This window comes from Trichosurus vulpecula, chromosome 2, assembly GCF_011100635.1.
Source record: "Trichosurus vulpecula isolate mTriVul1 chromosome 2, mTriVul1.pri, whole genome shotgun sequence".
Classification (NCBI taxonomy): Eukaryota; Metazoa; Chordata; class Mammalia; order Diprotodontia; family Phalangeridae; genus Trichosurus; species Trichosurus vulpecula.
Genome location: NC_050574.1, coordinates 139,605,525 through 139,677,613, shown reverse-complemented (window position 1 = coordinate 139,677,613; position 72,089 = coordinate 139,605,525). Strand labels below are relative to the sequence as shown.

The 72,089-nt window shown below is 38.3% G+C and overlaps 1 protein-coding gene across 2 annotated transcripts; it reads left to right on the top strand.

Moving 5' to 3' along the window:
• Positions 1 to 16,088: 16,088 nt before the first annotated feature.
• On the top strand, positions 16,089 to 50,917 carry ELMOD1 (ELMO domain containing 1). Of its 2 annotated transcripts, XM_036742740.1 has the most exons (10): positions 16,089 to 16,236; positions 16,402 to 16,430; positions 18,413 to 18,510; positions 25,252 to 25,381; positions 32,025 to 32,158; positions 35,062 to 35,130; positions 35,737 to 35,760; positions 38,882 to 38,932; positions 39,827 to 39,960; positions 49,730 to 50,917. In XM_036742740.1, the coding sequence occupies exons 1-10, from the start codon at positions 16,092 to 16,094 to the stop codon at positions 49,900 to 49,902; spliced, it is 987 nt and encodes a 328-aa protein (XP_036598635.1). In that variant the 5' UTR covers positions 16,089 to 16,091; the 3' UTR covers positions 49,903 to 50,917. The 2 variants fall into 2 exon arrangements, with proteins under 2 accessions (XP_036598635.1, XP_036598636.1); XM_036742741.1 differs by lacking the exon at positions 35,737 to 35,760.
• The last annotated feature ends 21,172 nt before the right edge of the window (positions 50,918 to 72,089 follow it).

Here is a 72,089-nt window from a genome sequence, read left to right as displayed (position 1 = left end):
ACAGTGTTGTCCTTCCCATGGGCTATAACTTCTGCAGCCTTTGGAATATCATCTGGCTTCCGTTTTACCCATACCTTAGCTCCTGACTTTATTCTATCAATGGAGCAAGACCCTTTTGCCCCTCTAGTAGTTATTTTGGGAGGAGGGTCAGTTTTCACAAAGGGTATTTTTTCACAGGGGATAATAATGACTTGAACCATCCTATCATTTCTACAAAATTGTACAGGTTTTTTACCCATATTCTGGAGTGTCACAACAATTTCTTTTGATAATTAGAATCTATCACTCCAGCCAATACATGTATTCCTTGAGCGCTAATCCTGGTTTAGGTAATATCCATCCAAGATGATTCTTGGGGATTCTCATACATACTCCAGTAGGGGTTTTTCTTATCTCTTTCCTATTTAACCTAAAATTCTCTATACAATGTAAATCATATCCTGCTGAACCAGGTGTTCCTGGACTTGGTAGTGGGACATCTTCCCTCACAGTCCAAAATTCAATGTTTTGGATCTCACATGTTTGCTGTTCTCTGATCTGCAGATTTGGGGTCATCATTCTGGCTAGAGGTGTACTCCCCCCTAAGGGCCTATTATTCAAATTACGTAAGGCAATAGACAAATTATCCTTCCAATGTCGATATGAATTATTTGAGCTTAATTTTCTCAGCTGTTCTTTCAACAATCCATTCATTCTTTCAATTAGCCCAGATGCTTGTGGGTAATATGGAATATGATATATCCATTCTATATTATTCAACACACAATATCTTTTCACTTCTTTGCCCTTGAAATGTGACCCATTGTCACTTTGAATCTGCATTGGGGTTCCATAATATAAACTTACAATATCTAGAGTTTTACAGGTGTTTTTCTGAGTTGCGTCTTTATAAGGACAAGCCACTAGTACACCTGAATAGGTGTCAACACACGTACATACATATTTACATCCTTTATCCTGGGGTAGTGGGCCAATATAATCTATCTGCCAAATTTGGGCTGGAACTTTTCCCCTTGCTATTTCTCCAGTAACTATCCTAGGAAGAGTTCGTTCTTTTTCTAATTGGCATATACAACACTCCTCTGTTATTTGTTTTAACAACGCATGAGAAATACTGATACCTCGATCCTGTGCCCATCGATGGGTGGCCTGGACCCCTAAATGGCCAGCAGTCTGGTGGACCCATCTTGCTAAGGCTGGGTCATCAGTTGGAGTCGGAGTAGGGACAATACATTCAGTAGCAATCTTTGCTAGTCGATCCGCATGTGCATTGTACTCACGTTCTGGTGTGGTCAGGGTTGCATGAGCATCAACATGAAAAACTGACAGATCTGTAACCAAAGACATGTCCCATATATTTTCCCATAACTCTTTACCCCAAACTTGTTTGCCATGAATCTCCCAATTCTGATTCCTCCATATAGGCATCCACGTAGCTAATCCATTAGCTACCGCCCACGAGTCAGTAAATATATGACACTGTCCTCCTTTCTCTGCTCTGATGGCCTGATGCACTGCCATCAGTTCAGCATATTGGCTACTTCCACCTATCCCAGAACTTTCCAGAGTTCTCCTTGTACAGGGGTTATAGGCTACTGCTTTCCAATGTCTCTTCTGTCCTAAATATTTTGCTGTCCCATCAGTAAACCAAGCATGTTTCTTCTGTTCTTCATTTAGTCCGTCATATCCATTATTCCATTTCACTAAGGATGGTACCATCTGTTGCTTAGATTCAAGGGGCTTTTCATTGCTCTCAGTATCAATGTTCGCCACAGATTCATGTAGAGCAGAAACTCCATTTTTGCCTGCTCTGGACCTATTCTGAATATACCACTTCCATTTGATTATGCTTGCCTCTTGTGCATGTCCAATTCTGTGAGAAGCTGGGGTACTCATTACCCAAGTCATAATTGGAATTCCAGGCCTTAATACCACTTCATGACCCAGAGTTAGTTGCTCAGTTTCTACTAAAGCCCAATATGCAGCTAACAGCTGCTTCTCAAAAGGTGTATATTGCACTCCAGATGAGGGCAGTTTCCTTGACCAAAAGCCTAAAGGTACACTTCGGCTTTGTTGTTTTTGCCACAGACTCCAATTTGCATAGTCATCTTGTACAGTCACTTGTAACTCCACTGGCCCATTTTGCATAGGCCATAAGTCTAGAGCTAATTGAATAGCAGCCTTTGCTTCCTCAAAAGCTCTACTTTGTTCAAGTCCCCAGTCAAATTCATATTTCTTTCTGGTGACTTTATACAAGGGTTTTAAAATCTGTCCCAAATGTGGGATGTGGTGTCTCCAATAACCAAACAGCCCTATGAACTTTTGGGCCTCTTTCTTATTGGTAGGGGTGGGAAAATCCTGGATTTTTTGTCGAGCTTGTGGGAGAATTTCTCGCAGTCCTCTATTCCACTGTATCCCCAAGAATTTTACAGTTTGAGCTGGCCCTTGAACCTTTGCGGGGTTGATTTCCCATCCTTTGCTTTTCATATGGTCAATTAATAATGCTAAACTCTCCTCCACCTCCTTTATATTCTTTCCCTGTATCATGATGTCATCTATGTAATGTGTAAGCTGTACACCAGGTAACTTTAATTCATCCAAATGTTCAGCTACAATCCTGTGGCAAATAGTTGGGCTATGAATATATCCTTGCGGCAGGCGTGTAAATGTATACTGTCGGCCTTGCCAAGTAAAAGCAAACTGATTCCATTGCTTGGGGTCTATTGGGATTGTAAAGAAGGCATTGGCCAAATCAATAACTGCATACCAAGTCCCTTCACGTTTTTGTATTCTCTCTATTAAAGTAACCGTGTCTGGGACAGCAGCATACAAGGGAGGAGTCACTTTGTTCAGCTGTCTATAATCTACTGTCATCCTCCATGTTCCATCTGACTTTCGGACTGGCCAGACAGGGTTGTTCCATTGAGTAGTTGTAGGGACTAACACTCCTGCCTCAACACATTCTCTTATAGTGTTGGCAATTTCATCTTGCCCACCTGGCACACGATATTGCCTCAAAGTAATTATTTTAGAAGGTTCGGGCAAAGTGATTGGATCCATCTTGATTTTCCCCACTAAGACTGCATTAATGCCCATTTTCCTCACAGCAAATTGGTATTTCCCTTCGGGTAAATTTAAGGTCATACCCTTCAATATGTCTATTCCAATGATGTATTCGGGAATAGGCACAATAACCACACTATATTCTTTCTTGGGCAACTGTCCAATTTTCATCATTAATTTAACTTGCCTGGCTGATATTTCAGTCCCTCCTAGTCCTGTAATGGTAATAGGAGTTCCATGGCTGAACTTGTCTGGATTTCCATAAATAAGGGTGGCCTCGGCCCCAGTATCTATTAATGCCTCAGTTACCGTACTTGACCCATTTTTCCAATATATGGTCAAGTTAATGTGAGGTCTACAATCCAGCCTGTGTATTTCCTTAATTTGGACTGGGGCTCGGCCTGTTCCCTAGTATTCCCTTTCATATGATTCACTTGGGTTTGAAGGTTCAACATCTGTAGTATTTGCAGGAGCAGTTCTTATTTCCCTATTTCTCCTGTTATCAAGTCCTTTATCTCTGTACATTCTATATAATTCATTGGTTGGAATTCCATCTATCATTTCAAAACCTACCCCTGCTCTCAATAAAGCAGTAAACATTTCTTTCCTTGTTACTCTCCTTTGGCGCCAAGTTTGCTGGTTATTCACCCTTCTCTCTCGAGGAGATCTATCCCTTCCCCAGTCACCTAAGTCATGTAACTGTAAAATCTTATTTATCACTGTTGTAAGACGGCTCCCTACTTCTCCAAGTAATAAATTCAAAATTAGTTGTTTATAAGCAGGGGGAGCTGTCCTAATTATTAAATTCCTATGAGGCAGTTCCATTGGATCATTGTAATATTTGTCTGCAGTTCCTATCATAATGGCAGTCTTCATTACCTCCTCCTTTAGTCTCATGATACAATCTCTAAGTGAATACCAGGGTCTGTGCTCAGTGGGCCACATAGAATCAGTAGCATATCTCTTATTGCATCCCACAGCGGCTAATGCCAACAGAGTAGTCCTGCTATCACCATCTCCTTGCTGATGATGTTCCCTAAAAGCTTGTTGAACTAGAGGATCATGGCTGATACCTATGAATCTCATGCAGTCTGTCCTATCTACTGATATTCCACTGGCCCCTTGATCACTGAGTCTTACCATCCAAGATATCAATGGTTCTCCTATTCTTTGGCTGAATCTACTCAAAATATCTGTGACCTCTTGCGGTGAGAAATCTTCCTGAATTTCCCTTGTAACTGAATCTTCACCTCGGGTTTCTGTCTTCCTCCTTTGTATGGGTCGAGCCCTTGTCTGATCATTTAACCATCTCCTATTCTCTGTGTGAGGCACATCCTGAACCCCAGTAGTGTTTTGTGCCTCAGCCCCTAACATTGTCTCATTCTCTCCCCACTCACTTCCTCTGCCACCATGGCTAGGACGAAGCAGGCAGTCAGGCTCTTTCTGGGCTGGGTTGAAATGCACTCTGGGCTTTTTTTGGTCTCCTGTTGCTCTTAGCCACATTAATAGAAAAGTTCTCATTTGAGTCAGTTTGGTCTCCTGCTATCTGAGATTCCCCTTCTTCCTGTGGGGTAGGAGTGCCCCCATGTCTTTCACTTAATCTCAATCTTTCGTATACTAGCCGGTAGGCTGATAACACTATCCAGCTTTGCCTAGATAGTGATGCCCCTGACTGAATCCCAACTTCTCGTAAACACTTTTCCAAATCCCTAGGATCTCCTCTCCGTAGCCTTGGTTCCCAGTTTTCACAGGGTCCAGCTTTTTTAGCCAATTCTTTTGCTAGGGAGGAATAAAATGGATCCTCCCATCCTGGGATATTCATCTCTTCCTCTGGAATTGTTCTGCTTCTAAATAGAGATCTTATACCTAGCGATCCCATCCTTGTCGCCAAATGTATTAGGAGGGCAGAGTTTATAATCTCAAAGAGGATCATAAACATGTCTGAAACGTTCGGAACCGCCGGATATAAGAAACTCTCGAAGTAGAAGGCAGAAGAATCAAAACATTTATTTAGGCTCCACAGTAACCAACCCATGAACCAGCAACCCCATTTTGATATATTGATCAAAAGCTTCCAGGCCCAATAAGTACGCCTTGAAAGAGTAACCAGGAGGCTACAGAGAAGCATGATTGCGTAAAGCAAAATCATGTTTCCCCCTCTATGGTAATAAGATTACCCACTGGCCTGAAGTCTTTGTTCAGCTTTCTCCCGTAGGTCAGCTCTGCTACTGGCAGCTCCTGCTTCAGCTGTGGCTGTGGCTGTAACTGTAGCTGTAACTGTCGCTGTAACTGTCGCTGTAACTGTCGCTGTAACTGTCGTTGTAACTGTCTCTGGCTCCAACCGGAAAAGGAAGAGAGGATCTTCCAGCTGTCCTCTCCCCTCTTATAGAGTTTTTGACATCATCAAGCACCGCCTGAACGACCAGGGCCGATTGGTTCTTGACTTGGCCCCTCCCCCTAGCATAGCCGTTAACACCTCCCCTCAGCCAGCCCCATGACTCATCACACAGGAAGTTGTCTGCTTCCTGGAATGCTCCTTGGGCCTCCTGCCCCGGAAGAGCAAGCCACAGTGTCCAGAGGCTCAATGAGGTAAGCTGAGTCATTCAAAGAAAACAAAGGCCATTCTGGCTACACTCCCATACTGCCAACTATAATGACTGACTGGAAAGGTATTCCCTTGGAAAAAAAAGTGCTATATCGCTCCCTAAGGTAAAAGAAGAGGCATCTTTATTTAATAAATGTTTAATAAAAATGTGTTGAATGAATTTATTGGAATTGAACTCAAGGTTGATTTAATATATTCTGATTTAGTACAAACAGAAAAATGTTAACTTTTAAAATTGCAATTTGGGGAGCACATTAGGTAAGTATACTCTGATCACCCAAACTAAAATTTGTCATGGTGCCACAGTTTGGCAATCAATGCAGGAAAAGGGAAGAAATGGGATGGGGAAGGAGAATATGTGGATTTAGAAAAGGGAGTGTTTCTGATCTTCACAAGGGTTTGGATCTTTCATCTTTATGTTTTGATGGAGTCATAGAATGAGCTTATAGGAACGCCAATAGTTTGTGATGTAGCTCATTGCTACAATTCCAGGACTTTAATCCTAAAATAGTTATAGTAATGAACATAGTTTCACACTGTCCTCAAATAAACAATTCTGGAATACATAACCTGACCTTTCGCAGGCCCATATCCTAAATTCCTCCTATTGTCTTTAGAACTCATTCCTGATATTCCTTCCTCACAGCAAATAACTTGTCCATGTTTACACAAATCACTAATGTCTCAGCCATAGCCACCTGAATTTTTGACTTTTCCAGGCTACCACTCTGACTTCTAAATTTTAATAGAAATTTTCTACATTTAAAAGTTTGGTGAAAAAGGTTCCTCTTCCTTGCCCTTGTGAGAAGATACAACCCTTTGCCAGGAGATACTGCCTAGGGCTCTGTTTAGAGACTCATGCATAGTCTTCTGCCAGCATCTTTCCTCACAAGGAAACCTCATTAGAGTCAGTGCACTGGGCTAGGCTCATACTGGAGAAGGAGTTCATGCTGAGTTGCCAGCATCACTTAATGAAGAGCTTAAATGGAAGACAGCTTCCCTGTAACTAAAATAACATGGTGGTTTCAGAACACTGTATGAGACAAAGAAGGCCCTGGAGAGCATGATGTTTCCTCCCGCCCCCTATACACAGAGTTATTTCATTGTAGAAACTCTGGTGGTTATGGAAACAAAATGAAAATTCCTCATTGTCATCTGTGTTTTATCGCATTTGCTTGTTGTTTCCATAGTGTTAACCCTTCTCTTCAATAGTTTACTTTTTATTTATTACAGGATTTCTTCAAGCAAGAGTTAATTCCCATTAGCACATTTATTGAAACCTTTCAAAATAAGCCATTTTTCTTCGATGTCGCAAAAGGCGATGTCACTCACCCACACATAAGGTGGAGGCGTAGTATTCCATTACAGGTACCAGCACCCTCTCCCTCTCCCTCTCCCTCTCCCAACCCCACCACCCCTGCATTTGCTATTAGTCCTGGCTTTTGGTCTCTTGTCCTTTTCAACAGGCTCATTCTTACAGAATATTCTATCTTAACTAAGTGCTTCACAGAAGATTAGCTTGTCTCTTATTTTGTAGCAGCCATGTGATCCATTTGAATAATTTGCTTTGGGTAGCTATTCTAGGTACAAGCTGGAGGATGAATGTTAAATAATAAAAAATGAACATAATGATGACCATAGAGCCCTGCTGGGAACTCCTGATAAAGGCATAAGTCATCTTCTTTACTGAGCTGCACCTTCTGAGAATGTACAGCGGGAACAAAGAAAGCACACCAATAGAGTTTGGCCTGGATTAAAAAAAAATACATCGAATCAGACTCTGCTAATGCATAATTAAGTTCGACCCCTGAGGGACAGACAGTAGTTCTTTTTTTATTAACATTCTCCCAGTATTTAGAGCAGTAGTTTTCAAAAGTATTTTGTTTATATGTGGGCAGTGTGGCAAAGTGGATAGAAAAACACCTTTGGAATCAGGAAGGCCTGGATTCCAATCTGTGTCTCTGTTACTGGTTGTGTGACTTTGGGAAAAGTCACTTAATCGCTCATTGCCTCAGGTAACTCTAATGACTCTCAGCAGTTGCTGATCTCTATTGCTAGTGGGAGTTTCTTCTCTAACAGTGAAATCACAAGTCCAGACCTAAATATGCATGGCATGGCATAATACTGAAAGTGCTGGGTTTGGAGTCAATTCAACCTGGATTCAAATCAAGGCTCTGATACTTTATGAGCCAGGAGCAAGGCACTCTGTCTTCCTCAGGCAACTTGTTGGAACTCACATACTAAATCATAGGTTGGATGTGCAATCTCAAAATCACAAAACGTTCTTATATTTTGACATATATTTAAACTGACATGTAATTACACAATGTTTTTGGTTTACAATGCACTTCGTATTCACCACCTTGTGAATGTTGTGAGAAACGTGGCTTTGGGGATCACTGGACCTCCCCAAATTGTGAGAAAATGAGGTTTTGGGAATCATTGGACTTCCTAGGCAGGGCCAAAGTCCTGAGAAAGAACCCTGTGATAATCCCTAGGGAAGGCTGTACAGACCACAGGACTCCCAGAGGAAGACCAACTGGTAGCCCCCCCCTTAATCTGTGGGGATCACAGGGCCTCCTAGGGGTCAGACCCTAGGGAGGACCCAAGTGATGCCCCTTTAGGACGGCCGTAAGATCACAAGGCTCCTGAGACAGGGCTGGAAGACCCAAGTGATGTTCCCTTAAGAAGGCTGTGCAGACCACAGGGTTCCCCAAGGGAATCCAAAGTGGTAACCCCCTCACCCCAAGGCAAGATCCAGGAGCAAGCCTGAGAGGAGCTTCCACTGCTCATTGCTTCCCTTCACTTGACTTAGGAAAATCCATGTGATTTGCCCATTCTCACCCAAAGAACTCAGGACCAGAGTGGGCAGAAGAAGGCATTTTATTACACTCCTCGAGAGAGTGGGTGTAGTGCTCACTGGAACACTCACCCCAATACAGCTGCAGGAGCAGGGGTAACCATTCCCTCCACTCCTGCTAGAGTTATGGTTGGTTTACAATCTTTATTTTTTACATAGTTTTCCTAGGTTATACAGTATATATAGGTAGGATAATAAAGATATAGAAGCAAAAGTGAAGTTAATTAGATTTTCCTTGTCTTAGTTTAGGAATAAACTACATTCTTTTACTTCCCCTACTTTCCCTCTTTAACATATGCAAATTATGCAAATCAGTAGGCCTGGATACTTGACCAAGACCATACCCTAGATAAGCTTGAACTGGTTCAAGTGGTTTGGCCTCTCTAATTCCCCTGACTGCCTTCTCAAAAAGCATGTGCATGCGTACAAGCCTCTGACCTCTCACCTGACCAACCTTGAGGCCTGGTTTCTGCTAAAGTTTGGGGGGTGGAGGGGAAGTACACCTTTAGTTCTGTAGAAACAAAACTCCTCTTCCCATTTGTTACAATGTAACAACCCTATGGGTATAGGTTCTTTTATTCCCATTTTACAGATGAGGAAGCTGAAGTGGCTTGCCCAAGGTCACACAGTTAGGAAAGAGCAAAGTTATTTTGATCTCAGGTCTTCACGTTCAAAACATCGCTGGCCTTTCCACTCCACCACAGCAGTCTTCTCCCATATATGTTTTTATATGGGGATATAAGATAGCTAAGCATTTTCTCCCTGGACATTGAGCATGTATTTATAATTCTGGAATCACACAGAATATTTTATTGAGTTAAGTGAGAATCTTTCCATAGAACTAAGAAGCTAAAGCCTAAAATTGAGAAATGCAAAGCAACTAAACTCCCAAATTGTACATATATAATTGTGTATATAATATGTTTATATAGACACACATAGATACATAGACCTATATATGCACATAATATATGTACATGCATGCACATGTATGCATCTATGTGTGTACACATATATGTTGTGTATTTATGTACCTAACTGACTAGAAGCGGTAACCAGCACAATAAGGAAGGAAAGGGAATTTATATTTATGTAGTACCTATTGTGTGCCAGCATTGTGTGCTAAGCACTTTTTACAGATATTATTTCATTTGATCCTCACAACAACTCTGGGAAGTAGGTGCTGTTATTATCTTCATTTAACAGTTGGGGAAACTGAGGTAAACAGAAGTTTTAGTGACTTGCCCAGGGTCACACAACCAGTAAATGTCTGAGGTAAAATCTGAACTCAGGGCTTTCTGATCCCAGGCCCAGCACTCTGTCCACTGCATTACCAGCAAGGGACAGCCAGTTGTCTCATGTTTGTTCTTAGAATGTGCAATTAGTGTGTGGCATACAGGTAGAAGAAAAAAAGTGGGGAGGTGAGTGAATGAAAACATTCATTGAGCACCTCTTACTAGATGTACAAGACACATCTTTGGAGTTTTTATAGGTTGTATATGTGCCTTAAAGAATCCAGATGGAGGGAATGTATGACGACAATGTAAAAAAAAGTACTTTTCTTTCTAATGGCATTAGAAGAGTCAGCTGATTTGCTTTGCCTGTGGTAGGTGTCTTTGTCAAGATTAAGGGATCATTCAAATTAAATGAACATAATTAAGCATCTACTATTAAGTAGGTACTATGCTAGGTTCTGGGGAAAAAGAGGCAGAAATGAAATAGTCCTTGCCCTCAGGAAGCCCACACTCTGCTAGTTGAATACAACACAGACGCAAATAAATAAAGAAAAGATACTTTCAGGAAAGAGTAAGCACTAATGGAAGGGAATCAGGAAAGATGTTGAGTAGGAGACAGAGGCTGAGCTGAGCCTTGAAGGAAGCTAGAGATTCTAAGGGGCAGAAATGAGGAGGAAGTATATTTCAGGCATGGGGAAAAGGCTATGCAAAGCATGAAGATAGGAGATGAAATGATAAGTCTGGAGCCTAGGCAGTGGGTCAGTTTCACAGGAAAAATAGAGCGCATCAAAAGAAATAACTTTTAAAATAAGTTTTATTGATATATTTTGTTTTTGTCACCTGGACTTCTCCTTGTGTCTTTCTCCCTCCTCTCTCCCAGAGGGCCATTGTCAAAGGGAATAGTTTTAAATAAGCCTGGAATGGTAGGTGAGGACAGAACTTAAGAGAGGTTTAAATACCAGGGAGAAGTTTGCACTTTTTCTTAGAAGACATTTGCAGCTTCTTGAGCAGGGGAGTGACTTTGTCAGACCTGTGTCTTGGGAATATTAATTTGGCAGCCCTGTTAAGAATGGGTTGGAAAGGAGAAGGAATAACTGAAAATTGTGGAGCTCATTCAGGAAGCTAATGAAATAAACCCAAGTGGAAAGTGATTAACTAGGGGAGTAGCTGTGTGAGTAGAAAGAAAGGAGCTAAATATGAGAGGTTTGCATAGGTAATCTGAGACTTAACAAGTTATTAGATATGGCAGTGGGGGAGAGGTGAGAGAGAAGAGAGTTGAGAGTACTCCATCTTTTCAAAACTGAGTAACTGAAAAGATAGTGGTGCTCTTGACAGAAATAGGAAAATTTGGAGGATAGGATAGGCTTGGGGGAAAATGAGTTCTAATTTGATTGTGTTGAGTTTAAGATATCTATAGACTATCCATTTGTAAATGGTTCAATAGGCCATTGATAGTGCATTAGAGGGTTTTAAGAGAGATTAGGACTGGTTGAATAGATGTGAGTCTTTTGAAAAGAAATGACAATTAAATATATATGAGCTGATGAGCTCACCAAGACAAGAGTATGTAGGAAAAAGAGAGACAAAGACCAGGGCTTTAGGGGACATCCATCCTTAATAATAAGTAGTTAACCCAGAAAAGTAGACCTTGATTCCAAGATCAGGCCAATAGGAAGAAAACCAAGTAAGAAAAAAGTCACAGAAGACAAGAAAGAATGTAATATCTCAAAAGAGAGAATGATCAGCAATGCTAAAAGCTGTAAAGAAATCAAGTAGAATTAAGACTAAGAAAAGTCCATTTGATTTTGTAGTTACGGGATCATTGATGAACATGGGAAGAGAAACTTCATTGGAGTGTTGAGATCAGAATCCAATTGATGAGGAATTCAGAAGTCAGTGGGAGGCAAGGAAATGGAGCCAATGAATGAAAAGGACTATTTCTAAGAGTTTCACTATGAGAAAATTGTTTGAGGAAACAAAAAGGTTAAAGGAAGAAGTTTTTTGTTTGGTTTGCTTTTAAGGATGATGGAGAATAGGGTATGTTTGTAGCAACAGGGAAGAAGACAGCAGATAAGGATAGACTGAAGATGAAAAGGAAGGAATTATGGGTAGGGAAAGTTTCCAAGAAAGATGGAATCAAGAATACAAGTAAAGGTTGGTCTGGGAAAATATAAGGATTATTTTTTCTTTAGAGACTGGAGGAAAGAAGAAGACAATGGAGGATAATACAGTATGGTTTTGAAATCTGGATTAAGGAAGAAGGAGTTCATGACAAATGATGTCTATATTCTCAGTAAATTGGAGGAGAAGTCCACTTCTAGGAGAGATATTGGCAGGATAGATGATATAAGGAGAGAAGAAAAGGTTTGGAATACCTGGTGTGGAGAGTGTGATAGTCATCATCAAAGAATATAAGTGTTGTTGCCATGCAGCAGTGAGGACCCAAATAAAATTCAATAGAACAAATTTACCCAGTAGATGTAATTCTTCCAGTATCACATATGGGAGTAGAGAAGGTAGCTGGGAGAGGTTAGCAAGGCATGCATACTAGTAAGACAAAGAGAGAAGTTATCAGTTCTTGTCACCTGCTCTGCCCATTTTCCCAGGTTATTTTTGGTGACTTTTCTAAGTCAAATGCCTCCCTCATCCCCAGGGAATGGTCTCCCAGATTCCCAGCTTTACAATTTTGCCATTTCCCACATAATGATAATGTAGACATTAATAGTAAGAGGGTCATTTTCTCACAATTCCAAAAGGGACCCATGACCAATCTTAGTGAGGTGCAGAGTAATGATAAATCATACTGAGCTTAACTCTGTTTAAAAAAAAAGTGAAATTAGGTTAAGTGAATCACAAAAGCATCTTGAGGGGATTGTAGAGGTAGGAAAGGACAGTGTCTCTTCTTTGTCTTAGTAAATGTAAAATGTGAGCTCCTTGAGGGCAAAGACTTGCATTTTTCTATACCTCTTTCCTAGTAAAGGCCTTGCACAAAGTTAGTGCTTCATAAGCATTTATTGAAATTATTTAGTGATGGGAGGTTTTTATGAGCTGTACATACATATAGACAGATAAGAAGACCAGAAGGCCAGTTATTTTGTTGTTGTTGTTTTTAAACAGAACAACTTAGAAAATCATTATTTCCTTCTTCCTCATTAGCTGCCTTCCTGACTAACTGCTCTGCCCCTAGCAACATACAAGGCCTCCCAAAGGACCAGAGTCTAGTGTAGTTTATCCTGATTTACAATTCCCTAAAGTCAGTAACGTATTCAAAAGACATATCACCTAATTTAAACCAGTAGACTTAAGCATTCTTCTCTTGAAACCAGACTTTGTCAATAAAAATAAATTGTGGTTCATAATTGAAGAGATGAATTTGTTTCAGTCTTTCAAGCTAACTTGTCAGCTTTTTCTTAGTCACCTTATACCATGGAATATTTCTGTCACATGGCCAATTAATGTATGTGTAACATACACATACACACAAACACATACACACACACACACACAGTGTTGCTATGAGATTGAATTTACAATAGTGCAAGTCCATACTGGACCTTTCTCTGTCTTTTAGAAAAAAAGTGATCTCTGTAGATTCCCAGTAACCAAATCCAAGCATGAAAAATTGGATGATTCCTAAAAGACATTGTGGTGTGATGGATATAATTGGTCTTGGAGCCAGGATCTCTTTGAATCTGAATCTTTCTTTCAATAAATTAGTTATCCCTCACATCTGAATATTCATTCAGTATTCTCCTGAGTGTTCTCACTTAGACCACATTTCTCCATTTTGTCCATGAGCATATTGCAAGCAATTAACAAAGACCTTACTAAATCTAGGTAATCTTTGTCATGGAATTCCCTGGGCCAACAGTCCAGGTACATTCCTGGATCTACTACTTGCCACCTGTGAGAATTTGATTAAGAAATGTCACCTTTTGAGGCAGCTAGGTGGCACAGTAGATAGAGCGTTGGCCCTGGAGTCAGGAGGACCTGAGTTGAAATCCAGCGTCAGACACTTACTAGCTGTATGACCCTGAGCAGGTCACTTAACCTCAATTATCTGAAAAGAAAAAAGAAATTTCACCTTCCACTGCTTTCCTTATTTGTAAAATGAGAGGTTAGACTAACCAACTACCTGTAAATCTACAACCCTCAGAATCCTGTGTGAAAAAAGGGAAGGAGGAAAGTTTAGAATAACTTGTTCTTTTTGTGTGAGATAATTGGGGTTAAGTGACTTGCCCAGAGTCTAGTAAATGTTAAATATCTGAAGTTGCATTTGAACTCAGGTCCTCCTGACTCCACAGTGCTCTATCTGCTGCACCACCTAGCTGCCTCTGGAATAACTTACACTTGAGGCACTCATGCTGTTTAGTAGAGATTGAATGCTTGCTTTTCCAAGTGTTCCCAAACCATTCTTTTAATAGGCTCTAGAATTTTCCGGAAATAAGATCTCAAACTCACAGAGCACTTTAAAGTTTACAAACCATTTTACATCTATTATATCATTTGATTCTCATAAAAACCCTGTTGCATAGAAGCTACCATTGTCCCTATCTGTATCCTTAATTGAAACCCTTCGGCATAGTGGATAAAGAGACTGCCTTGGAGCCAGGCTAGACCTGGGTTCAAATCTTCCTGCTGGTATGCCCCTGGACATACTGTTCAACCCCTTAGAGGGCTAGGGAACTGTATAAGTTGCAAAGAAGTCTCTGACCTACACGAGAACATCCTTATTTGGGAGTTATCTACAGAAGAAATCACAGGTCCATTCCCTATTGTTATCACTACTATACTCTGTATCAACTTTGTTATCTGCTTCTCTAACTCATCATCCATTTCTTTCTTCTGACTGGGTGGTCAATATTAAAAGGCCATTATAATATTGTTTCTGTTTTACCTAAATGCATAATAGAAACACTGTGCTTTCACAATCTAGTTTGTCATTTTAGTGGAGGAATATACCCTCCAGGTATACAATGTTTCCTTCTATCTACTCTATTCCTTTTGAAGAAGGTATGCCCTTTTGTTGCCATATTCCAGTCATGAATTAGCATTGCAGCAAGTGTCCATGACACAGAAATGAATTAGTCCTTACCCACAAGGTTGACAGGTGGTTGGCCTATTGGTGGTAATGCTTTTCTGTATAAAGCACCATCCCAAAGTTTGCAGAAAAAGACATTTGAACCAGAACCGGTCCCTTGCCCTAGCATTCTGGTTGAACGAGGTTCCATTGCACAGATATTCTTCGCTTCTAGAGGGCATTGGTTTTGTCCTTTATCCCCTTGGACCACTGGTAATTGAATCTTAGGCACTAGTATGCCTAGTGTATCCATGCAGATTTTAAAGCCTTGCAGTTGGTGAGGTTTTAGTTGTATAAGTTGGCATGTAGTTGAAGAGAAAGATAAAAGTAGAAATCTGATGTTATGGTTGAGCGTTTCAGTTGCGTCTGACCCTTCATGATGCCATTTGGGGTTTTCTTGTCAAAGATACTGGGCTGGTTTGCCATTTCCTTCTCCAGGTCATTTTACAGATGAGGAAACTGAGGCAAATGGGGTTAAGTGACTTTCCCAGGGTCACATAGCTATTAAGTGTCTGAAGCCAGATTTGAACTCAGGAAGATGAGTCTTCCTGATTCTAGGCCTGGCACTCTGTCTACCGTACCACCTAGCTTCCCTAAGAAGTCTGATGACCACCTGTCAAAGAGAGATAAAAGGATTTGTGACTAGGGTGGAAGTAGAATTTAAAGTCTCTTTCAACTCAAGGTACCATCAGGAAAAATCTGCATCGCAAGGCCTCAAGAACAAATGTTATAAGAGGATGATTTAAAGAAATTGTGGATATTAGCCTGGAGAAGAGAAGACTTAGAGTGAATGGGAACATGTTATCTGTCTTCTAGCACTTGGCAGAATTGGAGTCATTCTGCTTGGCCCCATTGGGCAGAATTATGACTGACAAATGGACATTTAAGAGATAGATTTAGGAATGATAGAAAGAAAAGTTCCATGATAATTAGAGCTATCCAAAAGTATGTCAAGCTGCTTCCAAGGGTAGTGGATTTCCCATCACATCTGAACTGAAGCTGACAGCTTATTATATTTGGGATTCTTGCTGAGCTAAAGGGTAAGCCAGGTAACCGATCAAGTTCTTTCCCCCTTTTTAAACTCTGTAATTCTGTTTCTTTGACATGCTTAGAAATCCTAATGTCTCATATTTGGCCTTCCTAGTAGTAGTGGCTTGTTTTTCCTCTTGGTGATGGTGCTTTTCCAAAGCAATCATTAGGATTCCATTGTTTCATTTAAAGTCTGGGTTTTTCTCCCCTCTTTCTAGGATGCTGATACAGGTTTGTGTGTATTTTTACTGCAAGTGCCTGTGGCGCTGTATGAAATTTGTGGTGAGGAAACTAACAGGACGGTGTGAGCTACAAAGAATCTGTTACAATAACAAGCCAGGAGCCGGCAGAACCATGAAAATAGGTAAGTAAATAAAAAAATTAATGATACAATAGACAAAGCACAACAGAGCAAGGAAGGGTGGGAAGAGTTATATGGGGTCATGTGCAAGCAATTTTACACCTAAAGTTCATAAAATATCTTAGAAAAATAATGGTTGAATCACATTTTCATTTATTGCTTTAACAGAATCATCACTGAGGGATTCAAAAAGTAAGGTGAGTCAAGTTTTACATCTCTTCATGGAGTTCCAGGGAGCCTTTCACTTGATGCCTGTTTTCCACCTTCAAAATGAAATGTGACTAAGAAGCACTCAGAGCTATGTGACCACTGGGTCTCAATGAAGACATTTGCCTCATACCATAGCACTGTGTCTAGTTGCAGCCCCTCTGCATGTTTTTTTTCCTAGATATACACAGAATATTTGGCACAACCAAGTAGGGAATCTTATGCTCCTGATTGCCATTTCTCTACATTGGCAAAGTGCTTCATTGAGTTTATTGTCTCACACGTTTTTCCAAAATACAAAATTAATATTGTAGAAACTGCTTTTATAATGCTTTATTTCCAACAGAAGGAAGGAACTAACAGTAAAATTACCCTTCACAGAGGGGTGGTAGGTAGTACGTATGGAATGAGACATACATTAGCGGAAATGGAAAATATATTGATTTCTTTTGTTTGACTATGCTTCATTGATACAAAGGAGGGTTCTATAGGAGCAGAGAGAGGGATCATTGGGAAATAACATGTGCAAAAAAAAAACATGGGTGAATTGTTTTTAAAGAAGCAAGTGAAAACGGAAAATACAGCTGAAATTGTTTTTTCCTCCATCTAGAATTTCCTGTATATCCAAATCCATTCACTACACAATCAGAATTTCCCAGTAATAAAACCTTTACTGTGAACAAGCCACTAGCCTTTTAATACACAGAGTTTAGCACTTCTTCTGAAGGGAGAAATCAATGATTGCTTTTTAAAAGATGACTTCCAAGTCTCTTCTGTTTTTCTTTGATTGTGAATCTTGATTTTTTTTATCCCATTCTCCAACTTAATCATCTGTTAAATGAGTTTTCCCATATGCCTCTTTTTTAACATTAAGTATGATAGTTCTATTAGAAGCCATTTTTGTTTAGAAGATGAATCACTAGTTTTGGAAAGTTGGATTGTGTATATAGGATCATGGGATTTAGAGCTGGAAGGAACATCAGAAGTAATCTAGTCCAACCCTCAGGGCAGCCAGGTGGCACGGTGGATAGAGTGCCAGGCCTGGACTCAGGAAGAACTGAGTTCAAATCTGGCCTAATTATCTATGTGATCCTAGGCAAGTCACTTAACCCAGTTTGCCTCAGTTTTCTCATGCATAAAATGAGCCGGGGAAGGAAATGGCAAACTACTACATTATCTTTGCCAAGAAAACCCCCAAAGGGGTCAGAAAGAGTCAGACACAACAGAAAAACGACTAAATAACAAGTCCAATCCTCTTATTCTACTGATGAGGTAAACTAAGGCCTGGAGAAAAGAAGTGATCTGCTCAAGGTCACAAGTGCTCAGTAGCAGTGATAGGATTAAAATCCAGGTCTTGTGATTCCCAGCTGAAAGTCCTTTTCATAGTACCATGCTGCCTCTTACTAGTTAGAGAAAATAATTTGTTAATTGAAACAAAAGTAGAAAGATGCCAGGGAGGGGATTCTCAAAAAACAATCCTATCAGAATTCATAAAAGCCTTTCCTACTGTTTACATCATTAACACTACCTAAATTTTTTACAGAGACTTTCTCTAGAGAATTTTAGATAAGTTTTCTCCAGGGAAAAAAAACCATTATCTCTTATATAGATCTTAACTTCCTAAGCATTCACGTGGATTATTTGTTGTAATTTTTTGCTATTAAACATTGTGATTTCATATGCAACAGAAACACTGGACAGCCCAGCCATCAGTATAGTGTGGTGTGGTGGATGGAGCACTGGCCTTAGAGTTGGAGAACATGGATGCAAATCCTGAATTTTCTGTGACCTTTTGCCTCTTGGCATCAGTTTTTTCATCTGTAAAATGAGAAAGTTGGACTAGACCCCTCATTTCTTCCTTCTAGCTTAAAATCCTATGAAAATGGATATTGTTTAAGTTACCATCGTTGTTTAAGCTCTTAAAGGAAAGTGATTGACGGAAGGATGTAACTGGCTTCAACATGCTTTCCAGCTGTTGCAGACTTCAGTAAGTGTTCACCCTGATGCAATTGAAAAGACTGTCGATGACATCATGGAACTGAAAAAAATCAATCCTGACATAAATCCGCAGTAAGCATTTGTTGAATTGAATGTAAAAGATGGTTACTATAGTCATCTGTATAAATGATGTCAAGCAGTACTTGGCACATAAGAAGCTCTTAAATACTTTTTATTTATTCATTTATTTCATTCATGCTCATAACAATAACTCACATACATGTGGCACCTTTAGGTTTTCAAAGTATTTTTTTATCATGACTGGCATCTATATAGGGATTTAAAGTTTGCAAGTGCTCTACAAATATTATCTCATTTGGTTCTCACAACAATTCTGGGAGGTAGATGCTGCCATTATCCCCATTTTAAAGATGAGGAAACTGAGGCAGGCCGAGGTTGGGTGACTCTCTAGGGTCATACCAGTAAGTGCTTTAGGTCCTATTTGAACACAGATCTTCCTGACAACCAGGTTCAGTGCTTTCTTCATTTTGCCATCTAACTTTACAACAACCCTATGACATAATTGCTACAGCTTTTATCATCTTTACAGATGAGGAAACTGAGTCTCAGCCAGGCTAAGGGTCTATGATCACATAGCTATTGTCACAGACAGGATTAAAACTCAGATCTTTCCAGCTTAATATCTACCATTTATCTCCTACAGGATACATATCAAGCACCTGGTCCCCTGACTCCATTCATTCTGAATTACTGCCAGATTAAAGTGTAATTGGGAAATATTTAACAGAATAAGTAAAGATTCAGTAGAATATAGACAATGTTGATGTTTGTCTAAGTCGGTATGCACTCACAGGGATCCTTACATCATTTCTATTTGCGTTCAACTCTACTGCATGACTTGCTGCCTCTTAAGATAGAAAACTGACCTATTAACTTTCCATTTTTTTTCTGAGGCTACAATGATGAGCCAAATGCTCTGATTGTCAAATCAAATAGTCCCAATAGACCATTGAAAATGAACATATTTCATTGATGTGGTTTCATAAATGGCAGTGGGCATAGTGGATAAAGTCAGGAAAACTCAGTTTCCAGTCCTGCTTTCAACACACAGAGACAAACCATTTAAAGTCTTAGTGTTCTGGGCAGCTCTCTAAGACTGAAAGTTTTGAGATGGATCAGTGATTTCATGCTCATCCCTTCTGGGGTGAACACTAGTGCTTCTGACTAGGCAGATGTCACACAATGAGCTTCATACGCAGACAGGGGTATAAGAACACTTGTATGGTTTCTTTATCTGGTGTCTGCTTCACATTAACAGCAAGTGCTCCCACTGTCAATGTACCTGAGTGCCCTCGGCTCTATCAGGAAGTGAGCCTTTAGTTCAGGAGAAACTGATAATCTGGTGAACAGCTCCTCATGCTTCAGGAGCACTTGGAAGATGCTGCCTGGAAAGCTGCTCGACTCTCAGCCTTGGTAGTTCACTTTAACCCTTCATTTTCCATGACTTTTAAGTCAGATTTTGGCAAGGACATTTGGGAAAGGGAGTTTCAGTTTCAGAAAGAGCCCAAGACTGTTGAGCTAGAACCTCTTTCCTTTCTGATGAACAGACAGCACTACTTGCAAGTGGGTAACATGGCAAGCACCAACACCCAAGAGTTGCAGCCAATAGGGATCTGAAAGAGCATTTTTAGAAAGGGATTGATTTTGGAGTCATTCACTGTCCTGGAGCTTTTGTCATTCATTTCCTTTTCCTTTTTTTTCCTTTCTGATCCAAATCTATCATTTCATCTAGATAGGAAACTAACCTCTTGGGTGGAAATTCCTGCTATGTAGTCTTAGAGGGGTGCTTGGGAAGTTAAGTGCTTGTGGTCACACACTTAGCTAGTAGGTGTCAAGGACAGCACTTGAACCCAGGTCTTCCTGATTCCAGCTTTCTATATACACCATCATGCTGCCTTTCTTCCTTTTTCTTATGTATACTTATAAATAGTGAATTAATGCCATGGTAGAAAGAATACCGGAACAGCTAGGTGGCACAGTGGATAGAGTACTGTGCCTGGAGTCAGGAAGACCTGAGTTCAAATCCAACCTCAGATACTTACTAGTTATGTGACCCTAGGCAAGTAACTTAACCCTGTTTGCCTCAGTTTCTTCATCTGTAAAATGAGCTGGAGAAAGAAATGGTAAATCACTCTAGTATCTTTGCCAAAAACTCCAAATGGAGTTAAATGGCAAATCATTCCAGTATCTTTGCCAAGAATGAAGAGTCAGACGCGACTAAAATGACTGAACAACAACAGAAGAGAGAATACTGGACCTAGAGTCAGGAAGACTTGCGTTCAAATGTGACCTCAGACACCTACTAACTGTATGACCCTGGGCAAGTCACTTAACCTGTTTGCCTCAGTTTCCTCAACTATGAAAAGAGGAAAAATAACACCTACTTCCCAGGATTGTGAGAATCAAATGAGATAATATTTGCAAGGCATTTAGGACAGTGCCTAGAACATAGTAGGTGCTTAATAAATGCTTGTTTCCTTTCTTCATTATTATAATGTGGTATATGCCATATTAAAACTGTATGGCTGATATTTTTCCTGCAGAAATTTGGGAGGATCTTAATTCATTTTCAATCAAGTTGAACTAAGAATTTAAAACACAAGACTATAACTGGGCCTGTATGTGTATAATCATCCAATAAGTATTGACAGAGATTGATTTAGGTTGAGTTTATTATAGTCTATGGAAATTATCGTATGAATCAATCAGTCAGCAAGTATCTACTACATTATGTGCCAAAACATTGTGCAAGGCACTAGGAATACAAATACAATAAAAGAAACAATTCTTACAAGGAGATTCCAATCTAATGGGAGACAATAAATACAGATATGTGTCTGTATATATATATATATATATATATATATATATATATATATATATATGTACATGTACATAGATATGTGTGTGTACACACAATCCCTTGCCAGCCCTTTCATTGAAAGACACTGGGAGGACACTTTACAAGAGTCTGAATCAGTGTAATCAGAATTGATTCCTTTGTTGCTTTTTCCTGCCACTTCTACTTTTTCTCCCTTTTGCAGAGAAGGCATAGAAAGTAGAAAGAGCCCTGGATATGGAATTGGGAGGCTTAGGTTTAAATCCTGGCCTCACCACTTACTGATTGTATGACCTTACACAGGTCATTTAACTTCCCTGAGCCTCAGTTTCCTCATATGTAAGAGAAAAATAATATTTGTATTGCTTTCCTCATAGCTCTGTTATGAGGAGCTAAGGAGACAAGGTATGAGAAGGCATTGTAGCCATAAAGTACTGTATAAGTGCAAATGTAAACTTTGCGTTTTAATCACGGAGCCCATACAACTCAGTATTCTCAGTATCATCTACATTTCCTGTGAGTCTGTTACTTGTCCATAATTTGGAAGTTGGTACAATATGCCAATGTTGTGCAAATGAACCTGAATGTCATTCATTTAAATATTGATGGACCCCCACAAGGATAAAAAACAATAATAAGGACAACTGATATTTGTATATTGTTTTGCAGCTTACAAAACATTGAGCATATGTGATCTTACTTGATAATCACAGGAACCTTAGAAAGTAGGAGATGTCCCGATTTTACTGATGAGTAAATTCAAGGAGGAGAAATGATTTATTCAAGGTCACAGAGCTCATAAGTGGAATAGCTGCGATTCAAACCCAGGTCTCTGCTTCTGCCTTGTGTTCCCCAACAGCTACAAATGGCACTATCCTAGGAACTTTGGGTAGTGTGTAGTTCAGTGGCTTAGGAATAGTAAGATGATGTGAAGAATTAATTTAATTCCATTTCTGCCCTCAAATTAGGACATGACTTAACCTTTCTGCTCATTTATCTGGTCCATAAAAGTAGGGATTAATATACTATACTTGCTACTCACCACAAATATTCAGTGCCTCAAACTAGGTGTAACAAGATGCTGAACAGCATGGACAGAGAGCTGTATTTAAAGTCAGGAAGACCTATGTTCAAATCCTGCCTCAGACAATGAATACTTATATGACCATAAGCAAGTCACTTAATTTTTCTGGTTTCCTAATCTGTAAAATGGGGATAATAATGCCTATCGTATTACCTATAGTAATAATAGTTGACTCACTCATTTGTGAGACCCAAATGAGATGTCTTTAAAGCACATTGCAAACTTTAAGTCTGCATGTAAATGTAAACATTAGCATTATTATTAACAGTAATAATTCAGATGAAATGATGGACTAAAGAATTTTGAGGATTAAAGCGTTTGAGGGCTATATAGAATTGGTAAATGATATTGACATCTGCCTTCTTTTTTGTGTGAATTCATTTAATATTCATAAGCACATGCCATCTGAGTAAACAAGCAAATTGCAGAATGGTAATGAATATGTTAGAGAGTCACACTCCTACCCGATAATATGTCAGATAGTCATACTCCTACCTGATAATATCAACCTGTATCCATATTATAACTAAAAATGGTTGTGCAGAATCCATTTAAGGTTCTTAAGTGATGGGTAATGCATGCTCTTCCAAGGAAACTTGTCCCATTTTTTAAAAGCTCTGATTATTTGAAAGTTATTTTAATATGAAGCTGAAACCTAATTCCATGTAATTTTTTATCCACTGAAGTGACAAAGAATGTTCAGCCTTCCTTCCTCATGATAATCCTTCAGATTGTTGAAGATGACTACTATATCACCCCTAAATCTTACCTTCTCCAAGCTAAACATCTCAAATTCCTTCAATAGATCTTTTCATTACATGGCATTTAAGTCTCTTACACATTTGATAGCTCAGTTTGCTTTGGATATAGCCCAATTTTTCAGTGTCACTCATCAGATGCCATCCTGGGGCTAAACAAAACATTCCAGATAGAATCTGGCAAGAGCAGAGTTCAGTAGGACCATTATTGTCTTTGCTGTAGACATCACACTTTAATTGCTGCAGGATAAGATAGAAATTTTTTAAATGGCCATCTCATATGATTGACTCACATGGGACTTGCAATCCACTAAAACCTCTATATGTTTCTATGTGAACTGCTGTCTAGCCACATCTTTCTCATTCTATTTTCATGTATTTGGATTTTGAGCCTAAGTGCTAGACATGATAATTATCTCTATTTAGCTTCATCTTTTTAGTGGTAGAATATTAAACCTGTGTCATCCATTAATTGTTCTATATCATCCTGAATAGATATTCCTAGTTTAGTACCATAAAATTCTGTCCTTTGTCCTGTCATGCTCAGTAATTTTATCAGTAACTTGGAAGAGGACAAAAAGGGACAGCCAGTATTATGGATAAACATGCCAAATGCTCTCAGTAGACTAGAACATGGACCTGAAACCAAGAGGGTAAAATTTATTAGGGATGACTATAAAGTCCTGTGTTTAGGTTTTATAAAAAATGCCCTGAACTGATGCAAAGTGCAGTAAGCAGAACTAGGAAAATAATATACATGATGACTTCAACAAAGTAAAGGGAAAGACAACCACAAAAAAATATAAAATGAATTTTGTGAAAGTGTAAAGAGCAAGCTTTTCCCTTAAAGAAGAAGATACCACTTCTTGCTTTTTTGTAGAGGTTGTGGTCTATAAATAAGGAATAATACATATAACCAAATTTTTTTGGTGTATTGATCAATTTTACTGAATATTTTCTTTTCCTTTTTTCCTCTAAAAATCTTTGTTTTAAGGGCTTGTTTTCTTGGGGATAACAAGGAGATATTGATATGGGCAAAACTAGGCAAAGTACAATGAAAATAACAATAAAAGCCTATTAAAAAAAAAGAATGTGCAAATACAGGATGAAAGAGATCTGCCTGGTTTGGCAGCTGTTCATATGATAAAATGTATAGGAGTTTTAATGGAACATAAGCTCAATTGATATGAACAAAACAGGTATTTAAAAATCTTACAAAATCTTGGGCTGTATCAATAAAAATCTCAGAAAATAATAGTCTCACTTTAATCTATGGGTGCCATATCTTGAGTCTTGTGTTCAATTCTGCAAGTCACATTTTCAAAGGGAAATTGATAAGCTAGACTACAATGAGGGAACAGAATAGGAAGATGAAGAGACTCAAAATCATGAAATATGAGGAAGTTAATGGAACTGAGCATGTTTAACCTGGAGAAAACTGAGGAAAGACATGATATCTGTCTCCAAGTACATAAAAGGGCTGTCTCATAGAATGTGGCAATATCTCTATGTTCCAGAGGGCAGAAGCACAGTACAACCAATCAGTGGGAATTACAAAAGTGCAACATAAGCAAGAATTTTCTTTTGATTACAGCTGTCCACTAATGGAATAGACTATCTTATTGGGTAATGAACTCCCCATTATTAAAAGTGTTCACACAAAACCTGGATAAGTTTATGTCTGCCATATTTGCTATATGAGAAATTTCTGTGTCAGGTAGGTGGTTAGACTACATGGCCAATGTAGAATTTTCTACCTCTAAGATTTTCTGATCCTATCATTAGTGTAATAAATATCCCAAGGACATTGTAGAATGGACCAGCAAAACCACCAGCAACATTTTTCAAGTTGTCTTTTTTTCTATAAGATCAATCATTTGAGACACCTCGGCTTAAGTGAAAGTCAAAATTAGATGTGTTTTTTAATCAATTTTCATATGTACTAAAGTAGTTATAATAACAGATTTCAAACTATGCGAAAAAAATCTTTTGATAGTTTATTTTTTTTCATGAAAATTATCCTACTGAAGATGAATTTAGTGAACAGATATCACCAAAATACCAGTCTCTCTTGTTCTTTATTGTTTCTTTTCCATTTGTGAATGCTTTAGGTTGGGGATCTCTCTCCAGGCTTGTCTTCTGCAAATTGTAGGGTATCGAAACCTCATTGCAGAGGTTGAAAAGCTGCGTAGAGAGCCATATGATTCAGATAATCCCCAGCACGAAGAAATGCTTTTGAAGGTTAGTACTTGGACAGCATGCAGGACCAGTTATAATAAGCTTCTTATGATTTCCAGTCATTTTCCTGCTGGCTTAACTGTTGGAAAAATAATTTCTATTTCTTTCTCAACTTTCTTTTCTCATGCATTTTCTGAAGAATAGGGCCCAGTTTTGAATAGTTAAATCAACCGAGAAAACAGCCAGGGTCATTTTTCTGAGTGTTGGACACTTGACTGAAGCTCAGGCTGGATAAGCAGTTTTAAAATGCTAAAACAAGAAATACTGTTTGCCAAGTAGTGACCTGGGATTTTCATTTATCACTCTTTATACACATCAAAGAAGATGAAGTTGGTTTCTGCCTTAAGCAATCGCTCCCTTGGGAAATTACCCAAGATCTTAATGGTGATTATTTATTCATGCAACTAGAAGGATATTAAAAGAGGAAGTCACAATTTGTGTCTGGTGTGTTTGAACTGTTGGAGAAAGAGGTATAAAATAGCATTGGACAGTGTTTCAGCAGTGTATGACTTGAGAGTGTAAAATGAAACATTAATAAATTATGCTTTAAAATATTAAATTTTGCATTAAAAACTGTGACTTCCTAGAAGAAGGTAAAGTATGGCTTCTGAAAATGGCTTCTGTGTAATATAAATTGATTTTTTAATAAATGGAGTATTTGGGCTGCTAATGACCTATCCTAGAATAAGTAGTGAAAACGGAATGATAGAAAACATTTGTTTACTGGCCTTAAATTTGTCTAATTGGAAAAAAAAACAATAGGAATCTAAATTTTAAAAATATTTATCCATTTGCAATTTTCTTTGTGACTAGCTGGGTATGTACATGTATACAGTTGACTTAGTTATCCATGGTAATGCATATGATGTAGATTATTAAACTATCCAAAGAATTGGAGTTCAAGAGCTCTACTCAGGCTTGTGTGAGAGAGCCCAGCAATTCTCAGGTTCTCTGTTCTAGAAAATCCTTTGGAGCTTTCTGAGTGGGACAAGAAGATTATTTGCATACACAGGTTTTCCTCCCTTGGAAGTAGGACCATTCTTCCCTTGAAAGTAGGTCCCTTGTTCTTGTGATTTCTGCTACTAGTTCGTATTTGTCTCCTGTGGAGTCCTCCAGAAGAAGGCTCTCTCTTCAACTGACACCCTTTTTATATGTCCAGCACAAAGGAGTGACTCCAATCCCCAAGCATGTGAGCCCACCATTCCATGCCCAACTGATCTGTAATATCCCAGGTCAATCAATACATTCCTAATCACTGAGATTCAATCACTCATATTCAATGAGGTATACATGATTTTACAAGTGTCAATTTTGCAAGTGCTGAAGTCCTAAATAAAGGCTCACCTATTACTAAGCTTAAATTCTTTAAATTATCCGGCTCATTTTTTGGCTATTTATTTTATACCTCCATACCGTACTGGATAAAAAAAAAATATGTAGGATCCAAAAAATGTATAAGACTTGGTTCTTGCCCTCAACAAGCTTGCAGCTAGTTGAAGCAATAATAGTAACACATAGGAAGCATTTTAAACTGTCATAGTAGTAAGAATTGTAGTAGGATCTGAGGGAAGAGAAAGACTAGCATAGATTGGAGTGCTTGTAGAATGTATACTTACCGGTATGCTCTCATGAACAGTTTCGTTAGAAAGTAAAAATAGTGCTTGCGTTCAAAGTTCAGGATAGCCCACGGTAGACCAGGGTCCCTAGTCGCATCTTGGGAATAGGGAATAAGGGGGGCATGTTCAGAGTTGGGGTGGGGAATGGAATGAGCAAGGGCATAGAGATGGGAATATACAGGAAATAGTGAAGAGACTGGCTTGACTAGAATATAGAGTTCATGTTTCAGGAAATAAGACTTGTTAGGAAGAATAAGGCACTTCATGGAGGGCTTTTGAAAACCAGACAAATGTGTTTGGATTTGATATGCAGGATAATAGCCACGTGGATTTTTGGCTTTTTTAACTTGATGTGGGAGGTAATACAATGAAAGTAATGAGTTAGAAAAATTTAATCAAAGTAAAGCAATGTACAATAATCCATAGTAGTGTCCTGGACATCAGGAAGGAGTAAATTTAAGAGAGATTTTGAAGGAAGAGTAGATAGGATTTTGGTATAGATTGGATCTAAGGAATGAAGGAGAAGGAAAAGTGAAAAATGATTTCTAGCCTATGATACTTACTAGTATACCCTTATGAATAGTTTCATTATAAAGTAAAAATGGTTCTTGCCTTCAAAATTTAGGACAGCTCACAATAAGCCAGATTCTCTAGCCCAGGGATGGGGAACCTGCAGTCTCAAGGCCACAGGGGTGGGGGTCTAGATCAGGGGTGGGAAACCTGAATCCAAATGGATTCAGTCAAAGGGCCACACTTGAGGACCTAGAGGGCCACATGTGGCCTTAAGGTAGCAGGTTCCCCACCCTTGTTATAGTGCAGCTTTTTAACTGAGTCCAACTTTTTCAGAACAAATTCTTTTATTAAGGGGATTTATTTGTCTGTGAAGTTTGGATTTAGTCAAAGAACTTGAGGACCTAGAGGGTCACATGTGGCCTCTAGGCCAGAGGTTCTCCACCCCTGCACATAACTTGTCAATGGAGAATTTCAAAAGGTTAAAAAATTATTAAAGCAGTGAATATCATGTTTCATGAGTGATAAAATCATTAATATAATATCTGATACTGAAAGGTCATAGATTTAAAGCTGAAAAGAACTTTAAAGGTCATTTAACCCAATCTCTCATTTCATAGATAGGGAAATTGAGACCCAGAGAAGTTATGATAACCAAGTTCACACGGAAAGTAAGTGGCAGAACCAGGATTCAAACCTAATTCCTCTAATGCCAGACTTAGCATTCTTTCTGATGACCTATGGATTTGTAGTAGCAAGAGGACCAAATCCCAAATCTGCTACTTTTTACCTGTATGAATTAAATATATTATTAAGCCTCTTTGGGCTTCAACTTCCTGATTTATGAAAAGCCAATTTTGAATCTATAAAGTTCCTTCCTGTCAGAAATTCTTTATTACCTTGCAATCTAAAGGGTGTCCCTAAAGTCTGGACACATAGGCAAAAATGTTTGGCATATCAACAGGCCTTAGCCCCCTTGACTTCTTTTTCTGGGGTGTGCTAAAGGAGAAGGTGTACTCAATGAAAATCACAGATGCAACACACTTGATTGAACGCATAAAGAGTGAATGTGCTAAAATTGACAGCAATGTGGGTTTATTGCATCCAGTTCATGTGAATCTTGCAAAGCACATCAACCTTTGCATCACAAATGATGGAAATCATATTGAACATGTTATTTGTTAATATTCCAATTAAATTAAATTTTGTTGAAAATTTCATTCATTCCATTTCTTGAAAATATGCATTTTTGCCTATGTGTCCAGACTTTTGGAACACCCTGTAGTGTATGTGGTTTCCTTAGAGCACAAATATTTTTGCATACAAGCTACATGCAGAAAAGCAATTTCTGCATTTGACCCACTGATTCATTGGGAAAAGATCTTCTTAAGATTGGTTAGACTATTAGCACATTTAATACAATTGAGAAAATTGAATACAACAAGCTTTTTTATTTTCTTCATTCCTGTTTGACTTTGTTTTCCCAACATAGATGTTCAATTAGGTAGTTCTATTAGTTTCTTATGTATAAGAAATTGAGATTACTTTTACTGGAGCAAAAGTGGCTGACTATTCAACAGTGGCAAACCACTCCAGCATCTTTGCCAAGAAAACCCTAAATGGAGTCATGAAGAGTCAGACGTGACTGAAACAACTGAACAACAAAAACAACATTCAATAATTATCTATCCTGAGGGTTCTGTTGAACTGAGATCTAATTTCTGTTTTGATGAATGTGAAAAACTGGTGAATTGGGGAGATTGTAATTAAGTAAGGTCCAAAGGTATTTTCTCATACCAACATATGAAAATTTGCCTTGAGCATGAGAAAACTATTTTATTTCAAATGCCTTGTATTTCTGCCATTTTCCAGACACATTATATTTACCATATATGCCAGAAAGACAAAATATCACTTTTGATAAATTTTTTGGATTAGGTCCCAGAATAACTGGGACAATTTGCAACTTTTTTGTTTGAATTTTCATTAGTTTGATATCATATTTTAATTCACATAAATGTCATGTATGGGATTTTGTAGCACTTAACTGCAGATCAATATATTTGTATTATAATTACTTATGCTCTTTCCACATAAAATCCAATATCTTATGTCACTTTGTAACAATGGTCTGGGCCCTCAAAGGCCACTCCAGTGGAACACAAGTCCTGGGTTCTTATGAACCCAGTAATGAACCACATTTTTATCCCAGTGTCATATCAGTCAGTCACCCCAAAATGAAACTAGCTAACTTCAAAGAGGCTCATCACCAGATTAACTTCAGGAGGATGAATTGATTTCCACACCAAAGTACTCTCTGTTGAGGAAATTATGGAGTGTTGAGAGAGTAGCCATATACAGATTTTTGAAGTATTCAAATGTAGTTTGTGCTTGAAATTGTACCTAAACATGAAAATGGATAATTTTTCCGAGGAGGAAGTATGAGAATGAGGCAGAGGAGGAGACGCATGAAGCAATAAATGGTAGAAGGGAAAATGTTTCTTCAGTCAATCAATAAGCATATATTAAGCACCTATTATGTGCCAGGCACTTGGGAAAGGCCAAAGTGAAACAGCTCAGGAGTTTACATTCTAATGGGAAAGACTTTAAGGATATATGTAAGTATATACAACATATAGAAAGAGCATGAATACAAATAAATACAAAGTATTTAAATAAAAGGTAGTTTGAAAGTGAGGACATTAGCACTTCAGGGATCTGAAAAGGCTTCATGATGACGGTGCTACTTGAACTTTGTCTTGAAGGAATAAAGTCTTTGAGGTGGAGGTGGGATAGGAATTCATTCCAGGCCTGGACAGCCAGTGCAAAGACTGGATCACAGAGTGAAGGAAGGGAAGTAATATCCAATGAGATTGAGACTAGGCTGTGGAGGGCTTTAAAAGCTAAACAGAGGAGTTTATGTTTTATCCTAGAAGCAATGAGAAAGCAGTGGAGCATCTTGAGTAGGAGAGTGGAGTGATGAAACATGCATTTAAGGTAAATCACCTTAGGAGCAGTGTGGAGGATGGAATAATGTGGGAAAAGACTTGAGGAGGAAGACCAATCGGGAAGCCATTGTAATGATCTATCTGATAGGTGATGGTGGCCTGAACTAAGGTTGTAGGTAATGAGTAGGGAGAAGAAGTTGGATATGAGAGAAATTTTGTAGGTTAAAATAGCAAGATTTGAAAACCTCGGATATAGTCATTTAATATTGATTCATTGATATGTGGGGAGAAGAATGAATCCAGAATAACACCAAAGTTACAGACCTAAAAAAAAACCTATAAAAATGGGCATGCCTTCTACAGAAATAAGAAAGCTTGGAAAAGGAAGGGTCTCAGGGAAAAGATAACAAGTTCTGTTTTGGACATATTGAGTTTAAGATGTATCCAAGACATCCAGTTTGAAATGTACAATAAGCACTTGGTGATGCTGAGCTGAATCTCAGAGGAGAGACTGAGGCTGGATGCATAGATGAGAAAATCATCACCACAGAAATAGTTAAACCCGTGGGAGCTGATGAGGTCAATGAAAGACAGAGTAGAGGAACTAGGATGGAACCTTGGGGAACAGCCACACTGAGACAGTTGGGGTATAATCTAGGTGACTCATCAACAAAGAGGGAAGAGGAAGAAAGAACGGTTGGGAAGGTAGGAGAACCAGCATGGAGTGGTAATTTGAAAGACCTTCATTTGTATTAGATCACAGATTTCAAAATATTATCATCTTTAGCTCAGGTAGTTGAGGGATAAGAACCATTGGGAACTAATCAGATGTTAAGAGTATTATATATTGCTCGATTTCCTTGATTGAAAAAGATAATTTGGATTACCAAGACTCTCTAAAGTAATGATTGTTAACTTTTCCTATTTTTCTTTTGAACTTTTATTAATTTATAATTATTTCACTGTAAACATGTCTAAATTTAAATGAAAGGAAGAACAAGTAGAAAATTGGGAACTATTTCATAAAACTGTGAAGAGAATTTTATTTAAAATGGTAGTTCCTCTTGGAGTTCATTTTTTATTAATGTTAAAAATTAATATAATTGTTTCTCTCTACAACCCTTGACCATGTGAGGGAGCAAGCATATCATTTGAGGATTATTCATTATCCTTACCTCCCTTCCCTTTATCCTCTAGCTACATGGCCTTTCCCAAACCACTAGCTGCTACATCAGAGAAGTAGAAATCAAGTTAGTCCTTTTTTTCATTTTATTGACAGCTCTACTAACAGATTTAGCCTAAAAGCTTTTGATTGCTGGCTAAAGAGAGATTTGAAGATTATCTATGGATATCAGTTATCCATACTTATAGGTTTCCTACCCTATCCTGCTTTCTCAGTACTATAAATAACTAAAGTAATTCTTCTCAAGAAGAATATAATCGGATAAATACAACTTCTTTTAATACATTTTTAAAAAATCTCAATAAACAAGGTTTAAGACTTTAAAAAACTTTCTCAAAGTGTGTGTTACATATACTCATTAACAAGTTATATTGGTCTCTCATCTCCAGTTATGGAAATTCTTGAAGCCTGATACTCCTCTGGAAGCTCGGATTTCTAAGCAGTGGTGTGAAATTGGTTTCCAAGGTGATGATCCTAAAACAGATTTTCGAGGGATGGGACTTCTGGGACTATATAATTTGGAGTAAGTATGTGGAGGGTCAGCCATATTTAAAAGTAAAATGACAGCCCCAGTATTCTATTTTTTAAATGTTTACTTGAGCAAACTTGAGTAGTTCAAATTCTCCTTAACACAACTTCAGGGCGTTTCTTGGAGAACACATGGGAAAATGTTTAGACCTTTGTTTTAATGGCACAACTAGCCATACCTTCCTTACCTTTATTGTTGCGTATCTCACGTGATTCTTTGTTAATTCACCGAATCTCAGTGGGAAAAGAAGTCTTAGAAATTATCTAACCTTTTCATTTTACAGAAAACTAAAGTCCATTAGAGGTCAAATGATTGACCCAGGTTCCCACAGCTAGTTATTGACAAAATTGAGCCTAGAACCCAAGGCTCCTGATTTCCAGGCCAGCACTCAATTCCATGTATGATCAGTGGATTACCTGTGAGACTCAACCCCAAAATGTGTTTGAGTTTTAAAATGGACTTGCATTTTTCTCTTATTTTTAATGACATCTTTTTCATCCTGAACTTTTTTCATGTTTTAAATCATAGACCATGTTGTAAATTGTTTAAGCCAGAATAGATTTATTAGAATGTAATATAAAAAACAAATGAGAAGCAAAGGAGCCAGAAAAGTGACATTAAAATATATCCTACCTTATAAAAGCTCACTTTTTTCTAGCACTTTAAGATTTAAAAATAAAAGTGTAAACCAAACAGCATCCAAGCCTTAGCATTACCTGTAAGTCACACTCAGGCTGTGGCCTGCATATCTGCAGCCCCATCAGACTAAACTGCAAAATAATCAGTCCTACTTATTAAGGTTAATTTCCCAGGAAAGCTGCAAAATGGAGACATAGACATAACAATATCATTATTCATTTAGATCCCTGGTAAATGAGGCTGGTTTCATTTTTAGCTGTGGTGCTATTTCTGTACATGTTCTTTCATAACTAGTTGTGTGACCTCAACAAATGATTTCCCTTCTCTGAGGATCACCTGTTTCCTTCTCTGTTTTGCCATCTGTAGAATTCATGTAATAGATATAAAAGGGTGGTTGTGGTAATCTAGTGTGAGACAATGTATCTAAAGACATATGAAATATTTTTATTCAGTGTTTATTATTATGGTTGTATAGCACCTTGCTGGGACCCAGGAGAGACATCTGGCTCAGGGGTCAAGGGTGGAGCCCTGGCTAACATCCAAAATGGTGATGAAAAAATCCTCTTTCCCATTCTGTCATCCCACCAGGAGTCCTACCTCTATCCCCAGACTGTGCTCTACAAAAAACATTGATATATAGACTGTGATTCCCCCTTAGACTATGGCCCTCAAGCTTCCAGAACTCCCATGGAATGAAATTGTCTAAAGTGACATATGCAACCTCCTTCTTTCTTCCTACATGTAAACATCGGTTGCTAAGAGACAGTTGCTGGCATTCTGCATGGCACCCCCTGGTGTTCAGAACTATCACTGCAATCTTGTGAATAGTACTCTTTCCCAAGAACATGCCAAAAAAACCCTTCTGGTCTACGGGCCAGAGGTGGGAGAGGGGAGAAAGGGGGCAGATCTAGTGCCACCTGATGACCATTTTCTGATCCTAGTTCTGAGCCGTAACCAGTTATATCTTCCATTACCAGCCCTTTTTCTTCATTACCTAGAAGGAAAGCAATATAGCATCTGGGTATATCTTTTTTTAAAAAAATTAATTCAATATTATTTTATTTGCAGTTCTGAATTCTCTCCCTTCCTGCTCATCCTCCCCCTCCCCTTTAGAAGACAAGAAAAGCAAAACCATTACAAATATGTATAGACATGCAAAACAAATTCCCTCATTCTGGCTAAATCTTAGAATCAAAATCTTTGAACTCTGATGTTGAAATCATTTTCAGCTGTTAGGAAACTTAAAAACATTTTTCATCTTTTTCAGTCAGCTAAATGTGCACATGAAACAGATACTAAATAGCTGCATCTCTATGTAAAAGTGGTAGAATATAGATCTCTATAGTGAGAGATATACATCTATATGTAAGATATAAAAAGATTCATCTGCTGCAATTACATAAAGGTATAGCTATGGAGCACACAGAATTAAAAACTATATAATGTTTTGCTTTTAAAAACCTGCTTGTGAATCATTTATTTTGGATATTTGGAAGTTTGAAAGCATTTCATATATTTGTGTGCTCTAAATGGTGAAGTTTCGATGCAATGCCACTCCCATCACAAAGTGTATATTTTCAAATGTTTCTAGCTCTTTTTCGCTTTCATTCCAAAGTTCAAATGATCAATGCATATTCTTCAAGAAATGTTTTCAGGACTTCTCAAAACCAAGGTTCAAAAAGAGAAGATTACTCAGTGATTCAGTCACAGCATGAAATTTGAATATAGAACATGGATCACATGAAACCTGACCTAGTCCTCCTTCCCTTGGTCTAATCAAGGGATGGAGAACCTGCAGCCTCAAGGCCACATATGGCCCTCTGGGTCCTCAGGTGTGTCCCTTTGACTGAATCCAAACTTCACAGAACAAATCCCCTTAATAAAAGGATTTGTTCTGTAAAACAGACTCAGTCAAAAGGCCGTACCCAAGGACCTAGAAGGCCACGTGTGGCCTCAAGGCCACAGATTCTCAATCCCTGAATTAAACCTGAGTAGAATGAATTCCCTTTCATCTCTAAGGAATAACAAATTTTATGTCATATTTTTCAAGATATTGGAGAAATTCCCAAATCTATATGGCCAAATAGCATACTTATTTTAATAATGTATTTAAAGTCAATTATCATTGTCCTCCTGAAAAACTACTCTTTAAAGAAGCTAAAGTGGATGAAACTCTTGTGCCAACCTCAATCACCAAAATTAAAATGTTACTAAATTATTTGAAGTGCACATCACTCAATATTTTTCTTCAACAACAGGTATTTTGCTGAATGGGATGTCGTAACAGCTCAACAGGTGCTCTCTGATTCCCTTCATCCGAAATACAGGTGATTCTTGAGGCTAAAGTACCTGGAATTGATACCAATGTTTTACCATGAACTTTGGTTATAATTCTGTTCTTGTGTAGCTTGTACATTTGACTAAATTAGTTTGGAAATGTCTCGCAGATTGAAATTGCAGATTTGTCTAGAGCTAGAGGTAGATGCTGTGTGTAAGGTGCCTGTGGCTCATCTACCTGCACAGAAACCACAGCAGTGACTGGAACCATGATTGGGATAGGTTTAAAACTAGGCATAAATAGCCTTTAAGACCAATTTTAGATAAAGTGGGTAAGGTGTAGATACCCTTTTGTAGTTCTCTGGAGCTTCTACAGTACTTTCTGGAAGAGGGGAGGAATTTGAAATGCTTGTAATGTCCCAATTGTCACAGAAGGTAGCCCAGAGGCGGACAAGGAAAGGAGCAACAGAGTCTGAGAAAGAGTGAATTTGGCTAGAGCAAAAAGAGTAGAATGGCTGGGAGAGTAGAGGGAATGAAACGAGGGTCAGAGAGTCTTGCGTTTGCTTGCTTTCATTTTTTTCAATATTCTGGTTTTCAGTTCATTTGTATTTTTTTAATTTACCTTTTAAAAATTTTCTTTTCTTGTACACATAAAGGGAGGTCACTAAAGAAGAAATAAGGTATTTTTCTTTGCATTTTAAGTTATATTTATTTTATCTCATTTCTAGAAATTTTATCTGCAGCAAGATTTTTTAAATTGTCTGATTAAAAATCTTAACAAAAGCAAGCAGTTCCAAATTGCTTGCCTGACATATCATGTATCTTGGGCTTCCTCTTAGCACATTTGGCAAGCTTGCTTAGGATGAAATTCAAGGGACTGGCAGAAAATATGTCAAAGATATTTTGCACAACCTTAATTCAAAATGAAAGATAACATTAAAAAAAATCTCCCCTAGAAGAATGAAAATTCCACCATGTGTTGCTATGATCCAACCCAAAATAATGAATTAATTCTGAAAGTTATGGTGGTTGGTGGGGATGGGGGCAATGAGAGAAGGCGCAAAGATGAGGAAAATGTAACCCTTTGCATTTATCTGCCCTCCCTGGGGAATTCTCTTATTCAAGCACTGGCCAAACTGAATCTTTTACATATTCATCAGAAGAACTACCAGTAATATTAATGTGTCAGTAATCTTTATAGAGACTAGATAGTGGTTATAGATATTGGTCACTGCATTTAAAAGATGCTCCATTGTTTTACGACCACAAAATTACCCATTTTTTTCCTGCTCTACATCTTAAAGGAGCTGACGATTTGTATTTGTTAAACAAAGTCAGATTACACCATAGCATTTTCTCCTAAATGCATGGATGGAGTATTTTTATTTCCTCAGTATAATACTCATTTTAGTTTGAGTCTGACTAATGGATCTAACTGGCCAGGGTCCGTTAAATTATATGGCATTTCACAAATAGAAAATGCCACAGAGAATTTCTTTCTCTTGCTCCTTTTAGCAAAAACACTATAAAATATGGCTTTTTCTTAATCTCACGTGACCAAGATCTAGCCACTTCTGTAGAACGTATTCTAAATTGCATGTTATTGGAACATAAGGATTCTAAATCACCCAATGATAAAAACTAATTAGGGATTCGCTCTGTAAACACATGGGGGGCATTGCCAAAGGGAGCATCTGACAGAAAATGAAGTACTTCTTAATGGTTTGTGCTGGGGGGAAGATGGAAATGCATTATACATATTTTTAGACAGCCCTCTTTGGATTTTATTGTTTTGTATGTAAGCTATTCAACAAAGTGAGGCATCCTAAATTGTGTTACCTAAGGCTGCAGTCGGCTGCTATATTCTGGTCAAAATCTCTTTCCTCTGACCCTCAAGTTTTAGTGAAATCTTGCAGGCAAAAAAAGTATGGATTGTATACACAGGTTGCTGGGTATGACCAAATACAAAATAGAAGATAGCCTTTTTAAGAGTCACTACTTTTTTGTTACCATTGGGAGTAAGGGTATCTAAGGTATCAACACAACTAGTGGGCACAAAAAAGCATTGCTTTGAATGCATGTGGTCCTTAGTATGGCCATTGTGCAAGACTGCTCTGTGTGTTTCCATCTGTCACATTCTATTGTAACTTGAGGAAAGAGAGTAAGAGATTTATGTCCTTTAAGAGGAAATTTTCCTCCTAGCCATTGTTCAGTGTCTGAATAGAATGAGAGAAATCAAAAGATATTCTTCCTGACTAACCCTCATGTTTGGTTTATGGCACCTTAGATGAATTTTCTCAGCTTGGTAAATTACCTTTTCTTGTTTTTCTAGTGCTAACAGATCTTTAATTTGATAAGTGTGGTGGGAGCCACACTGCTTATTTATATGATTTTTCCACAAAGGGAACCACATATACAAATCCTCACCCAAGATGCTTCTCTAAATTTCAGCCAAATTTTATCTTATTTTTTATTTAACTTAGAACAAGAGCTTCCTTTGCTCGTTTTCTGTTTACAATGTAGGTGCTTCTGCTCTGAAAAGCCATAGCATGTTTTGACACATGTTATAAATTTGCTTTAAATTGTAGTTAGCAGTTCACTCACAGGAATAGAAAGTGAATACATTAAGGTAGAGTGACAAAATATTGCTTTACTCACCACTTGAGAGTATGCTGCTGCTGGTTTGTATTTGCTTTATTTTATGTGTGTGTATATGTGTGTGTATGTGTTTGTATATGGGTTATTGTGAGTGAGGGTGTGGGTGTGTATGTATATGTGTGTGTGTGTGTGTGTGTGTGTGTGTGCCTGTCTATGAGTGTGTGTTCTAAAATGCAGGATGTTTAAGAGTCTCTGTTAACACCTTCCTCTAATGCTGCATTGTGATAAAGTCGACCCTGGGTTCTTGGAGCCAGAAAAATGCAGACTAAGGCAGATCTTACTAGAAAAGCTCTATAATGAATGGAAAGAAGGCCAGATTTGGAATAAACAGACCTGGGATCGAGCACCAGTCTTGGACTTAGTAACTTCACGACCTTGAACACATCACTTCAACCTCCATAGGCCTCCATTTCCTCATCTATAAAACCATGGGTTTGTTCCACATCATTTCTAGTGGTCCCTTCCAGCTCTAATCAATGATCCTATTATTCCTGAGAGTATATGCCCAGCGATTGGCTACATGCCTGTCATCCAAAGACCAGTCTAGTTAAGTGCAAAAAGATTCATTATCACCAGAAGGAAAGCTAATAGGTAATGAATTATTTTGGACAAAGCAACTCATGAAAATATCTATTAAGGCATAAAAGAACGTTGGTTGAAGAAATACCCACACCAGTGAAACAGCAGTTTTGTTGAAATGTTGAATTGTTTCAGGGAACAGTACCAATTCTGTGCCTTCTCCATGTTAAATAAAAGCTATGCATAATTGTTTTATTTAACTACAATAATTCAATTCAAGTTATCAAGCATTTGTTAAGTGCCTACTATGTGCCAAGTACACTATTAGCTTCTTTAGAACAAATTGTCATCTTCCGAGAGAATAACGAGGTAGACATCAGGATTGTTTTTTTTAATCCTACACTAGAGTGAATTCAATATCTGTGTTAAAAGTGTGAAATGTATTTCCTTGCATAGATTTCCATAGAAATTAATCATGAATTTTAAAGCATATTCAATTCAAAATGAAAAATGAAAGATTTCGTGGTACGGTTGCAGACATCACAAGAGTACTCTGGTTAATATTTTAATGTGAAGAACATAGGAAAAGGACATATATCAATTAGAGACAATTTAATTTTTCAGCAAATTCAGCAAAGCAGAATGGGAAAAGAAAAGGTTGGATAAAGCAATTGGGTAAGTCTGTAATTTTGTACATAAGTTGTCAGTTTATAGAACTAGGAACCATGTGGTTGTTTCTTGAGAACATATAAGGCACTATAACTAGGGACTATGGAGGTTAAAAAAAAGTTTAAATCCAGGTCCTGGTCCTTAGAAACTAAGAGAATTACAAAGTCCATTAAAAGGTTTTGAAAATATTTTTAGTGGCATATTATACTTTTCCTTTGTCTAGGTAGAAAATATATAAAAGTTATAAGTGTACATTGATTTTTTTTCAAAAACCACTCTTTTGAAGTTGCAAAACTCAAATGTTAAGTTGCTAGTAAATAAAAGTGGGCTACTTGTAAAATTCATTGCAAGAGGTTGCCAGGCTATTAGGCTTTGATTACAATGACTTTGGAATGGTCCTTAACTCTATTGTTTGTCCTTAGTTCTAGAAGAGGACCATGACATCAGGAAGGTGATGCCATAACTTGCAAGTAAAATGGATTTAAGTGAGGGAGGGCTATGCAAACTCACCAACCTCACTTTCTCCTCCAGAGCCATCTGGGTTCATGGTGAGATACAGTTCGGGATGACTGGAGATGGTCCTGCTGTTAGCTCTAAAGTTATTCCTGAAGGGGAAGTTTTTAGTCTTATATTGGACTGATATAGCCATGGGACATTTGAGGCTTTCAAAGCTAGTTTTCTTTTTAGTTTCAATGGACAGAGGCCAAGGAGCAAAAACATGTCCTCGGCAGGTGTGTTGGAACAAAGTCTGTTTGTCAAATCCATAGTGTTTGCCAAAGGAGGGAAAAGAGAAATAAGTTTAACTATATTGCCTTTAAAAGGAAAAAAAAATCATGCTATCCTTTTCTGATGTGCTAAGTCCCAATATTTAATGTAAATAGTGTGGTTGACTTTTTGCAGGTACTCTTTTGCCATTGTGGGCATTAATATTACTGACCTGGCCTATAACCTGCTGGTAAGCGGAGCTCTGAAAACCCATTTCTACAATGTTGCACCTGAAGCCCCAACCTTGTCTCACTTCCAGCAAACTTTCTGTAAGTTGACTTTTTATGCTGCTTATTAATGTTGGTTGCTACTTTATCTGCTCCTATTGCTCAAATTTGTCAAAGACTAGCCTCCAAGTTGGAAACTAGCCAAAAGCCACTGAGTACTGTGGACCAGCGTTGAATAGCTCCCAAAGGAACAGAGGCATCTAACAAGGAACATTAGACTTTTCCAGCTGCCTCTGGTCTACATTTTATTTTCTTATTTTTAAACATGAGTTATTAATCTTTTTTGCTCTGTCTTGGACCCCTTTGGGAGTCTGGTGAAGACTGTGGATACCTTTTCAGAATATTGTTTTTAAATGAATAAATTTCAAATACATAGGATTGCAAAGGAAAGCAATTATATTGAAATACAGTTATTAAAATATTTTAAAAACTAATTCCATGGACACCAGATTGATAGTTTGCATTTTAGTGCAAATTTGATGCATTTTTAAGAATATACATTAGCTCCAGTTGGCCACTTAACTCTATTTGCCTTAGTTTCCTCATCTGTAAAATGACCTGGAGGAGGAAATGGCAAACTGCTTCATTATCTTTGCCAAGAAAAACCCAAAAGGGGTCATAAAGAGTCAGACATGACTGAAAATGACTAAACAACAAACAAAAAGCTCCAGTTTCTCTCTATTAGTCTTCACCCTCATTCTTGGGATGGGGTGAGGGGGGAGATCTTATTTTCAGATCACAGAAAGCTTATGAGCTTATGAGCCTTCTTGAGATTTGTGACCTGCCTATATTTTCTGCTTTATCTGGACTAGAGATCTGTGTGCTCATAGCATCACAGAATCTTAAAGTTGAATGGTATTTCAGCAGCCTTTGATTTCCTGCCATACTTTAATAAGAATCTCTTCTACAAATCATCCCCAGTAAGTGGTTATCCAGACTTTGCTTGAAGACCTCTAGTAAGGGGGAACCCACCTACCTTCCCAAGTAGCCCATTCTGATTTCAGACAGCTCTAATTGCTAGAAAGTTTTTTTTTTACATTTAGCCCCAGACAACCTCTCTGCAATCTCTACCCCGTGCTCTTAGTTCTGCCCTTATATAGCATAAGCAAAACAAGAAATCCTTCTTTCATATAACATCCTTTCAATAACTTGAAGATAAGTATCACATCTCCCAAAGTTCTTTCAGTTGGGTCTCATACGGCCCAATCTTAGGAACATTCATTATCCTTGTTATCCTTCTCTGAGTGCTCTACTGTTATCAAAGCCCTTACTAAAATCACGGCAAGAGTTTAGAAATATTTTATATAATTTAATAACTATTTTAGTAAAATTAGTGCCTTTATTCAAACATTTTGCTCTCCTGCCCAATTATTATGTAACCAGCTTACTTAATTTTTATTCATGTGTTCCATAGATATCTTTCACTCTGTCTCTTAGAAAAAAATCCTCAATTGTTTTATGGCACAGCCTTTTTACACCCATTATCCATCTCTCTATTACCCTTTGGATCACCCCAAATTTTTATCCTTTAGAAATTTAGTGTTCCTGATTCGCAGCCTCATAGAATTACTGGAAGAATAGTGGTATTAAAAATTCCTCAGTTAATAATGGTCATCAGAAGATCGTTGAAAAAAATCATCACTCTGCATCTGTTAAGGAATCACATATGGCCTTAACGTACACATGTTGTATGGCTAAAAAGATGTATACTATGGCCTGCTGTAGATCATTTGTGAAATTCTACCTGTTCCCTTCTCATGTTTCCATCATGGATATCATCAAGATTTGTGCAGATAATTCTTATAAAGGCTTGACACTGGTGAAAAAGTAGGCACATAGGTCAATACTTATTCATGTCCTCACTCTTATTGGTGGGTAGATGTTAATGTCATTCATGAATTTTTCCAATTATTTATTATCTTGCCTCTTTTCTGATATATTTAGAATAAATCCCTCAATGCTGTCAAAGTTGTGTCACTACCGACATGAAATTCTTCTGTCTTTACTTAGTGTGGTCCAGTTACTTTTTCCATATTCAACTTTGTCAGTGACATTTCTACACGCTCATTCAGAGATTGAGATGTTAGGGATCCAATGTGGTTGTTATCAATAATGGAAATAGTTTGTTATAGTCATATCTATAGTATATACATATATACATATATGCCTTATATATATATATATATATGTATATATATATATGTATGTATATATATACATATATATACATATATATATGTATATATATATAATAAATGCAATAAAATATATATTATAAATATATATAAAATATATTATAAATCTGTTCGCTTTTTCACCTGTTGTCATCTGCCTTTATCTATAAATGCTCTTTTGGCGGTCTGCCTTAGTTGGATCTCACAGCAATTTTTCTGCAGATTTGTTTCCCCCTCCTATACCCTTCACTTCCATGTCCATAATGTTTTGAAGATGTTTACTAGGTTGTCTAAAAATCCATTAGTCTGCTACATCTCTTAATCTTGGAGTATATTTTCTGATTTTTTTTTTATTCTCTTCTGTGCCTACCTAATCACTGAAGTCAGGAAGCTACATGGCACAGTTGATAAACAGTTGATTGGACCTGGAATCAGAATGATCTGAATTCAAATCCAGCCTAAGATACTTACTAGCTGTGTGACCTTGGGCAAGTCATTAAGCCTGTGTTTGCCTCCGTTTTCTCTAATGTAAAATGAGGATAATAATCACACCTACCTCCCAGAGTTGTTGTGAGAATCAAATGAGATAATGAATAAAATGCTTAGCTAATTGCCTGGCATATAGTAGGCTCTATATAAATAATGGCTATTATTATTATATCAATGTATACATTGGCTTTGTCTAGAGGATCTTTTCTTTATCAAATTTCTCCACCTCTTTATCTTCAACAAATGTTGTTGCATGAGCTGTAATTACTTCATGGTGGACTTCTTATTTGGGCTCATCTTGTATGTCATAAGCATCCTGTGAAATGATGTATGGTACAATGGAAAGAGTTCTAAGTCTGGAGTCATAAGACCTGGATTCGGACAGTAACTCTCCCACATGCTACGTCTGACTGCCTATAGCCTGTCTCTTACTACATATGTGACTTTGGACAAGTCAGTTAACCTCTGTGGGCCTCAGTTTTCTTCTGTGTAAAATGAGTGGGTTAGACTAGGTGGTTCATCGTAGTCCTAGATCTACAATCCTATGATTCTGTATGACCATGGACCAGTCACTTAATCTCTCTAAGTCTTAGTTTATTCATCAGTAAAATAAAGGTGATCAGATTGGCTGACCTTTAATAGCCCTTCTACTTATAAATCTATGGTCCTACACTTTTGTTGAGAGACTACATGGAATAATGCCTACAGGTCTAGCCTCAGTGTCAAGAAGATCTGGGTTCAAGTCCTACCTCCAATGCATACTGCTACGTGACCTTAGGCAGGTCACTCACTTAACCTCTCAGTGTGTTAGGCAGTTCTCTAAAACTATAAGTTGTTGAATAGGTGCAGATCTACATTGATAGATAAAAATCTATACTTTTTGCTACACTAATGAAAGCATAGGCCCAGGACCAGTACCACATCTAATTTTTTCATTTTAATTTTTTGCATTTGGGCACATTATAAACCCAACTATTTGTCTCTCCAAATAAGACTCATGAGCTACCACTACCTTTACCTACAAATTCCTTAAGTCTTCTCATTTCACTTTTGGTGATGATGTCCATAATGGTATGGTTCGTTTCATTCAGTAATATTATGTATACACATATGTGTGTATATACATACAAAATACACGTGTATATGCATATATGTAAAGGTACATATGTACACATATCCACATGTGTGTGTGAATACATATACTCTGTGTATTTTTGTTTCATGGATCTCTATAGCCAAAGAATTCATCATCTAGAGGCCAGTCTACTAATGTTGAACCCTTTCATGATCATCAAGGCTTCTCACTGGATAGCAGACAGTCTTAGGGACTATAATGGAAGCCTTTCTAGCATGATGAAAGCTTCCTGAGCTAGGGTTTCACTAGAGCAGCAGTTCTCAAGCTTTTTGGTTTCAAGATTCCTTTACACACATTAAAACTATGGAGAACTTCCGCAAAGAACTTTTCTTTATGTGGGCAATATCTGTCAATATTTCCCATGTAAGAAGTTAAAACACCTTAATATACTTATAAAAATCGTTTTGACCTCAAAGGCCCCCCTGAAAGGGATCCCTAGAAATTCAGAGACCACACTTAAGAACCACTGCACTAGAATATAGTCTTTAAGAATTCCGAGTCACCTCTACACCATGACACAGATTGAGGCACACTACATGCTTGCCTTTTTTCTTCTCTTTTGTTTTTGTTTTTGGTTTTTTGTTTTTTTTTTTTTTGGTTCTGTTTCTTCTTTCTCATGATTCATTCCATTGGTCATAATTCTTCTCCACAACTTGACTAGTGTATAAATTAATTCAATGTGAAGTTATACATGGCAGTTATATGAGAGTCCATGCTGTCTTGGGGAGGGAGGGGAGAGGGAAGGGAGAAAATCTGGAACTCAAAATTATGTAGAACTGTGTGTTGTAAACTAAAAATAAAAAAAAATGAAAACTTCTGAAGTGGCTTAAAGTGCCTGAATATTCTGTAAATTTACTAAGTAAAATGTCTTTATCTTTAACTACTCACATATGAATTTTAAATTCAAAAAGGAACAAAATGAAAGGACTCTTTTGTTGAGTATGTATAATGTATTTTTCTAAGAGGTTTTCCTATCTAGATCATGATTTTATAAGTAATTGTTTTGGATCAAAAGGGTAATTGAGAATGAACAAATGATGCTTTATAGTGATGATGTCTTGCTAGCAATTATGTGTTTCTTAATGATTGCTCTGTATTGTTCATGGTAGAAGTGCCTCTTATTTTCTCTTAATAGATTGTCAGAATGATTTTTTTATCTGTCCAAGTATAATTTAAAATTTCAATCAAGCAAATGTCAAGAGAGAAAACTGTTTAATTTTGAAAAATTAGACCATTATATTAATTTAATTAGGATGAAAAAGATGAAATAGAGTTGTTAGTCCTTCAAAAGTTATTCCAAAAGTCCAGAGGTCACAAAATATATGTGTCCTTCTACTATAAAAGAAGTTGTAATAATTTCACAACCTCCTGTACACTCAATGTTCAGTTTTGTTTTTTAGAATCTACATTTTAAATAATTGTGCTTAAAGGTCTTCAAAGTCATTCTCTGTTGTCTCCTGTCAAGAAGTTTATCCTGAGTTCTCCTTGGTCATGCCAATGAAACACAAATATCACTGTGAGGGCTTCAACAACACAATGTTTTCTGAGCGCTGCCCTACATATGTATGGAGAGATATCACCAGTAGACCAATGATTTAGCAATAAATTCTTTGGCCTTGGCAACCTATGAAAAAAAATATAAAATTATCCTCAGACCTGTTGCAGTCACCTTTTGTTTCTGTGTTGATGGCAGAATGTCAGTAAAGGGGACAGAATGCTAAGAATTACAGTTTTAAAATTATCTACAAAATGTGAAAAATGAAAAGTTCAGGAGACGTAATTCTGGGTAATTAATCATTTTATTAATTATGTCTAGTGAACAATAAAAGGATTGGTCATTTGGCCATCTCTCATGAACCAAAGATGGATCATGGTGGCTTCTTGATACTTATATGCCTTTAGAAGAGTGGGTGTTTATGACAGGTGGCAATTAACTCTGATTGGTTAACAATAAGAATACTGAATATTATAATGAGAGGTGGACCTATTCTAATGAGGGGCTGGGGAAACATGACTGATTATATCACTTTTACTCCCACACCACCCCCAGCCCCCAGCAGTCTAGACAGAGGATCTACCCACCCATCCAAGCCTGAATAAAAGACAATGGGTTTCCCCCACTTGGGTGAATATAATTGAAGAGAAAGTTAATCCAATCTCATTATCAGCAGTGCCCTTCAGATGCTGGCTGAATAACCTACAAAGAGGCTGATTTCTGAATAAGGAAATAGAAAGGGGAAAATCTTAGTCTTCAGTGAATAATTTGTTCTTAATATATGAGAGAAATTTCTCTCAACATTAATTTAACTGTTGGTACTTGAAGTGTGAGAACTTTGTCTAATATGTGGAAATGTTACTGCAAAAACTGAATCTTACTGATTTTTGCATTTTTTCAATAAATGAAACCAGAAGGACAGAAAAGAGTTTCCACTAAATGGAAGGATAATTCACAGCTTCTCCTGGAAAGGAAAATAGAGGAGCTGGTAGAGTTGATCATATCTTGCACCTAAAGGCAACAAGAAACATTTCATGGGCATTTAGTCATACCATATTGCAGTGTTCATAACTATTTGCAAAAAAGCCACTATGAAAAGAATGGCAACTTATGCCAACATCTGATGGATAAGGTAAGGAGGCAGAGAACTTCTATAAAGAACTTGGTAAGAATCTCTAAATTATATTAATAAGCTCACTGACACTCAATTACTTCCATGGAAAGAGGGCATGGGGGAGGATGGTGAAAGATACATTGAAAACCATGTTTTAGGAATAAGAAATGAGAGGGCAAGTTCAGAAACTTCATGCTTATATATCATAAATATTTTTAAGAGTCAGATATTTTTAAGAATATGGTGAGTACCAAATATTATCACAAAAAGTTAAATTGATTATATTTTAACGGACAGGAAATAACTGGTTACCAATGTGGTAGTCATTTCCAGTAAAGCTGTTGGTATACCATCAGACTACCAACTTAATTAGAGCAAAGAGTAAAATTAATATTGTTAGAAGAAACAATACAAAAAGAATCTAAGATATGGCATGCAGATGATGTGACTCTTATCTGGCCTGTTTAAATAAACTGTTGACAATGAAAAATGGGAAATAGATAATAAAACAGATACTGATACAGATCATCACCATTTCCTAAGGAAATTAAATGGATAAAAAGTCAATCGACACAAAGATAAGACCAAAAAAATCCAAAATTACATCAATTTGTTGACGTTTTATTCCTTATCAAGCACAGACATGTGGCAGCCAAGGGCAACACCAGTTTAGAATTTCGACTTAGGAAAGAAGATGATGGAAGACTATTAGTAATATCACCCTACGAAAAAGTGAGAATGCTTAAAGGGAAAAAAAAAAGTTTATAGAAAATTTGATGAAAGGCTGAATTAAACCAAATCTTCATGAAAGCTTTTAAGAATGAAATTAGAAGGATAATGAACAAAATAATATTAGAAAGATCTGTAAATATTTATATAACAAACTCATTTCACCGTCAGTAACAGTGGGGCTACCACAATCTATGAAGAGTTTTCACTAAAGGAAATTAGTTTCCACTAAAGGAAATAAAGATGAGGGAAGCAGCTAGATAAATCCATGGGGGGAGGTAACAATTTTAAGGGAATTGAGGAATTAATTAATAAGACATCTGAAATGGGGCTGGTGAGTACAATACACTTGGGAACAATCATGGACCTCATTTTTACCTTAAAAGCATAGCCAAGAGAATATCCTTAACCATTGACTCACATGAATACTTTTCCATCCCTGTAAGATCTTTATGGCAATGATCTCTACATATATCAAGAACATCTAATAAAAGTATGAGAAAGGAATAGGTAGATGTTTGAAAATGAAATTTACAGCAGACCACATCACAGTCAAAAAATTTGCTGAAAGGTTTGAGGAATAGAAGGTCACATGGTGTTTATTGTTTGGCAAGTTTTTTTTTAAGTTTGATTACATAGCATGAAATGCCCCCTTTCTTCCAAAAAAAAAAAAGACTTTTGATATTTTCCTACCATAAAAATAAATAAGCACACCCATCTCATTAGCATGCAGATTTGCTTTCATCTTTAACAAATGGTAAAATTATGTCTATCAAAGAATTGTTTTAAAATAAATTTCTTTATGATTTATTATCAGTAAATGTTTGATTTGTATACCTATTTTGTATACCTATATAGCCAGGGTTACATAAAAATTTCTTGGGTGAAAAAGGGTCACAAGTGGAAAAAGTTTAAGAAGTCCTGCTATAGAACACTGCAGAGCCTCCTAAATTAAAATCCATGATCACTAAAGAATTTGATCTCTCTATGCAGAAAAAAATAAGTGAATGAAGAGTGTGTACTGTTCAGAATATGATATTCGTATGGATAGTCTATAGAAATGTTTCGTCAGTACATATATCTTGGACAGACACTGTGGATAGACAGTGAGCTAGCCCCATGATTGAACAAGAGAATGGGCAAGATTGCTTTGAGAAAATGTCACAGTGCTTTTAATGACTCCAGACTCAGGGACAGCAAGGTGACACAGTGGATAGAGCCCTGGCCCTGGAGTCAGGAGGACTCGAGTTCAAATCCAGCCTCAGACACTTGCTAACTGTGTGACCCTAGGCAAGTTACTTAACCCTGACTGCCTCAAAAAACTGACTTTAGATTCTCATCTGAAAGAACACTTCATCTTTTTAATATCACTAATCTTCTGATAATGTGATATGATAATAGGCAAGTACAGTCTAGTGTAGTGGTTTTCAAAGTATCCCCAAGGCCCTTTCAGGAAGTCTACAAGGTCAAGATCATTTTCACAATAATGCTAAGATGTTACTTAACTATTAACATAATCCTCCCTTTTCCAACTACATATCTATGTGAGGCCAGATTTTCTTCATATACTTCAACCAAAGCAATTTATAGCAACAGATTGTATGCAGAAACAGATACAAGCATTCAGCTGTCACCTATTAATCCAGACATTAAAGAGATTTGCCAAAATGCAATAATAAAGAGCTAGCATCTTTAAAGTACTTTAAGATTTGCAAAGCCCTGTGCATGCGTTATCTCAGTTGATCTTCATAACAACAGTGTGGGATAAGTGTTATTATTATCCCTATATTACAGGTGAGGAGACTGAGAATGAGACAGAATAACTGACTTGCCCAGGGACATACAGAGAATAAGAATATGAGGCTGAATCTGAACTTGTATTTCTGATTCCAAGTCCAACATTCTTATCCGCTGTAGCACCTGTTAAAAACAATACTAATTTTTTTTGTTTTGGTAAACGTAGTTATTTTTAACTTAAAATATGTTATTTTTGTTAACATGGAATGAGTTTATTGTTCTTTTAAATGAATTTATAAACATTTTAATGTTATTAATTTCTATTTCTAGTATAGCAAATATCAATAGATATATAATGCATATAAACAAAAGTTCTTTGGGGTCCTTGGTAATTTTAAGAATGTAAAGAGGTCCTGAGACCAAAAAGTTTCAGAACCATTGTAATAGAGGAAGGTCTACTGGGGATCATTTGTGGAAGGACATAGACAAGTCACATAGGATGAAAAGACATGGATGAATATGGAGGAACTACCCACGTCTATGTGATATCAGATCCATTTAAGGGCTCATAAAGTTGTATCTGATACCTATTGGATACCCCCACGAGATTTTTTTTAAACAAAAGACCTTCAATAGATTTCGTAGAGTTTCTTTACAGGACTTATAGGGAATCCATGAGTAAGACCTGCATAGCATATGTAGGCACGATAGAAGGGAAGTTATCCATCCTGATGAATTCATGGATCAGTCCATGTCAGTCCAACAGTAACTCTTTATTCCTTGGTGTATTCTGATCCATTATATAAGCCCTATACTATGAAAGAAATATACTATCATTGTGGTTTTATCCTGCATCTCAGGCAAACCAGATAATTTTGAATTAGAGTTTAATGAGGGGATCCCCCCTCCCTTTCTTAACATTGTTTTCTCTCTTTCAGGTTATTTGATGCATGAATTTCATAAGTTTTGGATTGAAGAGGACCCCATGGATATAATGGAGTTCAATCGTGTGCGGGAAAAATTCCGCAAGAGGATCTTAAAACAGCTGCAGAATCCAGACATGGCATTATGCCCCCACTTTGCTGCCTCAGAAGGTTTAATCAATATGTAGTCAATCACTATTATTCTACTGGAAAATACTGGAACACTGCCTCACTTATTGTGTTAGAGCTCTGCTTAAGTCACAACTCCCATACTGAATGAACATGGCAATTATATGCATGCTTTTTGGTGCAGTATTTTTATCTATTTTGGTTATTTTATGTATCAGATCCCCAGATACATTTCTGGGAGATCTGCCATCAAATTTGTGCTCATATTGTGGCAATTTGCAGTGTTACATCTTGACATCCAAGTATGAAGAGAGTTTTTTCTATTTTTTTAGATTATTCCTCCCCCCCACCATAATTCATCATCAAAGAATTGTATTTCTCTATAGCTGTGTTTTGTATATGTGAAATAACTAGCTGAATCTTGTACTGTGAAAGCCTTTTAACTTATTGATTTTTTTTTGACTGCTGCTATTGGCATTTCAAGCCAAGTCCATGCTTGGGCCTCATTCCAATGAAGTATATCACTTTAACGTAATGCAGGCAGACACATGATAAGCCAAACTCTTCCTCACAAGCTTAGTTGCGCTTCATGAAAATGTAATGAGGCTTACCAGACACAAGCTTTTGTAGGGACTACTCATTCAAAAGAAGGCAGAATTCCATTGTGAAGCCTCCTAGTCATGATCCATGTAGTAGCCATCTAAATATCAAAGTATCTTACTTCATAGGCTGAGAGGCCTAAATCCATCTGTGATGCCTGAACACTAACAAAAGATGTATCCCTTCCAAAGGATTTTTCCACTGCCTGACTCCTGTTGACACTTAGACTTAGTCTACAGCTTGGTTCTGATCTAAACTCCTGGTTTGGGGAACTGAGTGCTGTGTGTGTCAGGAGGGAGTGCACACTAATATGTTTGTGGAAATTGGTGGCAAAGGAGAAACCTAAAAGATTCCTTTCTGCAGTTTTTGCTTTAAATTAAAAGTTTAATCCTTTATCATGGGATGTTACTCAAAAGAGAGGAAAAAACAGATTCCCAAATGGACAATGATTGAAAGGGGAAAATAAAAGTAAAATCATTAAAAAAAATACCCTCCCTTCCCCCATTTAGTTTGGAATGATGACTGTAGTCTGTCAACTGGTGTTTACCATGGCATTTCATACCCATGATATTTTATACCTTCTATCAATTTTAGTATTATTAGAAGTTTGTGTAATCACTGGCATATGAAAATGACTTTTGAGTACTGACTAAGTAATTGTCAGTTATATGAATAAATTACATGTCATTCTAAAAGACAGCTCAGTGAATTTGTTTTTTGTTCGTTTGTTCACACAGGATTTCTGGATATGCATGTGGGCAAGGGGTGAGGGTGCCAAAAGAAGGAAACTTGGAGCTGACTCTACATCACATAGTAATTCTCAGAGGCAAAATGTCTCTGTTTGAGAGAGGGCTCTTTGTTCCAACTATGACCCAGGCCAGGTGGTGTTTTAATGAAGGAATGGCATTCAGTCTGTTGTTCTTAATACCTGCTAAGATTATCTCACGGGGGAGAGAGAGCAAATGAGGATGCAGCATAAAAGAAGTGTGGGCACTGCCACAGGACTTAGTGAGCATTTACCTGTCTCCTGGTTGCTTTACCTTTTCCAGGTCTCTTAGGTCCTTTTCTTAGCATTATTCAAACACCCGGTGGCTTTATTTTTCATCACATCTGTTACTGCCCTATGACCTTCTGAGACTGGGCAAGAGAAGGAGGCAATAATACACACTGATACCCGAGTAGCCCAGCACACATAGGAGGTAGTTAGGAAAGCTGGTGCACACTGCAAAAGATCCATCTTGGGAGTTCTTTTCCTCGGTATCTCTAGTTCCCATAACCTCCCTGTGAGAACCAAGGTATCACTTCATACACCCATTCAGCTCTTGACAGTCACATGTGTCTGTTGTCCTTTCTAATTTCTTCCTGGCCTATTTCATTGTGAAATGGTTCTTATCTTGTTTGTCATTCTAACAAGTTCTTGTCTTTCTCTGTTCAGATTTCTGTAGCTGATGACAAGAAAGACTCAAGTTTGTTCCCATTTTTTCCCCCTCTGGCTCCTTGAGTGGGGCCTTTCTATTGTTCCTTAATAGGGCTGTGCATATTTTGAAATGAGTGGAGACTGACTGATTCCTGGTATATAATTAGAATTATTAGAATTCTCATTCACACCTCTTTGGGGAACTATACATTTTCACTGACATCATGGTATGGGGGAGGAGGGGGCAAAGGGTGGGAATGAAAGGTGAAAAGCACTGAAAATGTTTAACTTTGTTCTTTCCAAGCATCCTGAGTCACTCTGTTTCCATGGCCACATTCTCTTAGTAGAAGATGTCCACTTAAAATTTTAATTATGGGCCAAAAAAGAGGAGTGTTCTGCCCAAACACCCCTAGCTCTACATTTTATCTCCCTCTATGAAAGATGAACACATTTGTTCTTATACTAAAGAAGGTCTTCTCGCACTGCAGGCCTCCCATATGTGCAGAAAGACAAATATAACCAGAGACTTTGAGGCACCCCCTCTCTCTTAGACACAGTCACTATCGATCATGCTATTCATTTGGACCCATGGCTGTTGAACATTGTGGCAGCGTAGAGCCATCAGATATCAAAATGAGTAACATTTCATGCTTACCAAATAGCCCATCAGTAGATTTTGTTTGCTTCTTTGCTTGCTTGTTCATTCGTTTGTTTGGGGAAGAGGGTTGAGATTGAGTCTCCCTGTCTCACCCAGGTTGGAAATGCAGTGACTACTCACGTGCCTGATTTCATGGCTGATAAGTACAGAAGCTTTTTACCTGCTCTATTCCTGACCAGGACTGGTTCACCTCCTCCTTAGGCAGCCTGGTGCCCTCCCTCTTCCCTGAGATTTACAATATTGGTGCCAGATTTAGTGCATTCACCCAGTTGACTTTAGACCCACTGCAGCTCAGAACTTCTGAGTATAAGTGCTATACCAGTCTTGACTTCTCCATTAGCAGGGTTTGCAAGCAAATACCACATACCCCTGGCCTGGTCATTTTATTGCATTTGGTTTCTTAGTGACTAACTTTGTAGCAGATCATTCAGCTTGTTGTATTCTTTATGCCATTGGAGACAAACAAGTAAAATCCTTCTCCAGGGACCTCCGAGTAAACTCATCCAGCTCAAGCAAAGGCCATTCTACTTCTCTGCCCTCTGGCGAGGCAGCAACTAGGCTTCTTGATACAGTGATTTTCACAGACACCAAGCTGGATTGAATGCTGGCCTACCCAGACTAGACACAGAAAACAGTGTCTTCATTTCTATGAAGCATACTTTTCACTGCCTAACCCCTAGTAGGACTGGTGGGAGCGGCCCCTACAGGGCTCAAGTTTTGCCTTAACGGCCAGTAAAGGCAAGTACCTACAAGTTTAGAAAACCATCAAAATGTGGGCTTCACCTGATAGGAAGGCTTCGGTGCATCCTGGACTCCTCAGGAGTTATCCCTTGTCTGTTAGATGCTACTTTAACTTCCCAGCCCCCTTCTCTCTCCCCTTCCACCCCCAGCCCCCACTTTTGCTCTATCTACATACAATATTGTTAGGCTAGAGGGAGCTGAGAAGAGTCCACTTCAGACCCTTTCTTTAATCTGATCTTTCCTATACATTACAGGCCCTGAGACAAAGAGCTTGCCTAACTGTTAGACTTATAAATACCGTGGCGTTTCACTCAGTCTGGTGTTAGGTGTCTGCGGTATTCCTAATTGCCCCTCACCCTGCTTCTGAGTCGGGGCAAGATTGGACCTTGAGCTTTTCCTTTGTGAGAGTTAAAACAGGCCCCAAATAAAGGTCTATTGCCATTAGCCTTGCTAGCCAGCCCACTTCTTCTGTGAAAGTCCTATTGTAATAGCCTCCTGTTGGCTTCCTTGGCCTCTGATTGGCCTCCTCTCCTCTGATCGTCCCACTTTCCAACGCTTCCTTCATACAGCTGCCAAAATAGTCTTCCTGTGGATTTCCTGCAGCTAGGTGGAGCAGGGGATAGAGGGTCAGGCCTGGAGGCAGGAAGACCTGTGTTCGAATCCAGGCTCAACACTAGCTGTGTGGTCCTGGACAAGTCACTTAACCTCTGAATGTTTCAGTTATCACAACTGTAGAATTGGGATAATAATAGCTTCTACCTCCCAGGGTTGTTGAGAGGATCAAATGTAAAGTGTTTAGCACAGTACTTGGCACATAGTGGGTGTTTGATAAATGCTTGTTTCCTTCCCGCCTACCTAATGCACAGGTCTAACAAAATCATTCCTTCGTTCAAATACCTTCATTGGCTCCCTACTGTATAGAATAAAACACAAACCTCTTAGCTTAGCATCTGAGGTCCTCCACAGTATGATTTCTACCTACCACTTTAGGCTTTAGGCTTTTCCCCTTCACACATGGCACATTGTACTAGCTCTTGCTTGATCTTGCTCTGTCCATTCCCATCTTGATGAATTCCTATAAAGGGCCTCTCTTGTGGTGGAATGTCCTCCCTCCTCACCTCCATCTGTTGAAAGCCCTACCTTCCTTCAAGTCCCAGCTTAGGTGCCATCTCCTCCATGAAGTCTTCCCAGTTATGCCAGCTCGAGTGACCAATCACCTCTTCAAGTTAATAATAAATGGCATTTATGACAGAGAGTTTTCCCTACATCATCCTGTTTGAATTTTAGAACAACACAGTGAGGCAAGTACTACAGGCATTAATTATTATTCCTATTTGCATTGGAAAACTGAGATTAAGAGAAGTGATATTTCCATGATCACAGCTCCAGTATCAGGGGCAGAACTGAAACCCAGCACTTCCTTACTCCAAATTTATTGTACCATAACGCCTCCCAAATTTCCTTAGATCATTTTGTCTTGAGCTCTTTTTCTCCTCTCACCTGCCTTGTATCAGAGTATATGTTATGTCTACCCCCACTGAGCTATAAGCTTCTTGAAAGATCTGGACTGCATCCTTTTCTGTTTCTGTGTAACTATGGTGGCTTCTACTTGCTCCCCAATCAAAGAAAACACAGAAGGCCTAGACTTCTTCATTGAATCAATAAAAGGTATAAATTAGGCGCAAACAAGTCCTTAATCAATTTGCGGGGAATGAAGTGCTTTTATCATTGCATAAAGAGAGATGACACTACATGAAAAAAAAATTCTCATGATTGCCTGGGGGGGCGGGAAATCAGACACAACAATCCAATTCATAAGCAAACATTCCAATACCAGGTCAGGTTAGTGGTAGATCAGCTCTAGTCAAGCCCCTGAGGGGAAGGAAGGTGATTCTTGAGAGCCATCCTAGGTCCCATTTTTGATGGGAGTTGGTAGCGGTGTCCCCAGAGCAGGAGTGGCTAGTGGCAGTTTCTGTATCTGGAGCTGAGAGACACTATAGACAGATTAAACACTCTGAGAAAGGCAGCTGCAGAATTGTCCAAGGGCTCCAACCCTCAGAACTCAGCAGAGAAGAGAACTTAAAGGAAACTTCATGAGAACTCCATGAAGGGAGAAAAAGATGCCAATGACGAGGAGCTATGAGTTTACTTTTTGCCCAGATGGGCTGTCTTAAGTCTGGACCAGCTCTCTCCAGGAAACTTGTTATGCAAGGGAGAATGTACACTTAACCTGGGGGAATATTTAGGTAATAAATGGCCCTGTTATGCCTGCTTAATAAATACCTCTTCCTAAAAGGAGTTAACTCTGGATAATAACCAGTGAAGAGTACACTGAATGGGGGTTCAAGAATACTAATAGCCCCTACCCTCTTAGGGCTGTCTCTAGATACCTCAGGGCAGAAGTAGTGCAAAATCCTCTGGGAACTTGCCCACTAAAGAGAGTGAAAGCTGGGGAAAAGTAGACCCGAAATTGTTCTAAATTTCTATCTATTGTCAGCAGCTATCATTCAAGTGTGAATCAAGTTGAATTCCTTTTTTCCCCAGGGAGGCTTAAGATAGATTAATTTCCCTCTAACTATAGCACAGAATGGCAGCAAGGTAAGATGTTCTCATAACAAAACTGACTGAACCTTAAGAACAAGTTGAAAAGGTGCCCAACAAATTTAGTTCAAGTGAAAATGAGATTTCCAAGTCTAGAAGGTTGGAGAATTCCCTTCTTGGAGATTAATGTGGTAATCGAGTAAATATGTGATGGTGAGTCTGACAAGGCCCGGGAGAGCAACACTAACAGATCAGTGAATTAGCTACAATGGCCCATTTGCCTATTCACAGAGAGAGGAAGAATTTTTTCTCCTTGACACAAAGAAAGCAACATTTAAGCCCAGGATATAAAGTTATTAACCATGACCAATGTAATTTTCCTTCAAGGACATAGAAGAGTTACACATAACCCTGACAATTCTCTGTGCTCAGATAATTTTGAGGATATTTTGTGACAATGTACTAAAAAAAATTGGGGTGATGGAGAGCTGCCTCGAAGTTTTTAATCTATGATATTTTGATCCCTCCCTACTCAAAAGCCCAAGCCAGAGTCAGAATTGTAATAAAAAGATGGGAAGGAAATATGTTCCCCATGTGGATTTATCAAGAACATAGAATTCTAGTCATAGGAGAGAAAAAACATAATCAACAAGGGTAAGGAAAGAAAGAAGAACTTAATTATAATATCAATATTCCCACAAACACAGAACTTGAAAATTTGTTAATTTCCCATCAGCCCTTCCAAAACTTGCCAAGTTCAGAGCTGGCAACAAGGAGACCAATAATCCAAAATAATAAAAAGCTCTGGGTTATATATTTACTTCAATACTCAAGGACCTGTTTTTTATTGGAGTGGGTGTATCTACAGGTCATAAGCCACAGTCCTTTCCTCAAGTCTAATGGGTAACCAATACAATAAGATCAGACTTCAAAGAATTCATCCCCTTCTTCCCATACCATTGTGTGGTTTCTTTCTACTTACAATGAGAACACAGCTGAGCAGGTAACTTCATTGAGAAGCTTAAAAACCATGGTGCAGAATCTCTCCAGGACTCAAACTTTACTTTGTGAGATCCACAACCCAGAAGGGAGAAATAGTGAGTCATCCCCTGGAACTTGGACCACCAGTGAGAGAGTCCTGAGCTCATGGACAACCTTCACAATGCAATAGAATTGAAATGTATAATGTATAACAGATAGAATCATAAACTCTGAGAGTTCCTTGAGAACAGGAACAATGTTTTGCTTTTTTTTTTCCTTACATCCCCAAAACTTAGCACAGTGCCTGGCACCTAGGAGTTATTTGATAAATGTATATTAACTGAACGAATGAATTAGGTAAAGTGTTGGGTTGTATGGTAGATATAGGTGCATAAGTGTGTTGGAGTTTCTTTTGGTTCTCAAGAAAAAAGAATGTACATAGGATACACTTTTAAATTTAATCCTCATTATTACCATTTTCTTCACTACTTGTTTAAGTCTAGATAATTAAGAAAATAATAAATTAAACTCTGATTTATATTCAGTTCACTCCTATATAGGAATCAAATTCAGGATACTCCTACATAGGAATCAAAACTAACTTTCCCCTACAGGGTCAGGAGTAGGGCCTGAGTAGAAAATTCTGAGCACCACCTATTTCACCTTGTTATTGTGGTTGTTTGTCCTTCATTCTCTAAGATGACCAATGACATCAGGAAAGTGATGTCTTAACTTGCAAGTGAATTGGATTTAAGTGAGGTAGAGCTGTGCAAAGTCATCACCCTCACTCTCTCCTCCGTACTCATCTGAGTCCAGGGCTAAGACATAGACTAGAGATGGCCCCAGATGCAGTGGGAGACCTTGGCCTTTTTAAACTAAGGTCTTTCCCATGTCTCGGTTTTTCTGAGGCACCATCCATTCAGTGATTTAAGGCTAGGTAAGAAATGAGGCAAAAATTGGCCTCTTTTACCTAGTCAAAAAAAATCAGTCTCTAAGGGGAAGATTGTAACAAAAATGTGGCTAGCAGCTGCTGCTGAGGTGTAAGGCCCTACAAGACCAGCAATAAGCTGCCAGCACAGGTCTTTGTTCTGCTTTACTAAGAAAAGCAACTTTAAGGGGTTTACAATCTCATTTTAATCAAACATATATATCTACATATACATACATACATGTATGTATATATACACATATATACATATATAGGGGGTGTGTGTGTATATATATACATACATATATATACATATATATATGTATATATATGCATATATGTGTGTGTGTATGTGTGTGTGTGTGTGTGTGTGTGTGTGTGTGTGTGTATATATATATATATATATGCATATAATTCACTTTGTTCGGGGGAAAACCCAGCACCCTGAACTTCAGAGAAATTACAAACAGAAATTACAGACATACATTATATAAACAGAGCAAACAGAAATCATTAGATAGGCTTCTAGCTTTCTGTCCAACATCTCAGTACATAGTTACCAGGGAAGCACCAACCTCTGGGTTCTCTTCAAAGCCAGGGAGCTCCAGCAGCTACCCAGAGTCTCCACACCAACACTCTTCCAGTGAGTGAGAGCCCCAAAGGCACAACACTGAATTCTGAGTTTGTATTCCCTATTCAGGGTCAAAGGGTGTCACAACATGCAACTCAAACCCATGTGACTGAAAAGCTTCTGGTGTCGTAAACATGCAACTCAAACCCATGTAAACTAAGCTTTCTTTCGAGGTAAGCAGGTCATCAAAGATTCCTGATTTAATCAAAGAAACAAAGGCTAGACTCATCAAGGGCACTTGAATAAATAAGTGCTCCAAAAGGGAAAACAGAAAAAAAAAAAAGTCCCACCTTAATTACCAATACAAAGATCCTCAGGGTTTCTGGCCAAACTATGACCAACTGAGGCTTAGGCTGGGAACTATTATTATCACATCAGTGAGAGCCAGACTGATTTAGGTTTAAGTCATAGTCAAGGATCTCCATTTGAATCCCAATGGGCTTTATCGAAGCCTGGTTTTCCAGAGCTCAACTTCAAGAAATTTATATTCCTTTGGGCAGAGCACCCACATATAAGGGTATGATTCCTCATGTGGACAGAGGAAGGAAGGAAGGAAGGAAGGAAGGAAGGCACCTATTTTTCCTACCACCAGAAGGACTCCTGCTCCAGATCATTTCTAATCTTGTGAACTTTTTTGTCCTTATAAGTGATAATCTGGCTCCATGGCGGAGCCAAGATGGCAGCTGGAAAGCAGGGACTCAAATTCTCCCCCAAATCCCTCAAACACCTGTAAAAAATGGCTCTGAACAAATTCTAGAGCTGTCAAACCCACGAAATAGCAGAGGGAAGCAGGTCTCCAGCCCAGCCCGGATGGTCTCTGGGAAGGGTCTATCTCATGGTGCTAGGAGTGGAGCGAAGCCCAGCACGGGCTGCGCCAGGACCAACAAACCTGGAAATTGGGCAGAGCAGCCTTGAATCATTGAACTGTGGCAGTTACCAGACTTAACCCACAAATGCCAAAGACAATGAGCAGGTTAGTGGGAACCTGCTGGATAGAGGTGAGAGCAGTCCGGCCCCAGACCCCAAGGGCAGTGGAGGTGGCACAGCGGCAGCAGGAAGCTCCTGCAGCTGCTTCTAGAGCTCCAATGTCAGCTGCTTCCAGAGTCCCTGGCCAACATGGTGGGAGGAATCAAGCGGCGGATCATAGCAGGAGTGCAGGGATTGCTTTGCTGGCAAAGAGGCAGGGTTCACTTGCTTTACCCTGCTTGGATCTGGGTCACAGTCCTGGTTGGCAGTTCTTGGGGGAGGAGGAGCCCTGCTGTGGCTTGTGGTGACAGTGGAGTAGAAGTAGCTCTGAAAACAGCAGCACAGCCCCTAAAGCTTGGGAAAAAGTATTCTCTACTCTACAAGAAGTCATACCCTCACAAAAAGCTCAAGGGTCAAGTAGTTAGCTGGCAACATGAATGGGCAGCAAAAAAGGATGCAGAACATTGTATCTTTTTTTTGGTGACAAAGAAGACCAAAACATACAGCCAGAAGAAGTCAACAAAGTCAAAGAGCCTACAACAAAAGCCTCCAAGTAAAACATGAACTGGTCTCAGGCCATGGAAGAGCTCAAAAAGGATTTGGAAAAAGCAAGTTAGAGAAGTAGAGGAAAAATTGGGAAGAGAAATGAAAAGAATGCGAGAAAACCAGGAAAAACAAGTCAATGACTTGCTAAAGGAGACCCAAAAAAATGCTGAAAAATACACTGAAGAAAACAACACCTTAAAAAATAGACTAACTCAAATGGCAAAAGAGCTCCAAAAAGCCAATGAGGAGAAGAATGCCTCGAAAGGTAGAATTAGCCAAATGGAAAAGGAGGTCCAACGGACCACTGAAGAAAATACTACCTTAAAAATTAGATTGGAGCAAGTGGAAGCTAGTGACTTTATGAGAAATCAAGATATTATAAAACAGAACCAAAGGAATGAAAAAATGGAAGACAATGTAAAAGATCTCATTGGAAAAAACACTGACCTGGAAAATAGATCCAGGAGAGATAATTTAAAAATTATTGGACTACCTGAAAGCCATGATCAAAAAAAGAGCCTAGATATCATCTTTCAAGAAATTATCAAGGAGAACTGCCCTGATATTCTAGGGCCACAGGGCAAAATAGAAATTGAAAGAATCCACCGATTGCCTCCTCAAATAGATCCCAAAAAGAAATCTCCTAGGAACATTGTCACCAAATTCCAGAGCTCCCAGATCAAGGAGAAAATATTGCAAGCAGCCAGAAAGAAACAATTTGAGTATTGTGGAAACACAATCAGAATAACCCAAGATCTGGCAGCTTCTACATTAAGAGATCAAAGGGCTTGGAATATGATATTCTGGAGGTCAATGGAGCTAGGATTAAAACCTAGAATCACCTATCCAGCAAAACTGAGTATCATGCTCCAAGGCAAAATATGGACTTTCAATAAAGAAAATGAATTCAAGTCAGCTGGGAGAATTGCTCAATGAGAAGGAAAGCTATAGGAATACTCTACACAACATTAAGCCTTTGGCATGTATGTACCTTCCCAATTGTAAAAAGTAAGTCTAACAGCTAGTTTTCTAGCATAAGTGAGAAGACCTCTTTTAGTCTGACATAGTGAATGGAATGTTAGCCTTAAAGTCAGGAGACCAGGGTTCAAATCCCATCTCAATCCTTTATTGTGTTAATCTTGACAAGTCACTTGACCTTTTCAACACAACCTCATTTTTCTCATCTTTAAAAAGAATACAATGTCTGTAACCCTTACTCCAGAGATTAAGAAGATAAAAGGAAGTAATACATTAAAGTGCTTTGGAAAACTTAAAGCACTGTGTAAATGTCAAGTATTGTTATCTCATTTTTCTTATCTTTTTCAGTGAGGCTCGTATAGAAATAGTAGAGTAAGATATCTTGCTATTATTCTTTTATATTGAATGTTCTATGGGCTATTGTGCAGGTAGATAAAATAACTTGCTCTTTAGAGTTGAATAAAAGTATTCAGATGTAAGGTCCCTCTCCACAGCCTCACTCAAAGCATCTTTTCTATAATTTTGGTAGCAGACAGGACAACAGATGACATACTCCTAATTCTGTTTCCTCATAATCTTGATCTCCTCAACCAAGTCTCTATATTTTGAAAGTTTTTCATTCCATGCAGCTTGGAGATTATGAGTATTTGGGAGATGGCACCTATTAAAAACACTGGACTTATGCTTTATCAGTCAATGTTATACATAGTCAATTATGAGGCAGACTTCAGCCAGTGAGTCCAGTTCCAATACAGTTTATTGGTTAATTTCTCCAAGATATTTTGGGGGTCTGTATTTGTAGTATTGATTTCTTTGTCAGACCATTAAAGATAATGGGTTTCTGATGTCCAATTATATCCACCAGGTCATGTCTTAGATAGCAAATAGTACCAAATTTTGGTAGCCTACATTTATATATTCCACTGTCCCAATCATTATCTTTGTATAATCGACATAGATCACTAAGCCTGGGCTCCCTAAGGATAACCCTACTATAAATTTTGGTAGCAATAACCTGGTCCTGAATTGCCATCATAAACCCTTCTATTTTCACAAAAAAATCCACATGGCTCAGCCAACTATTCAGTGCTTCAATTGCCAACACATTGTTGGCTAAATTCATGCATATGTTGTTCAGAAAGGACCTTTTGAGTCCACTCTTGGATCTGAGTCATTTCTTGAGCTCCACTGGGAGATAATCCACTTTGGGCTATCTTTGACAGATCCAGTGGTATGTTGCTCAATGAAAGATATGGATGAATGAATTACAAAAAATGAATTTGTTAAACACATACTATGTGCCAAGCTCTTCCGGGGCAGGAGGCCCGGGGAGCATGCCGGGAAGCAGACAGCTTCCTGTGTGAGGAGTCATGGGGCTGGCTGAGGGGAGGTGTTAACCTCTACCCTAGGGGGAGGGGCCAACTCAGGAACCAATCGGCCCTGGTCATTTGGGCGGAGCTTGATGATGTCAAAAACCCTATAAGAGGGGAGAGGACAGCTTGAAGATTCCTCTCTTTCTTTTTTCGGTTGGAGCCAGCGACAGTTACGACAGTTACGACAGTTACGTCAGTTACAGCGACCGTTACATCGTCAGTTACAGTTGCAGCTTCAGTTACAGACACAGACACAGCTGAGGCAGGAGCTGCCAGCAGCAGAGCTGACCTACGGGAGGAAGCTGAACAAAGACTTCAGTCCAGTGGGTAATCTTATTACCATAAAAGGGGGAAACATGATTTTGCTTTACGCAATCATGTTTCTCTGTAGCCTCCTGGTTACTCTTTCAAGGCGTACTTATTGGGCCTGGAACACAACACTAAGTGCTGGAGATAAAAACACAAAATCAGAGGTAGTCATTGTCCCCAAAGAGTTCATGTCTCAAAAGAATTGACAACTCCCCAATGGCAAGGTAGGTTTTTTTTTCATCTGAAAAGTTATGAGATGATGAGTAGAGCTGTAGGGGAATGGATTGAAATAATCTCTCAAATAGAAATGGTAGCAATGATTTGAATATGGCTCCATAACTGGAAATTGAGAGGTGTCAATGAGAAGAAATGATAGTTATCAATATGAATCAAATCTGAGGCCCATTAGTTATAGAGGACCACATAAGGTACTCACCAATCAGGACTAGAGTTTGGCAAGGGAAAAGGAGAAAGAGTTCCAGAGTTGAAAAAGTAAAAGCAAATTGATGTCTGCTTATTCCAAAAGTATTTCTGAAGGTATTTTGACCTGTTTGTCATGTGTTTTAAGAAGTTCTATCAATCATTTTCTTCTTTTCTTTAGAATGGAAATATTATGTTATATTTTTACTATGCAGATTTGGGGGGGGGGGAATTTTCGAAATATGTTGTCGACCATTTTGCAGCTCTGAAGATGTACGTTAAGCCTAGTATTGCATACAGGTTAATAGCTTTGATTGGGTTCTTTCCATTCAGCTTTGATTCCCACCGGCCAGTCTCTTAATAAATTCAACCACAAACTTCTCCTTGATATCATTATGCTAGCTGTCTCTTGGCTGAAGCAGATTAAACTACTTGCAATCATCACCTTTATTTATTGGCTCAATACGACCTCAATGTGAATTCAAGATTAAAGCCTTCAATCTCTATCTTTCCTTGGCATACATTAAGAATTGTATACTTTTTTGAGTCCAAATGATGTTTTGATAGAATTACAGAAAGATTCCACAAGATGGACTTAACTTGTCTTTTAGTGGAACCATATAGCTTAATGCCATACATATTCATCAACTGGCTAATGATATCACAGGATAACAGATTTAGATGGAAGAGACCTTGGAGATCATTGAATACAATCTTCTCATTTTATAGGTGAAGAAACAAAGGCATAGAGAACTTAAGTGAGTTGCTCAGAATCACATGACCGCTGAGTATCCTAAGTGGGATTCAAACCCAGGTCTTCCTAATTTCAGGCCAGTATACTACCTACTATACAATTCTGACTTGATATTGGTTCCACTACTTCATATACAGGAGCCATACTTAGTTCTATTTAGGAGAGATAATACTAGATTTAAGACTAGCCCATAATGGACTTAAAGTGTCTCCCTGAAGAATGCCACATTTTATATGAATGGCTCTTGACATTATTATATTGGTAACATGTTTTATATAGAGAACAATTTTCCATGTGGACATCAAATAAATAATCTTAGCTCTCTATGCCTGAATTTATTTTATACACTTGCATTTTGTGATAAAGCCATAAGAGTGGAACAGTATCAAAGGCTTTGTGATAATTAACAAAGGTACTACATATGTCATGAGGTTTGGGACCAGCTTGTTCAATAATTAAAGAACCAACAATAAGGTTCTCCTTATACTCCAAGGACTTTTTGGCATGCCCTTTTTGCTCTTTAACCACTATGTTGTTTTCTTTTAAGTGCTTGTAGATTTTTTTCATTATATAGGCCATGAATTCTTTCTGATGTTCCCATCCTTTGTCAGAGATTATGTGCTGCCTTCTTTAAAGAAAGGTATGATTTGGATTATGTCTGAGAGGAGGCTGGTAAAATGTTCTTATTACCCTTCTTCCTGACTTACATTTGCAGATCCAGGGGGGAAAAGGCAATAATAGCTAGCATTTATACAATGCTTTAAGGTTTCCAAGGCAGTTTAAATGTATTAAATCAATCAAACCTCACAAAACCTTGTGAGGTAAGTACTATTACTCTCCCCACTTTACAGATGAGTAAACTGAGACACAGAGGTTAAGGACTCGTCCAAGGTCATACAGCTAGTAAGTGTCTAAGATAGGATTTGAACTCAGATTGTGCAGACCCTGGTCCACTGCACCACTTAGCTAAATTTGGACAAATTGAACCAATTGTAAGGGATAAGAAGGAGGAGAGAATCAACTAAGAACCTAAAATATTTGTATGTTTTTTGACAGGAGTGAGAGTTTGATTTAAATAACCAGACCCAGTCACCTAAAAGATATAAGAAAGCCTAACTACACTCCCAGTGAATAACGCCTTTGTAAGTCATGTTGATATACTATAGGTACCAGCCCAAACATTTTTCTCATAACCTGTCAAGCTTTCCAGAAACCACTAGATTTCTGGAGCAAAAATTACCAACAAAATAGATGGCAAGCTCCTTGAGGGTAGGTGGTACATTGGATAGAGAACTAGACCTGAAGTCAAGAAGATCTGAGTTCAAATCCAGCCTATGACACTTATTAGTTGTATGATCTTGGGCAAGTCTCTTAACCATAGTCCGTGTCCATTTCTTCATCTCTAAAATGAGAATAGTCATAGAACCTAAGTGCCAGTGTTGTTGTGAGGGCCAAATAAGATAGCATTTGTAAAGTGCTTTGCAAACTTTAAGGTGCTACATAAATTCCTGATTTGGAACCAGACAACCTGGGTACAAATCTTGCCTATGCCACTTAGTACCTGTGTAAACATGGAAAGTCATTTAAACTCTCTGAGTCTTATTTTCCCCATCTGTAAAATGAGATAGCCTCTAAATCTCCTTCCAGCTCTAAATCTAAGATTCCATGAAGAATGGCACCATTAATATTTATTGCTTTCCTACCTTCACTACTGCCAAGAGAGCCTGTTCTAGCCCATGACTATTCATTTCTTTCTCACTGCTCAATTTTGTCATTTTGCTATTTTCAGCAGAAGACTACATAAGAAGACTGCCCCTCTTCATAGACTTTAGAGTTGGAAAGAACCATAAAGATAATCTAATCTGACCCCCTTATTTTACAGATGAGGAAACTGAGGCCCAGAAAGCTTAAGTGATTTGAACAAGGTTACCCAAGGAGTAATCATCAGAAGGAAGATTCGAATCCAGACCTTTTGACTCCAAATCCATCTCTCTTCCCTCTATGTCATTCAGCTTATATGCACTATGCTCTGTATCAAGAGACTTTTTTCTATTCCCATGACCTCTAGGATTCAGAGGAGAAAAGTGGCTCATGACAGCTAGGTGGCACAATGTGTAGAGCTTTGGGCCTGGAGTCAGGAGGGTCTGAGTTCAAATACAGCCACAGATACTTACTAGCTGTTTGACCCTGGGTGAATCACTTCTGTTTACTTCAGTTTTCTCTTTTATAAAATAAAGATAATAACAGCACCTCCCTCCCAGGGTTGTTGTGAGGATTAAATGAGATACTATTTGAAAAGTTCTTAGTATAGTGCCTGGCACATAGTAAGTACTATATGAGTGCTTATTTTCTTCCTTCCTTCTTTCCTTCTTTTCTTCCTTCCTTCCCTCCTTCCTTTCTTCCTTCCCTTCTTCCTTCCTTCCCTCCTTCCTTCCTTCCTTCATGGCTAACTATTGCCTTTCAGAACATAGAAAAATGTCCACGTGGGAAGGTTTTAAGGTTAAGATAATAACAATTCATACAGTACCTTGATTTGAAGTATGTAAAGCCTTTAATATGGATTATTTGCTCTACAACATCTCAGACAGACTGCCTCTACATGAACACTTTTAAAGATGAAGAACCTATTATTTTCAGAGGAACCCTATTCCACTTTGGATCAGCTGGACCAACAAATATTCATTTAGTATATATTAGTTGCTCAGCACTTTAGAGGAGATGAAGGAAGAGAGCTGTCTGAGAGGAAAGGAAGCTACAAAAGAATCATAAGGCACAGTATTTGCCCTCAGAAAATTTACAGTCCCAAAAAGAAGATAATCAGAAAACATATGAAACAATTAGAGACAAGTGCAAAACTGTATAATCAGCAGTGTGAGAGCACTGGAAATGCCAGAAGAAAGAGCTCTGGACTGGGAGTCGGGAGGCCTGGGTTCTAGTCCCTGTTCTTCTACTAATTCACTATGTATCCTTGACAAGTCACCTCACCTTTTTGGCCCTTACTGAACTTATATTTAAAATGAGAAGATTGAATTAGATGATTCCAAGGTCTTCCCTACCTCTGTGGTTCACTAAGAAAGGAAATTTAACTGAGATACTTCACTAACTTTCATTTCAGCACTGTGGCCAGCTCTCTGACTAGCGGTTGAGGGAGTTGATAGCAAGCAATCTTCATCACAAAACTGAAAGGCAGAGGGATCCACACTGGATTTCCAATGTCATAAAAAGAATGACCTTTGGGCTATTGACTTTTTCAGGAGACATTTCATATTGGTTAATAAGAACAATGAGGAAAATCCAATTTTTTTCCAGAGTAAAAATGGTCAAACAATTCTTTCCCTTAAAGCAGTGTCATGAAAAAAAAAGACAAAGAAGTATAGTGGATACTTGGAGTCAAAGGTACCTAGTCTCAGCTTATGCCTCCAACACTTGCTGTGTGACTCTGGGTGAGCTGCTCAAATTCTCAGAGCTTCAGTTTCTTCATTTGGCAAATGAGAATAATAAAGACAACACTTACCTCGTTGGGTTGTTTTGAGGGTCCAAGGAGAATATGCTTAGAACACTTTGTGAACCTTAAAATGGTTTATAAATGTGATCTTTTATGACATAATGGGCTGAACACCAATTGGAAATGGAAGACCCGAGCTCTAGTCCTATCTGTACTATTTCCTTGCTAATTGTACTCAAGCCATTAAGTCACTTCATCTGTCTAAACCTCAGGGTGATATCTATAAAATAGGAATTATCATGCTGACATTGCCTATTCACAAACTATATCAAATCATAAGGCACAATAGAAATAGGAGATCTTACTGTTCTCCAGAAAACACTTATTGCTTAAACAAACGCTTGTTCAAATTAGAAATTTGCAACTCAGTATAATCCAGGAATGAGGTGATGAGAGCCCTCACCAGAGTGGTGTCAGAAAAGAGAATCAAGAGATTGTCACAAAGGTGAAATCATCAGGCGTTGGCAACAGCTTGGATATGGGAGGCAAGAGATAGTGAGGAGTCAAGGATGACACCTAGGTTGTGAGCCTGGCAACTGGGAGGATGGTCTTGCCTCTAGATTCCCTCATCAGCCTCAGCTTTTTATAAGATTTAACATTTCTGACACTATTTTTAAAAGATCAGATCAGGCCATGCTCTTATCCTTATTTTCTGTTACCTGCCTTTGCTTCTTATACCCTCTACATATTTCTTTTTAAAAACTGGGTTGATTGTTAAGTTCCTTAGACATTCACGTTAGTTTTTTCCCCCAGACAAATCCAGTTTTTCATCTTCATTGGAAGTTTTTCTTTGTGTCCTCAGAATTTCGTTGTTAAGTCTCTCTCATTCTTCTTAAGCTAACTTCCCATGAAGCATTTAGTCCATGGGATTCTACCTTTCTTTCCTTTGAACCCCTTGATATCTGCTTCCCTAATATATGGAATGTATATCACAGTATGCCCAGATTTTGCAGGGGGTGGAGTTTTTATATTTTATTTTTTTCTGATTATAGGTAAAAGCAATTCTTAACATTGGTTTTTTTAAAAATTTTGAGATCCAAATTCTCTCTTTCCCTCTTTCCTCTCACTCCTCCCTGATAAAGCAAGTAATTTCTTATAGATTATACCTGTGCAGTTGTGTACCTAGATTTCTTCTGGTTCTATATCACAGACTCTAAGACAGAGATGTCACATCCTTCTAAGGTTCTCATTATTTCCATAAGAGCAATCAGTTCTTTCGTGTTAGTGAGAACCAGATTAAGAGTAGAATGTCCCCTTATTGGTTCTTTCACCTTTATAAAGGATGAAATTCTCACTAATGCAAGTCGGGAAGTTATTATGTGCTCAGCTTTTGACAGAGAGAACTCCAGCACATGTCTGGATAATTGAAGTTTCCCCATCATCACTATTTAATGCCTCTCTGTCACTCTCGTGTTTTGTTTCCAAAATTCATCTATTTTCTCTTTCTGTCACTGTCATAGTGGACTCCAATAACAAAATTACATCTGTCTCTCCCCCCTCTCCTTGACCTTCAGCCAAATATTCTCCGTCATGTTTCTCCTCTCAGCTCCTTTATAAGAACAGGCTTTGATGAGGAATGGGCAAGGGTGTAAGAGAAAGTAAGAAGATATTGGATCCCTGAATGACAATGGGCTATCAGAAAAAGGGAGCTAAAAAGGGAGGCTATGAGCACTAAGGAAAATTTCACTGACCACAATTTCCCTGCACTGGACCTGATTCCTACTCGTGCAAACTAATGTGAAGAGGAGATGTGTATTGGCCACCTTGTCAATATAACCAATTAATCCATGTAATTCCATCTAAAACATACACTTTGTGAGCATCATTAGCCATGTTGCTGATCCATATTGCTCCAATGAATTTTGATCAAATGAATCTAACCACAACTTTTTCCTCTCCTACCCATATTCATTCCACCACTAAATCCAGTCATCTCTACCTCCAGGATCCCTCTTTTCCTTTCCATTGCTATAAATTCCATCTCCTTCTTCAGGCCCTTATTAACTACTTCAACAACCTTGCAACTTACCTCCCTTCCTTCAGTCTCTTGTCCTACAGTCCATCCATGACTGCTGAATGAGTCTTCTTAATGCATAGTTCTGATCATGTCATCCTTTTAATCTTAATTGAAAATCTTCAGTGACCTCCTATACCCTACTGAACACAGTCCAAGACTTCCAACATCTGTCCCCAGTCTATCCTACAATCCTCATTTCCTCTGATTCCTCTTTAGGGTCTTTATAGTCTAGCCTGAAGTGCCAGAGTCAACAGAATCCTGGACTTGAAGTCAGAAAACCTAGATTCAAAATCTATCTCTCATTCACACTAGCTGTGTGAACTTGGGCAAATCACCTAAACCCTAAAGTCATTCAGATAGTACAGGATTCAAACTCAGGCCCTCTGATTCAAATCAGTATTAAGACCCAAATTAAATGCTGATTTCTCTGAATCTAGGGAGAGGACAGAAAATTAAAGGCAAAGATATATTTATACCCTTTTCAAGACGTGCAGTTTGATTTAAAGTAAGATAAGAATTTTGATGGAAATAGAGAACAACCGTAATAACAAAGACAATGATGATAAGAGCAATAACTAATATTTATATAGCACCTGCTATATGCCAAGCACTACACTAAACACTTTACAATTATTATCTCATTTGATCCTCATAAAGATGCTGGGAGATAGGTGCTAGTTATTATTACCCCCATTTTAGAGATGAGAAAACTGAGGCAAATAGGAGTTAAGTGACTTGCCTGATGTTACACAGCTAGTAAATGTCTGAGACTGGATTTGAACTTAGGTCTTCCTGACTCCAGGGCCAATGCTCTCTTGTATTATGCTACCTAGATGCCTAGCTATCTACTGGCTGACTAAGAATAAGCATCACCCAAGGTCACCTTTTTAAAAAGATAGGACACAATCTAAGGAGACATAGACACAGAGCTTTATAGGCGGATATCAGCTTCAGAGAGTATGAGAAGTTATCTGGCATTAGATTTAAGAAACTTCCCCTGGCAGTGGAGAGTAGAGCTGCAGAAAGAAGCAGATCCAAAGAGCCCAGTCAATTGACCCACTCAGCGAAAATGTTGCTCCCAGCATGGAGCAGTATGAGAACAGAATGAGAAGGGAAAAGAAATTGGAGCCCCTTTAGTGACAAAGGAGTGTGTCATCTAGGCTACATGTGTTCCCTACACATTTGCCTCTCTACCAGTATACTTTAAGTTTGTGCTCATAGGACCAGCTGATACTATATATATTTGTGGGAAAGCATACCCCAATTTTATGGGGGAAATGCTGTGTACCTATTGTTCTTACTAGATCATCTTAGGAAAAACAGTCTTTGCTTTGAGCCAATTATGTCTCTTGATTGACTATTTAATGTAAACATACTAGTTAGGAGTATATTAACTATAGTTTTAGGAATGTAGACCCACAGAGTACCTCTAAGCCATGGAATTTAGGAGAGTAGTCACCTTCCTGGGGACCCAGTCCGAAAACTCATGACTATCTCAAAGGTGAGGTAGCCCAGAAGGACTGCTACCCATCATATTCTCCCCTCCCCATTAGATTCTGAGCTCCATGAGGACAGGGTCAAATGATCTTTGTATCTCTCCAGACAACTACCAGGGTGTTCTGCAAACAACACTTCATAAATGTTGTGTTCACACCTTTGCAACAGATGAAGTTTTAGTGAAAATGGCAAGCTGTGCACTTGTAGCAAGAGTAAAGATATACTGTGTCTTTAAGAGCAAAAAGTAGAAGCTGAGATGACCCAGTTACAGACTTTTGCAATTTCTGCAGGAATTAGTCCCTTTTTTCTTCTCTGTTCCTGCTAGAATTATACGACAGATTCCCTGCAGTTGTTTTGACAAGAATTGATAGCTTATGCCAGCTAGGAAGTAATAGAAGGTTAATAACTGCAGTAACGGATTGGGGTTCTTTTGTTTTTATGTTTGGGTTTTTTTAATCATTCTCTGAGCTGAGTGACAGGGCTTTGAGAAGGAATATTTTCAGAGCCAGCAGGACAAGTGGAATAGAGGCAAACAGATGAAAGAGAAGCACAAAGAAGAGAGTTAAACAGGTCCAAAGCAAACTTCCAAAGTGGAGCTACGTAGTACAGTAGATAGAGTACTGGGTCCAGAGTAAGGAAGACCTGAGTTCAAATCTGCTTTCAGATACTAGCTGTGTGACCCTAGGCTAGTGACTTAACCCTGTTTGTCTCAGTTTTTCATCTGGAAAAAGCTGGAGAAGGAAATGGCAAACCATTCTAGTATCTTTGCCAAGAAAACCCCCATCATAGGTTCCCAAAGTGGGCGGTACTGCCCCATGGGGGCCGCTGGAACTATCCAGAGGTGTGGTAGTGGCCTTGGGTCCAATTGGGAGGGGGTGAATAAAAATAAGGGTTAACCTAATCTAACCTCAGAGGAGGCACTGAGTAATTTTTTTTAAAGGGGGCAGTGGGCCAAATAAGTTTGGGAACCACTTCCCCAAATAGAGTCACAAAAAGCTAGATACAACTGAGACAGCATAACACATACACAAAGCAAGCTACCATGAAAGTAAGGTGAGAAAATTATGTTCCAGTAGAGTTTGAGCTCCTTGAGGATGGGGACTGCTAGCATTGTGCAAGGACTGTTTTTCATTATGTCTTTTTATCCTCAATACCTTCCACATTTTGGAGGGAGTTAGATCTGTGATTTCACTGATATACAAAACTCCCTTCCCCAGTGCAAATCATCAATTACTCTGTTAACCTAGAGACTAGTCAGGGTCATACAACCAGTTAAGATTGTTAAGAGGTTAAATGACTTGCCCAGGATCACAACAACCAACATGGGACTGAAGTAGAACTTTTGAATCCAAGTCTTCCTGTCTCTGAGGCCTGTTCCTACTCC

Bases quoted from the DNA above. Each gene is read 5' to 3' on its own strand.
- ELMOD1 (XM_036742740.1), top strand. From the start codon at position 16,092: ATGCTGATACAGGTTTGTGTGTATTTTTACTGCAAGTGCCTGTGGCGC. The intron at 32,159-35,061 runs GTAAGTATGTGG...CTTCAACAACAG, and splicing joins CTGGGACTATATAATTTGGA to GTATTTTGCTGAATGGGATG. The intron at 35,761-38,881 runs GTATTTTTCTTT...TTAATTTTTCAG, and splicing joins GTCACTAAAGAAGAAATAAG to CAAATTCAGCAAAGCAGAAT.